The sequence below is a fragment of the Ylistrum balloti genome, unplaced genomic scaffold, assembly GCF_031769215.1.
Source record: "Ylistrum balloti isolate Yb309-2 unplaced genomic scaffold, AGI_CSIRO_Ybal_v1 Utg369696, whole genome shotgun sequence".
Taxonomy (NCBI): domain Eukaryota; kingdom Metazoa; phylum Mollusca; class Bivalvia; order Pectinida; family Pectinidae; genus Ylistrum; species Ylistrum balloti.
The window spans coordinates 406,392-478,480 of NW_026781929.1; the positions used below are offsets into that span (position 1 = coordinate 406,392).

At 34.6% G+C, this 72,089-nt stretch overlaps 4 protein-coding genes across 4 annotated transcripts in view; 2 read left to right on the forward strand and 2 right to left on the reverse strand.

The window, feature by feature from the left end:
• Positions 1–4,847: 4,847 nt before the first annotated feature.
• LOC132565138 (BTB/POZ domain-containing protein 6-like) lies at positions 4,848–16,450 on the reverse strand. Its single transcript, XM_060229750.1, has 3 exons — positions 16,365–16,450; positions 14,835–15,184; positions 4,848–9,306 (listed from the first exon to the last, which is right to left on the reverse strand). The coding sequence occupies exons 2-3, from the start codon at positions 15,110–15,112 to the stop codon at positions 8,115–8,117; spliced, it is 1,470 nt and encodes a 489-aa protein (XP_060085733.1). The 5' UTR covers positions 15,113–15,184; positions 16,365–16,450; the 3' UTR covers positions 4,848–8,114.
• Positions 16,451–20,275: 3,825 nt separating this feature from the next.
• On the forward strand, positions 20,276–25,655 carry LOC132565147 (dehydrogenase/reductase SDR family member 9-like). The gene is made up of 4 exons (XM_060229759.1): positions 20,276–20,588; positions 22,313–22,574; positions 22,857–23,020; positions 25,435–25,655. The coding sequence occupies exons 1-4, from the start codon at positions 20,276–20,278 to the stop codon at positions 25,653–25,655; spliced, it is 960 nt and encodes a 319-aa protein (XP_060085742.1).
• Positions 25,656–30,289: 4,634 nt separating this feature from the next.
• LOC132565139 (glutathione hydrolase 1 proenzyme-like) lies at positions 30,290–51,903 on the forward strand. Its single transcript, XM_060229751.1, has 16 exons — positions 30,290–30,424; positions 32,784–32,940; positions 33,226–33,328; positions 34,733–34,884; positions 35,309–35,429; positions 37,869–37,936; positions 38,541–38,614; positions 39,533–39,735; positions 40,639–40,732; positions 42,613–42,743; positions 43,355–43,449; positions 43,887–44,024; positions 44,271–44,385; positions 46,067–46,193; positions 48,953–49,066; positions 49,644–51,903. The coding sequence occupies exons 1-16, from the start codon at positions 30,379–30,381 to the stop codon at positions 49,808–49,810; spliced, it is 1,905 nt and encodes a 634-aa protein (XP_060085734.1). The 5' UTR covers positions 30,290–30,378; the 3' UTR covers positions 49,811–51,903.
• A 9,481-nt stretch (positions 51,904–61,384) lies between these two features.
• LOC132565150 (kynureninase-like) overlaps positions 61,385–72,089 on the reverse strand; it is an 11,728-nt gene continuing 1,023 nt past the window's right edge. Inside the window, exons 3-12 of the mRNA XM_060229762.1 lie at positions 71,944–72,029; positions 71,342–71,403; positions 70,886–70,957; positions 70,493–70,567; positions 69,214–69,360; positions 67,149–67,247; positions 66,171–66,297; positions 63,990–64,075; positions 62,849–63,112; positions 61,385–61,694 (exon numbers count right to left, since the gene is read on the reverse strand). Of these exons, the coding sequence (XP_060085745.1) occupies positions 61,554–61,694; positions 62,849–63,112; positions 63,990–64,075; positions 66,171–66,297; positions 67,149–67,247; positions 69,214–69,360; positions 70,493–70,567; positions 70,886–70,957; positions 71,342–71,403; positions 71,944–72,029 (1,159 nt within the window). The 3' untranslated portion in view covers positions 61,385–61,553. The remainder of the gene's footprint in view (positions 61,695–62,848; positions 63,113–63,989; positions 64,076–66,170; positions 66,298–67,148; positions 67,248–69,213; positions 69,361–70,492; positions 70,568–70,885; positions 70,958–71,341; positions 71,404–71,943; positions 72,030–72,089) is intronic.

A 72,089-nucleotide genomic window follows, 5' to 3' on the forward strand; every position in this document is an offset into this window, starting at 1 on the left:
CGCACATGGTCACGCTTTACTTTTCCCCCCAGGGACTAGCAACTGTACACTAATAGATCACATAATTGTTGAATCAAGTATATTTGATCTATCGAAACTGTGTCCATGTTTGAAAAGTGTGATTCAAATCTGTCAGAACATGTTCCCGTTTTGTGCTCGTTACATGTACCAGTAATGAAACCAGTTTTTTGAAATTCAGTTGGAAAGGGGTTTTGACCAATATTGTAATCTCTGTATGTACCAGAGATCACTATGTGAAGAACTCTCTAATATCAAACAGCTTGAGGGTGACGTCAGTCAGGGACAGATAGATAAATATTACATGAAATTATCTCTGCAATAATTTCAGCTTCAAAGGAAAATATTCCCGAATCAAAATATAGAAAATATTTGAAACCTTATTGGAACAAACAATTAAACGTCATTCATCAGGACATGTGGAATTTTAGGTGAATCTGGGTGAATGAGGGGAAGCCCAGAGGTGGCACTTCCGATATTTTCATTAAGTATAAGAATGTAAAAGATGTGTTTAGTAAATACGACAAGCATTTGATAGATACATGGCTGATCTGTTGATAGAAATTGATAAGTCAGGCGAGGTATTTGTTCAAGGCTAAATCTGTCAAGCGTAAACAGACGCAAAAACGGAAGTAAGATGTGAAGGGTTAACTACAGAGATCCCACAATTATCACTGAGAAATGGGCTGACCACTTTGAGGAGTTGTGAAAAGGCAAACCAAACCCTATGTTTGACTCAAATTTCGAAACAGAAATTTTGAGAAAAATAGATGTAATCGAAAGAACGACTCTTAATGATGGGGGTCAGTATTTGAATAGGCCAATCACTGAATCAGAGGTTAAGGATATTTGTTGCAAGTTAAAGACCAATTAAGCAGGAGGGTTTTATAATATAGTCTATGAACATTTAAAATATGGAAATATGCTATTATTTCGTCATTTGTCATATCTATTTAATCTAGGAAGCAAATATTATATACCAGGCGGCTGGAAAAAAGGCGTAATTGTAACTATACACAAAGGTAATGACATACCAAGAGATGATCCGAACAGCTATCGCGGAGTCACTCTCCTGCTGGTCATTTTTAAGATATTCGGAATGTTATTAATGAAAAGATTGGATCCTGTCCTAAACTCTAGCTCCTTTCCGAATGCCCAGCAGTCTGCCTACCAGAAAGGCTTGTGTAGTATGTTGACGTCATTTAATCTACAAGAGTGCTTGAATTATAACATTGAGAGAGGAGAAGATGTTTATGTAAGTTTCCTTATTAGTAGTAAAGCCTTTGATTCGGTGTGGCACGCTGGCTTGTTACAAAAGTTGTATAAGTTGGGAGTGAAATCGAAACTGTGGATGTTAATGAAAGAAATTTATACTAATGTAACCAGTTCTGTAATAAGTAATGGCATCCATTCCAGATGGATAGGGATAGAGAGAGGGATCTTACAAGGGAGTGCTCTATCGGCAAAATTGTACCTAGTGTTCATTAATGGTCTCTTGAATGAACAGTGTAGGAAAGGGGCAGCCATTGCAGATTTGAGGGTTAACATTCCCACTCAAGCAGATGACATCTGCCTGGTGAGCACTAAACATATGGACTTACAAAATATGTTGCAGTTATGCGAAACATACAGCAAAAACTTCCGAAAGTTGACGACGTAACACACATTGGATTACTGTTGAATAATAATTTAATAGTTTTGAACGCAATCTTCGTGCGTGTAACAAGCTTCCTAATGAGTCTGATTCGCTCGGGCTGTCACCCTAGTGTTTTAAACCCTCTTACTACCGCTAAAGTGATTAAGACAAAAGTATATGTTTCAGACTTATATGGCTGTGAACTCTGGAATCTTACAAACACAAAATTAGAAAGGGCACAGCATTTTATTGTCAAATCAGTTCAAGGTTTTGAGACTCGAACAAGAACCGATATGTGTACCAGCCTTCTGGGTTGGACGAGTATAGAAGGGTTTATAGATACTAGAAAGTTGCTATTTTTCGGTAGGCTTTGTGAGATTAGATAATAAGACACTCTCGTCTCGTATACTGTATACAAGATTTTTTATTGTAAATCTGTCCGAAGAAAATAATGTTAGGCATGGTTTTGTATGTGATATAATGAGAATTTTAAGGAAATTCAACATGTTAGGACCAGTTTTAGAGTATTTAAATGAGGGGAAGTTTCCACTCTAATCACGCTGGAGGGTTCAGGTAAAACATGCTGTGCATGATTACAAAGAAAAAGCCTGGTTAAGCAGGATATGTAATAATTCTTACTTTTCTAGATTTTTCAAGTACATGACAAGTTGATGCCACATCCGATGTGGAAATTATGTGTAAAGTTCCCGGAAAACAGGGAGGCTGTTCATTATATTATAAAATTAGTTGTGACCATGCGATGGTTAGATCATAATGAATTATGACATAAGAGCGGTCAGTTGTATTATGACGTTGTCATTCATAAAGTGTTACATTGTAGTTCAACTGAAGAATTAAGAGACGAATTATGGTGCGAAATTATTAATATTAGTGACATTTTGTTTAGTGTATATTTGCACACCTTAGAGGAAAGTCGAATATTTTATGTTTTGATTGAAGGAAACTTATCTTATGACTTATGTAACTCCGACTTGGAAGAGTTCCGGACGAAATCAGTCAGGATAATCTTTCGAATGATGACGTCATATTACAAATGACATATTAAAAACAGTTGATTAATCAAAAAGGTTTGACGTTGTCAGCATAAACATCTACGTTATCATTGTAATTTAATGTGTATAACAATATTGTAAATATTGCGATTTAATGTGTACAACAATATTGCAAATATTGCGATTTAATGTGTATAACAATATTGTAAATATTGCGATTTACTATGTCTAACAATATTATAAATATTGCTATTTAATATGTATAACAATATTGTAAATATTGCGATTTAGTATGTATAACAATGTATTTATATTGAATGCATTTGATTTTCTCTAATTATTGCAATCTTCATTGTGGAGTAAAATAAAGAGTATATGATCAACGTTATGTTCAAAAATGCAATTTTTCTATGCAAATTTCAGTTAAGTTAATTCCCTCCTCCCAAGAATGCTTGAGGCCAAATTTCACGAAAATTTGATAATTCCTACCGGAACTGGGATTTTAAATTTAAAACTAATAAGCCCTGCTCCTCTGGCCCCTCCGGAGGCAAAACTGATCCCCCTTTACCAAAGAATGTGTCGGACAAAATTTAGGAAAAATCCAATCATTCCTAAAGGAGGAGTAGGATTTTGAAGAATCTGCTGTGTTTCCCTTAAGCCCCAGGGTGCCAAGACCCACCATTTATCAAAATGTGTTACTTTTCCCCAAAGAATGATCCTGACCATATTTTGTCAAAATCAACCTTCTCGATTAGAAGCGATTTGTAAAAAAAAGTTGATGAAAGGGGGCCCACTGCAGAGCATAAGCACAGCAAACCTTTGGACCAAGTGAGCTAAAATTCAAGGAAAGTAGTTCAACAATTCCCAACTCTTGAATTATGAGTCTGATTTGTGGGGATAATTCACGTAAAAAAATTACTGTAACCTACCAGAGACTCACAAACTGTTGATACAATCAATTGAGTTATGCCATCAAAAGAAGTAACCCATATGTGAAATTTACACAGAATAAAGAACCCTATTTCATTTTATATATAACAAAGTATATAAGAACACAAACATCTATGATATTTTATTATGCTGGGATTCATTTTACATTGAATTATGTCCTACTTTCTGTGCAACATTCTTACAATCCTTAAGAAGGTCCTGATATTTATAGACCATAACCGACCAAATTCAGGCAAAATGGTCACAATAATGTTGTTCTGTGAACAAGCATGAGACATATATTTTGCATAGGAACTTGACTTACTTTTTGTTTTGCTGCTAGAAAGATAGGTTTGGAAGAACAAAATAAATTAGTTACAATCAGTTGTCATGGCATTGTCATGCTGTAAACAATTAAAAGTCAGGATTTTTCTGGCTATGTATATCATATCAGGAGAAACAAGAAATGACAACAGACTCCTGACATTTTTAGTTTAGATGCTGATTGGTCTACATTGCATAACATGTTATTCTATTTGACATTGAATTGCACTCTGCAGCAGTGGAGAAACACGTTATTGCACTCTCATGCAAGAGATCTATGACATCACTTAATTTCAACCAATTAGATGAGTCCATCTAGTTGCTCGAGTGCATGATATAATGTCATATCAAACAGTACCAAGCAGTATTAATGACACTGTGATGAATAGCATGGAGTAAGATGCAATTTTAATGGCAGGGGATCATACGTTAAGCATTTATGTGTATATGAACATTGAAGACATCATAATATGAAATACCGTATTCAATCCAATAAGTGCCCAGGGCACTTAAAAATTGCAATTAAGGGGGGGCTTATGAGAGACCATCTTAGATGTAAAAGAAACACATTCAGTACTAAAACATCTACTGTACAGTTCATGTTTTTATAAAATCACTAGTTTTTTTACATGCAATAAAATAATCTTAGACCATCTTAGGTATAATTTTTTTTACGTTTTTCAGGAGTACATCTCCTTATAAACCAAGTTAAAGCAATTCTTGATTGTGACTTAAAGGTAAGTAAATCTAGACTTTTAGGTATCTGAAGGGGGGAAGGGGCGCTTATAGGGATATGGGTTGAATACGGTAGTTCTACCTAAGAGCCAGCACAAAGTCATCAATACTATGAGATGCAAATTAGCTTGGTCCTTCAGTTATATATATAAAAAAATGTGTTTTTGTATTGTTTCAAACAAAAGACAGCATTTGATGCGTAAATATTGGTTTTATTTAAGACTTTCATGTGGATTTCCATCTCATATAGGATTTTCCCATTAATTTTAAAACTATAACAATTAACATACATCATGTGTATAACAGAATGTACAAAGCCTTGTAATAAATGACAACAACTGTAATAAATATTTGAAAAGCATTCAATGTCTATTGCACAAACCTTACAAAATTAGTACTTAAAAAAAACGTAAAATATTAAACTATGGATTCAGGCATGAAACTTATAGGAATAAAAAGTATTGCTGAACTACAGATAAATGAAATAGGGAATCATTATTCAAGTGAAATAACAAACAAGGCTGATGATCCTTTCAAAGCAAACATCATAAGCAACCTCAGATAACATATATTATTGCCATAATGTCCATGCAAAGTTTTCCCAACCTCCTGGATATAGTGTACCATATAGAGCTGTTATGCAGTGCAGCTATTGCAAAAATCTCCCAAATGTACCTTTTGAAATTTTTGTGTTTATCCTTTTTTTTTTTTTTTTTTGAGATTTCTTCCTCACAGAAATTTGTAAGGCCTCTTTTGAAGGCTTTGAATACTTCAGAATGGACATGGCAGACAGAAAAACCAGTGTAGACTTTAACATCAACTGGAGATCTTATTGACCAGTCACAATAGATAACGGATTTAAATATTGACCACTATTTATTTCTTTTAGAAGTATTCAAAATGAGAAAGTTTGCAGGTGCATGCAGGTACATAAACTATACAGATGTATTACTTGTGTGTTTACAAAAGCAAGAAAACATGTATTTTTTTTGTAATATTGAAAGAATCACGAAATTTGCAAAAAAATCACAGGTATCATTTAAAGACAGTGTCTTGTGTTGAACACACACAGGTAAATCAAGGTCAGTTCAATACATGTAAGATGTACAAAAAACTACATCAATGCTAATGATCAGAAAGCACTCTTCATACACTGATCACATTGTATCCCAATGTGTAAAAATAATTTGTCTAACATAATCATTGTTTGTATATTCAAGGAATGCCTATATGGTTTTTTGTGATCATTTCATATAAACACTGTGAAAGTGAAATAATTGCAAATGTTAAAAAACTGGCATGAATTAACGAATATACTAGGTGTTGCTGAATTCCCTCAATTGGTTGAATGCCCTAGGACTGATTTATAATTTTTGAGATTCCAGAGAACGTATACTTACAGCTGCATTACAATATCCCCTTCCTATTTTCAATGTGCATGTGTGCCTGCATGAAACAATGAGATTTTAATTGTTGTAGAAATGTTAACCGAACAATTGCAACCATTGATAACAGTAGCTAGCAAGCCAAAGTCATAATGGTGGGAACTACAGTCACAGTCAAGTTTAAGAACAATAGATAAAGTGATGTAAGGAGGTGTAATAGGTGGGCTCATGTATGAGGAGGAATTATAAGGGGGGTTGTGTGGCAGGAGTATGTAGGAAGGGCATATGTTGAGTAAGACTGTCTGACGGGTGTAAATTCTATACAACTACATCATCATAACATTTGACCAAATGCTACTATTAATGCTAATCTTTAACTTTATCACTCACAAACAGGCCACCTGACAAAATACTATACAACATTTGTTCAAACAGATGAAGATATCTTCAAACATGCCATTGGGACAACACTATAAAAAGGAGATCTTATAGGGATCTTGGCATTGGCCATTGTTCAATTTGTATTTTTTATTTTAAAGATTGACCTTTTCACTTCTTTTCTCACCTGTCCAGTTTTTGTTTTTGATCATATGAAATTTCAAAAGGGCACAACCAAAGTATAAGGGTAGCCTATGTATGAAATTTGAGGAATAACCATTCAGTATTTTTCAAGAAATAGTGACAACAAACCTCACAACAGCTGTCTCGCAAATTTAGTTTTCCTGGTTATTCACAAAATCAAAAGGGCACAACTAAAGACCCATGGGGACCAACATACGAAATTTGAGAAAGATCCATTTAGTATCTCTTAAAAGTTGTTTAAGAACTGATTACAGACAGCAGACACATGGCAATTTTTATAACAGCTAAAGTGTTTGTCTCATACCTATTAATTTATATCAATGTCTCATTACAAGCTGGAGAAAGATCACAAGATATAAGGTCTAGAATAAGATATAAATTGTAATATTGATTGCATATATATTTATGCATATATACATATGCATCCAAATGTCTGCTTGTATAAATTTCACTGAAAAATAACCTTATAACTGGATATGCTGGAAGGTCATAAGAAAACAAGAGATCCCAGAGGAATCTTGGCACCCACCATTGTTTGATCTTTATTTGCTCTTTGAAATTTGGAAGTTCTCCCTTCTTTCTCTTCTCTTCTGTTTTTGCTCTTAATGATAAGATATTCAAACATTCCTTTGCAGAAATTAAAATGATAATCTTTACCTGCCAAATCCAAAATGGCCACCTGGAAGCCATTTTGCTTCTTCTGATCATTCCCAAACTCAAACAGGCACAACTTGGGATCTAAGGGAACATAAATACGAAATTGGAGAAAGATCCATAGAGTAGTTCTCCAGCAATAGTGATAACAATCTTTCAAAGTCAAAATTCGAGATGGCTGTTTGTCGGCCATTTTTGTTCTTCTGATCAATTCCAAAATTACATGGGCACAACTAGAGACCAAGGGGAACCTACTTATGAAGTTTAAGAGAGATCCATCTCTAACTTTTCAAGAAATAGCAATAACAAACTTCATTGAAAAAATCCAAGATGGCCTGTTGCCCAATTTTGTTTTATCAGTTCCAAAATCAAACAGGGACCAAGGGGAACCTACCTATGCAATTTGAGAAAGATCCATCCTGTGCTTCTCAAGAAATAGTGATAACAATGATGATGGTGGGCTAAAAATTGATACTAGGAAATAAATTTACAAAACTGTCTGATCCATGGATTTCCTTAGTTAAATCTAATACTGCATTTATCCCAAAATAAGGCTATAGGGCCAACACTTATTTATGCTGAAATAATGCTGCCAACACTTAAAGTAGGAAGGACACGTTACAGATGGATAATAACACAATATTCATTAGCACTTTTACTAAAACTGAAACAGGTGAAGCCAGACTTACTACCAGGAGCGGGTTTATAACAGGATTAAAGTAATTACACTTGTAATCTAGATTTCAGCCTGTTGTAAGCGACAGTTCTTCAAATATAACCATCTTTTTTCCTTCTCACATTTAATGATGTATTAGCACTTGCTCCTAAACCATGTATTTATTGAGACTGAGAAATACATAGATTCATTGGATACTCTTTCTCAAAACGGATAGACTTGATAATGTTTTGTCCGGATGTTGCTATTTGGAAACTGCCCCCGAACGCAGCCACTGACTTAGTGTTTGGAGATTTGATGGAATTTCCATGTCTATTCCTTGTGTACTGTTCAGGTATCTTATTGTAATCTGGGGCTACCATTATACCACATACACTGCACATTTTGCTCACCCCAATAGCCAATTTTGTCCAATCGCCAATTTGAAGAATAAAGTCGAACTTCAAAGAGGTTTTGAGACCAAGAGGAATTTTACCCTTATAAATTGGTTTTACGATATCCCCAGAGACATCATCTATGTAAACTAGTGCTTGCTCTATCCTGAATTCTCCTTGGGGGTTGTGACCTATTTTAGGGTGATCTGGTGTGCCCATTGGAGTAGGAACAAAATCTAATTGTCTTATCTTCATTGGTTGAGTCGTGTAAACAGAAACAGTTTCTAAGCTCTGTACCCCTCTTTCACCCATTAGGCCTAGTTTGACTCCTCCAGACTGAACAAAAGTACAAGTAGGAATTTGCGTTAAAGCCTGTAGATTTACTTCTAAGGGTGGGTACTCTAACCTTGGAGTTTTGATAAAATGTGCAATTGCATCTGGATCAAAGTTCTTTTGTGTGAAGAGTTTATAAAATTTCAGAAGGATATCATCTGTCAGAACTTCTGTTGGAACAACAACATTGGAAAAATCTTCCAAAGAAAGAAGATTAAACCTGATCTGGTACAACATATTCCCTAAAGCTTGTCGACGATTCTCTCCATTAACAGCTTTTTCTGCCTTAGTACACTGTTCATCAGCCCATCGAATTGCAGCATTGAAGATGTTGATTTCAGCGGTCCCAATTCTCTCGCTTTTCAACACCATAGCAAAGTTACCTTGAGTGAGAAAGGTGAAGGATTCCTCTTTGAACACTTCGGCAGCATTGATTTCTAGGAAACTAAGAGCATCTTTGATCAGATCTTCCATCCCAAATAAAGCAGCATGATTAAGGATCGTGCAGACATTTTTCACATTCAATGCACCTTCTAAATAGTTTTCACATTCATGAAGCAATGTCAGTAGCTCATATTTCTGGGATGCATGGAGAAGTGGAATCACGGTTTCGTCATCGATGGATACTTCATCTGAATACACATACCTGAAATGACAACAATTTAAATATTTTTTTTTAATCATTATTAAGATACAGTTCTTAAAAAACCTCAATCTATACTTAATTAGCCCAAGAGCCCAACACAGAATCTTGGACTCTACGGGTTATGTTACTGATTGATGAACTGCTGTTTGTTTAAGGCATTTTTCATACAAACCACCAGACCTATGTATGACTTATTACCAGGCATAGCTGATAGCAATACAATCATGATAACGTTTATCATGTTTTTTTCAGAAAATCAATTATTTTGCATTGATTTTCCTGAAACTGATTTTTTTGCAATGATTTTCCTGAATTCTATCATCAACAACATCCTATTTATTTGTTAAGTCAGATTTATGATGAATTAGTACAGAAATATACAGTCAATTTAAAGTCTACAAACTGTAGAACACATTGCAGTGCTATAGGTATAAGTTCAGAAATAATTCTAAGGTATTTTTCATTAATAATACCAAGACTCTTCATATACATCGTAGAGGATCTTACATAAGGAATTGTCTTACACTGAGTTAATAATACAAGTTTGATAATTTGATGTCATATGAGCTTAAAAAAGTATTATGTATCAACTTATTGAATAAGCAACTTCTTTAAATCTGAAAGCCATTTTTGACATGAGGAAAATTTCTCCTATACGGTTACCTAAAAAACAGGTAAATTTTATAGAGAATTCATGTGTGTGTGTTCACACAGGACCCTCTAGGGCAGCTCCCAGCTCCTAACTATAAGTAATACAGTGATGTTACTCACGTTTTGTGGATACATGTAATGTTTGATAGTCATGCGGGTTCGTGCCAGACTGTCACAGAAGCTCCACGAGATCTCTCAGTGTCCACATCATTTTGGGTTAGTGGTGACAACCAGGGGGGATAATTTCCCCCAGTTTTCACTACACTCCTCCCCCTTTTATGAAGGCCCCCTCTAGAATTCCTGTATTGGGGAAAACTTCTGGAGGATGATCAACTTAGTCTGAGTGGTGACTGACAAGAGTCTTTGGAAGCATCAGTGTTGCTGGACTTCAGGGTGCTTAAGAAGTGAGCACCATTAAGTTTGAGCCTGTGATGAGACACATTTATCTGTGCCTGCAGACTTCTTTTGTTCCAATGCCTATCCTATACTGCTACAACAATTCAATAGCCCTCATAGAGAGGTTAAACAAATCTATGGGATTTAAAGTCCCGGGCTGGATCCCATAAGTTTAATAGTATTGTCCATGATTCTGTAGATTTGTAATTGCAGCTCTATTATTCTATCAAAATAAACTATTTTATTGGAATTCTTGGATTTCTACAAGGTACTCCGTCCTCCCTCTTTCTGGAGGGCTAAAAGTATTTGTAGACATTGACAGGTGAAAAGGCTTCTCCCACCTCATTCCATAGTCTTGAGACAGGAACCTTGGTGCTGGTTCCAACCAAAGGTTCCAATACTAAGATAAGATCCTTAAGGCAAGAGTACACTGCGACGGCAAAAGGGGATCCATCATACTGAACTTAGTAAATGCTGTTCTGCTCCTGTCTAGTAGGCTAGCCCTAATATGGCATGTGCTATAATTCTGTTAATCCCTCCAAGGTTCCATGTTCACAGTCATGGGACTGAGACCTTTATAGGATGATACAAGATAGCTAACACTCTCACAGGTTCTGGTCGTGAGACAGGATTCTTTACAAAAGTGGTTAACAGTGACGGATTTAACCTACTTAGGGGAGAAGATTCCCTGGCTGTGCTAAACAGAAATACCATGGATCTACTCTCAAGGAGTTTAGCCTTATGGCTGGGAACTCTTCCTGCTGTGAGGACTTCGTCCTCTGAGAAAGCCCCACAAGACACTTTTGTGATTAATCCTGTTTTGGCTCTGGCAGCACAGTGGAAACCACATGGAATGTATTCAAAGTAGGCTGATATCATACTTGGGACAAAGTATTAAAGCTAGACTGATTCCCCTGGGAAAGGGTTCCAGTCACTTCCTCAAGAGAGACACTTAATTTCCTCTTCCCACAGTGTAACCGCTTTTTACGTTTTGTAAAACAATGAAGTTGTGGAATGTATCACTTCTAAGTTAGTGCTGGTTAGCGAGCTAGTCAGAACTTTCTAATTTCTAATTCTAAGGTTCTAATAGCTAAGATAAACCTACACTATCGTACCTTCATGGGTTTCCTGTTCCTTCTTACCAAATCTTAAATATTTAAAAACATACATGCCATTAAAAACTATTATCATATTTTTAAGCTCTAAACTTATATCGATTACAATAAAAGAGCTTATATTGATTACAATAAAAGAGCTAATATTAATAACAATAAAAGAACTTATATTGATTACAATAAAAGAACTTATATTAATAACAATAAAAGAACATATGTTGATTACAATAAAAGAACTTATATTGATTACAATAAAAGAACTTATATTGATTACAATAAAAAGAACTTATATTGATTACAATAAAAGAACTTATATTGATTACAATAAAAGAACTTATATTGATTACAATAAAAGAACATGTATTGATTACAATAAAAGAACATATGTTGATTACAATAAAAGAGTTAATATTGATTACAATATAAGAACTTATATTGATTACAATAAAAGAACATATGTTGATTACAATAAAAGAACTTATATTAATAACAATAAAAGAACTTATATTGATTACAATAAAAGAACTTACATTGATTACAATAAAAGAACTTATATTGATTACAATAAAAGAACTTATATTGATTACAATAAAAGAACATGTATTGATTACAATAAAAGAACATATGTTGATTACAATAAAAGAACTTATATTGATTACAATAAAAGAACTTATATTGATTACAATAAAAGAACTTACATTGATTACAATAAAAGAACATGTATTGATTTCAATAAAAGAACATATGTTGATTACAATAAAAGAACTTATATTGATTACAATAAAAGAACTTATATTGATTACAATAAAAGAACATGTATTGATTACAATAAAAGAACATATGTTGATTACAATAAAAGAGTTAATATTGATTACAATATAAGAACTTATATTGATTACAATAAAAGAACATATGTTGATTACAATAAAAGAACTTATATTAATAACAATAAAAGAACTTATATTGATTACAATAAAAGAACTTACATTGATTACAATAAAAGAACTTATATTGATTACAATAAAAGAACTTATATTGATTACAATAAAAGAACTTATATTGATTACAATAAAAGAACTTATATTGATTACAATAAAAGAACATGTATTGATTACAATAAAAGAACTTATATTGATTACAATAAAAGAACTTATATTGATTACAATAAAAGAACTTATATTGATTACAATAAAAGAACTTATATTGATTACAATAAAAGAACTTATATTGATTACAATAAAAGAACTTATATTGATTACAATAAAAGAACTTATATTGATTACAATAAAAGAACTTATATTGATTACAATAAAAGAACTTATATTGATTACAATAAAAGAACATGTATTGATTACAATAAAAAGAACATATGTTGATTACAATAAAAGAACTTATATTGATTACAATAAAAGAACATGTATTGATTACAATAAAAGAACATATGTTGATTACAATAAAAGAACTTATATTGATTACAATAAAAGAGTTAATATTGATTACAATAAAAGAACTTACATTGATTACAATAAAAGAACATATGTTGATTACAATAAAAGAGTTAATATTGATTACAATAAAAGAACTTATATTGATTACAATAAAAGAACATGTATTGATTACAATAAAAGAACATATGTTGATTACAATAAAAGAACTTATATTGATTACAATAAAAAGAACATATGTTGATTACAATAAAAGAACTTATATTGATTACAATAAAAAGAACTTATATTGATTACAATAAAAGAACTTATATTGATTACAATAAAAAGAACTTATATTGATTACAATAAAAGAACTTATATTGATTACAATAAAAGAACATATGTTGAATACATCAAAAGAACTTATATTGATTACAATAAAAGAACTTATATTGATTACAATAAAAGAACTTATATTGATTACAATAAACGAACTTACATTGAATACATCAAAAGAACTTATATTGATTACAATAAAAGAACTTATATTGATTACAATAAAAAGAACTTATATTGATTACAATAAAAGAACTTATATTGATTACAATAAAAGAACATATGTTGAATACATCAAAAGAACTTATATTGATTACAATAAAAGAACTTATATTGATTACAATAAAAGAACTTATATTGATTACAATAAAAGAACTTATATTGATTACAATAAAAGAACATATGTTGAATACATCAAAAGAACTTATATTGATTACAATAAAAGAACATATGTTGAATACATCAAAAGAACTTATATTGATTACAATAAAAGAACTTATATTGATTACAATAAAAGAACTTATATTGATTACAATAAAAGAACTTATATTGATTACAATAAAAGAACATGTATTGATTACAATAAAAGAACTTATATTGATTACAATAAAAGAACTTATATTGATTACAATAAAAAGAACATATGTTGATTACAATAAAAAGAACATATGTTGATTACAATAAAAGAGTTAATATTGATTACAATAAAAGAACTTATATTGATTACAATAAAAGAACATGTATTGATTACAATAAAAGAACATATGTTGATTACAATAAAAGAGTTAATATTGATTACAATAAAAGAACTTATATTGATTACAATATAAGAACTTATATTGATTACAATAAAAGAACATATGTTGATTACAATAAAAGAACTTATATTGATTACAATAAAAGAACATATGTTGATTACAATAAAAGAACTTATATTGATTACAATAAAAAGAACATATGTTGATTACAATAAAAGAACTTATATTGATTACAATAAAAGAACTTATATTGATTACAATAAAAAGAACTTATATTGATTACAATAAAAGAACTTATATTGATTACAATAAAAAGAACTTATATTGATTACAATAAAAGAACTTATATTGATTACAATAAAAGAACATATATTGATTACAATAAAAAGAACTTATATTGATTACAATAAAAGAACTTATATTGATTACAATAAAAGAACTTATATTAATAACAATAAAAGAACTTATATTGATTACAATAAAAGAACTTATATTGATTACAATAAAAAGAACATATATTGATTACAATAAAAGAACTTATATTAATAACAATAAAAGAACTTATATTGATTACAATAAAAGAACTTATATTGATTACAATAAAAAGAACTTATATTGATTACAATAAAAGAACTTATATTGATTACAATAAAAAGAACTTATATTGATTACAATAAAAAGAACTTATATTGATTACAATAAAAAGAACTTATATTGATTACAATAAAAGAACTTATATTGATTACAATAAAAGAATATATATTCAAACAGATGAATAACATTTAAGACTTGAATATGATAGAAAAACATTGCAACTCATTATTCAGTATAATTGTTGTAAATACCTTAGAACAGATGAAAAAATGTCACTAGCAATATCAACAATTTTCACTTCTGGTCCCTTCTCCGGCAAGCTTCCATAGAACATCGTCCTAAACACTGCACTGCGCATTGCCAGGATCAGTCTATGGGCAGGAATCCCAACTTTACCAGGTTCCTCTGGGAATACAAATTTTACATCAGACAGACTGGCATCCAAACATAATGCTGATAAAGACTTTGTCACTGAATCCTGGAACATGTCACCCAAGGGAGTTCCTGCTCCAGTGTCTAAACCTGCCATGACATTTACTGAATGCAGATCAAGCCCTCCATCTAGATGTTTTCAGATAGCGTTCTCCGTCCATTAGTACACCTGTACCAAAAGAAACCAGAGGGATCTTGGTGAACGTTTCACAGGAAAGGGATATTTGATTCAGATTGGATAAGTCTGGTGTATAGATATTTTCAGCTGCCTGTTTGTTGTCCATCTTGTACATCAGAGTCATGCAAGAATCCAAACACCTACATGTATAGCACCTGCCAAACTAAGCCTATGCAATTGGTTCAGCATGTCACCAACACTGGATGTATTTGTGTGATAATTACAATTTTGACCATTCAAGATTAGAGCAATTTGGTTCTCTGATGTACCTGATTTCCGATATAACCTTCGGAAACTTTCGTCACTTTTCATTAGACATCATTTCTTACACGGAAGCAGCCTAAAGGTCCCAATTTGGAGAAAAAACTGTCTGTTTCCTAACTATATTAATTCTGCAAGATGTGGATGTTCTTTCGATAACTTTTTGAAAGTAATTATGATCAAGTATTTGAATGTTTAGAAATTTTCCAGCAAACACTTATAAGGCACAATGATAAGATTACTACTAGTGGTGAATTTTTTTGTTTTTTAGGGAGGGGGAGGAGGGGTGATGGGAAAATGCCACGTTTTGCGTTATCTTGCCCTCTTTTGTTTTGTTCTTCTTTGTCTGCCGTCATGGTGTATGATTGTATGTGCATGACTTACTTACATATGGAAAATTTATTATTTCAAATCACACATGTTGTAAGCATGAGAGGGGTCTAACTTTGGGAGGAAACGTCCTTCGGGGAATGGAACCCCAAACGACTAGGTGAAAGACAAGTGTGTTACAACTATACCACCAAACAATGAATCATGCTGTTCAAAATGTGCATCTTGTTGACCAACTTGAGCTCGCTTTCAGGCAGTGTCTATTCCATGTTACGTTCTCATTATATGACGTCATTATGACAAAATGCGCTGAAGGCTACATGTAAATTGTAACAAAACAAATACTATCTTAATAATTTGTTATTTATATTCACCTAAAATGTAGGTAATGTTTTGGTAACACATACTTATCATTAATACGAGCTGGCACATATATTGCCTGAAGTAACACTTTGTCCTAAACGCAAGATATTACGAAAATCCAGACATATGATGTTGTGTATAAATTATAATAATTGAAAACCACTGTGTATTTAATTACAGACTTTCGCCTTGTGTTTGAGATTCAACGAAAACATACCTTATTCGTTAATCTGTTAGCTGTCATCATGTTGGCTTAGTGTCACCGACAGAGTTCGTCTGCACACAAATTAAAATTATAAACAAACAAATCCAGAAACTGCCCCGGAAATCAAAAGTTGGTGTGTAAATTTAGAGACGTTTGTCGTTGAAAAGTTTCCCGGTTTATCTAACAAAAAGTTTACAAGTAACAACAAGCGTCTCAGTGAAGCGACTTAAAATTATATCTTTTAAAACAATCAACAGATTTAGCAACATCAAAATATAGGTTCTTATTATGCCCATAATGCACATATATACTAAATTTCATATTCATATTTGAATCTAGATATGTAAGTACATGTACTGTAAATATTGAGAACACAACCAGAAACAGATTTTAACCGTGATTAATGTGAATGCTGTATACATTGATGCTAAAAAATCGACACAAAATAAAGAGTTCAAACATCAATCATCAATTAAAACAGAAACAATGTAATAGTTCCATTGGACAAAAAAGAAATTATGTACATAGAACCAAATATACATCAATTATTGGTACTATCACAGAGAATTTTTTTTATTAATTCATTGACAGTTGCTTAGACCATTACGATTCGATGACGAGGGCAATTAAATTAATTGAACTCAGTAAAGTGAGTGGAACTTTTATGAAATGTATTGTCCATAATCTATAGTGACACGCGTTTTCGCGTTTGTTTTTTTATTATTATTATTATTTGTATTTCTTTTTCAATTTTCCCGACTTCGTTCATTGATCTTTTTAAAAAGAAATTTTGTACAATTATGGAAAATTTATTCCTTCTCCATATCATGTTATTTCCATTGTTTTTTAATGTGTATGACCAGGGAAATAGTATTATATCTACAACATGCGATTTTTGGAATGCCATTTTGACGTAATTTTGATAAGCATATATAGAAACGACATCACATGGAAATTGGCAGTGTAGATGAATAATTTTGCATTACTCCTGAAATATTATTCACGAAGCCGTTGTCATATTCAAACTCATTTTTTGTGCATGTGCTCAAGTCTGTGTTCCGGTGAGAACGTACTAAAAATTCCTATTCATCAAACTTCCGGAGAATGTGCTCTGCTGATCACGATTATCAATTGAACCCTTTAATGTTTCGAGATTCTTCTGTACCTCACACGACCTTTAGTTATGAGTAGTTTCATTATTCGGCAATATTGCTTTTAACATATTCATAGTATTACAGCTATATGTGCTCGTATGTAACTTCGTACTCATCTATTTTATTCTAATGCTCAAGTCGTATTCACAGAAATTCTGTGCTCAAAGTTTTGAGCACGTACTCAAATTTTCTTGAGATGTAAACACGAAAACAAATCTCCCAAGCGGAACGACACCCTCTGCTTCACACGTTCCTCCTACATATATACACAAATGACTGTTTAGGGACTCGTACACAAGTACGTTTCTATACTCATCAATCTCGAGCTGAAATTTACATCAATATACGTAAGTAATTTTATTAGTGTTCAATTTTATTCGTTGCAGTTATTAAGATAAAACTGTACATGTACTGTATATCGACAAAAAGTGCCGAATTGGGGAAATAGCAAATTTCTGTCTGTAAACACGTATACAGGTCAACACCTTATATGTAAAGTACAGCATTGAAATGTACGATCAGCCAAAGGAGGGCTCATGCTTGACGGGACCCTATTAACAGTGACTGGTAGCAGTCGGTATGAAGGGAACAGGCGAGATCGAGATGCAACCTATGCAACGTTAGAATGCAAACGAATGTTTGATAGTTTTAAGGAATTAGATAATTCTTATTATAACATTGTGTGGACGGTAAACAGTTGTTTGAAATTTGTCATAAGTGATCAACTTAAACATATCTATTGTCAACGCTAGAACAATGGATGAGGCACCAGTTATATACATTTGTATATGTAGACAATTTCTGCTATGGAAACATGCAAATATAGTTATTACAATTATTCAAACAATTTGTTTTCTAAACTTAATGAAGGACAGATGTTTGAATTAAGGTGGGGATTTCTGAACAAAATTGGATCCAAACTGAACACAACGTTCAAAGTAGTGACATTATAGATCAAATATTCTTTTACTTGGAATAAAGATAACACAAAAAAGAAGTGAAAGACGTTTTCACACGAAAAAAAAAACCGAGAAAACAAAACATTATTTACTGGTGAGTTTGATTGAAATCAAACAGACGACTCAAGGGTAAGGAAGCCTGGTAGCATTGTTTACATCTTCTAAGCACTGATAAGAAATTTATCGTAGTTTGTTCCAGAATTTCAATATTCCGAAATTATATACCGTGGTACCACTGTAGTCCAAACTACAAAATTGTATCAGTATTTTCAAAATAACTCTCAACGTTGGTGACTGCTGTTTCGATTAATAAGACACGATTGTTAGGTAGACAGTTATATGTTGGACGTTGTTTATACTATTCTCTAGTTTGTCTACTCAAAAGGAAATAACTTCCTAACTGAAATAGTATAATTCATGTATGTACCACTTTAACTATAACCCACAGAAGTAAGTGTCAACGACTATATCACGTAAGTAGCTAAAGACCTCGTATATCGAACACACGATATGATTTTCCTGGCATATATTTGTATCGGGCGGTTATGCAGCATTGAACTGATGTATTTTGACACCCCTTTCTCCCTCCAATAGTTTCTTCTCTTCGTTTCACTCTGTCAGTTCAGCCAGGGGATGGGAAAACGGTAAGCTTGACAGTTGATGGGGCCATGATTAAACCAATGGACTGTGACAAGGTTTCGGATCTGAACATAGAGGCATAAGGCCTGCGTTCAGTAACTACTAAGCTATACTAAGCTAAGCTACTAAAGTAAGCTAAAAAAAGCACATATCTGGACTAGCTATATCGAGTCAAAGGTGTGTATTCCAACGGATAAATCACAATAACTGGACAAAGAAATAAACTACGACATTTGCACTTTCTTGACCTTTTATTGAATGGTGTGAAGTATTTTTTTACTAGATATAGCAAACCACTCAAGGTTCACTTGGAGTATCTAATGTCCTCTCTATATAATAAGACACTTGGATATCTACGGAAGCGTATTCCGGCCAAGTTGTGTTTTATTTTATCTCGAAATTTCGAGTTGGTAATTCGAAATTTCGAGTTAGTAAGCCGAAATTTCGAGTTCGACTTACTAACTCAAAATTTCGAGTTGCTATCTCGAAATTTCGGGTTAATATCTCAAAATTTCAGATTACTAACTCGAAATTCCACGTTACTAACACAAAATTTCGAGTTAAAATAAAACACAACGTGGCCGGAATACGCTTCCGTAGATATCAGTACTAATACTATAGAAATGAGTTTTAGGTCAGCAGTTACATTCCATTTCGGTTTCCAGGGAAATCTTAATTTCAAAATATACATGCATGTTTAAAAGTTACTAATGCTAATGAAATGCTAATCTATATGTACATCGATGAGAGCGCCATCTGTCACGATCCTCGCATGCCTTGATTTTTATCTAAATGTAACATCAACACTCTGTTTTGATTTTATGTATGGAAACGGGATTGTCAGTTTGAATGACTTGATAAGATTTTTAACTCATATTTTACTAAATACATTAATTAATTCAATTATAATTAAATATGATTGTCAGTTTTGTTAGCGTAACTATATATATATTTGTTAGTCGCAAATGGTATTATTTTAAGTATGTTTTTGTATCTCTGTGTTTTATAACAAGCCCTATAAGTTATCGATCGCTTTCATGATCCTCTGGATTCGGCTAAGATGAAGTAACGTTGATTTCCGTTAAAATGAGAGATAACAGTAAAAACATAGGTTTCAAAGCCAATAACTTGTAGTTAATGCTTCATTCTTTGATTGGTATTTCAGTCCGCCATGCTTTTAACAATCCTCGGGGTGATGTTGTTGATCATCATACTTAAAATGATTATAAGAAGATTCAAGCTCAAAAACATCCGGGGTAAATATGTCTTTATCACTGGATGTGATTCAGGATTCGGAAAGCTACTGGCCACCAGGCTGGACACCCTCGGAATACACGTCTTCGCCGGGTGCTTTACAACAAAGGCTTTGGAATATTACATGAAAAACAGCAACTCTATCAAGGCGATAGCTCTAGACGTGACCGACGTGAAAAGTATCGAAAACGCGTATCAGGTAGTGAGGTCTACCCTGCCTGAAAATACAGGTAAATGTGTACAAGGCATTCTAATGGTAAGTTGTTTTCAACAAATACATCTTTGTAAAGGTGAAATTGCCTTTGTGTGAAATATATGTGTGATTATTTTCATTCATATATTATTATGTGGTATTATGATACTGTCTGTTCATGTTTGATGTTTCCGTTTGATTTTGTTTTTATGTCTCGTTGCTATGGTTATGATATCTCACCTGATATTTGCTATGGAATTTCAGGCCCTGCTATGGTATAATTATTCTGGTTAATCCCTGTTATGGTATAATTATTCTTGTCAGTCCCTGCTATGGTATAATCCTTCTTGTTAGTCCCTGTTATGGTATAATTATTCTTGTCAGTCCCTGCTATGGTATAATTGTTCTTGTCAGTCCCTGGTATGGTATAATTATTCTTGTTAGCCCCTGTTATGGTATAATCATTCTTGTCAGTCCCTGTTATGGTATAATCAATCTTGTTAGTCCCTGCTATGGTATAATCATTCTTCTTAGTCCCTGTTATGGTATAATTATTATTGTTAGCCCCTGTTATGGTATAATTATTATTGTTAGTCCCTGCTATGGTATAATTATTCTTGTCAGTCCCTGTTATGGTATAATCATTCTTGTTAGCCCCTGTTATGGTATAATCATTCTTGTCAGTCCCTGCTATGGTATAATCATTCTTGTTAACCCCTGTTATGGTATAATCATTCTTGTCAGTCCCTGTTATGGTATAATTATTATTGTTAGCCCCTGTTATGGTATAATTATTCTTGTTAGTCCCTGTTATGGCATAATCATTCTTGTTAGCCCCTGTTATGGTATAATCATTCTTGTCAGTCCCTGTTATGGTATAATCAATCTTGTTAGTCCCTGTTATGGTATAATCATTCTTGTTAGTCCCTGTTATGGTATAATTATTATTGTTAGCCCCTGTTATGGTATAATTATTCTTGTTAGTCCTGCTATGGTATAATTATTCTTGTTAGCCCTTGCTATTGTGTGATTCTTCGTGTTAGTATGTTGTGATATGATATTCATTTCCTTTGTTTTTGCATGTGTTGTACTTGTGTTTGTCCCGGCTATGGTATAGCTTCACCTTTCCCTTACTATGTTATGATGATTCCCGTTAGCCTGGCTATTGTGTATTGTGTTTGCCCGAACTGTGGTTTGCTTTGTACCGATTGCCCTTGCTTTAGTATGGTTTTTTCCCTGTTCTGACCTGGATTTTCCTGTTAGCTCGGCCATGGTATGGTTTGTACCGATTGCCCTTGCTTTGGTATGGTTTTTTCCCTGTTCTGACATGGATTTATCTTTTAGCTCGGCCATGGTATGGTTTGTACCGATTGCCCTTGCTTTAGTATGGTTTTTTCCCTGTTCTGACATGGATTTTTCTGTTAGCTCGTCTATGCTGTGGTTTGTACTGTACGCCAAAACTTATGGTCCACTATGTTTAGATTTCTTGTGTACTAAAGTCACAACCTTTTTCTGCTCACGTGACCGACCTCTAAAGACAGGTTTGACTGTCGTTTTTATTTTATGGTATTTTCTATCATATAATTGAATGTCAGCTGTGTCCCAGTTTTAAATGACGTAGGTATGACACAGCTGTATCATCTGTATATTGTGTGATTTTGTTGGACAATAAACAGCTCCCGTAAATCTACGGTATAGGGTGTACGGTATCTAACTCCTGCACAATATGTAGGAAACTTACCGAGTTTGTAATATTTGTAGGCTTATGGGCACTTGTGAACAACGCAGGAACTCTGGGACACTTCGGACCTGTGACATGGCTATCAGAAGAGGATTATCAACGTCCTTTGTCCGTCAATCTTTTTGGAATGGTTAGAATGGTTCGAACCTTTCTCCCAATTGTCTTGAAATCTAAAGGCCGAATCGTCAATATGACCAGTGGTTCCGGAAAGATAGCGGCATTAAATGTGGGACCTTACAGTATTTCTAAATTTGCAGCTGAAGCATATTCTGATACCCTCAGGTAACTATAGAATATTTTTAGCGAATCTGCGCTACATCTACAACTATATCTGGGTAAATACTTATTTCTTGTCCAGTAACACTTGTGGGCAGTTACTGAAATAATCCCCTGAAAAACTTGTATTATCACAATATTACACTAATTATCTTTTGTCATGGACCTTTCAATTTCACAGACAGACATTATATTGATAATTCAGTATGACAGCACTATTTCCATTTTATCACATGGAGGCGTACATGAACATATCACGTTAAACAATATAAAACCCTTTACTTCCAGGAGAGAACTTTACAAGACTGGAGTGTCGGTTCATATAATCGAACCTGGCTGCTTTAAAACGGGTTTTACAGATATGGAACTTATCACAAGAATTATTTCCGGAAACTTTGAGAAACTAGACGATGAGATGAAGACATTTTATGGCAAGGGATATATCGATAAGAGTAAGCCAACATTTTTCATGAGTATTTCTAACAAGAATATAGAAATATTTGCTTTATGGAGAATTTAAACCGATTTTTTTCTGTGATATCTGTGGTATAGACAAAATAAACTTATTTCTTTGATACGGAATGACGCAGCTTCACATATTTGTATAAAAAGGTTATGGCCTGATAGTTCTAGTTCCCTAATATTTATGTATAGGGTTATTGCCTGATAGTCCTAGTTCCCTAATATTTATGTATAGGGTTATGACCCGATAGTTCTAGTTACCTAATATTTATGTATAGGGTTATGGCCTGATAGTTCTAGTTCCCTAATATTTATGTATAGGGTTATTGCCTGATGGTTCTAGTTCCCTAATATTTATGTATAGGGTTATGGCCCGATAGTTCTAGTTCCCTAATATTTATGTATAGGGTTATGGCCTGATAGTCCTAGTTACCTAATATTTATGTATAGGGTTATGGCCTGGTAGTTCTAGTTACCTAATATTTATGTATAGGGTAAGGCCTGATAGTTCTAGTTCCCTAATATTTGTGTATAGTGTTATGGCCGGATAGTTCTAGTTCCCTAATATTTATGTATAGGGTTATGGCCTGGTAGTTCTAGTTCCCTAATATTTATGTATAGTGTTATGGCCTAATGGTTCTAGTTCCCTAATATTTATGTATAGTGTTATGGCCGGATAGTTCTAGTTACCTAATATTTATGTATGGGGTAAGGCCTGATAGTCCTAGTTCCCTAATATTTGTGTATAGTGTTATGGCCGGATAGTTCTAGTTCCCTAATATTTATGTATAGGGTTATTGCCTGATAGTCCTAGTTCCCTAATATTTATGTATAGGGTTATGACCCGATAGTTCTAGTTACCTAATATTTATGTATAGGGTTATGGCCTGATAGTTCTAGTTCCCTAATATTTATGTATAGGGTTATTGCCTGATGGTTCTAGTTCCCTAATATTTATGTATAGGGTTATGGCCCGATAGTTCTAGTTCCCTAATATTTATGTATAGGGTTATGGCCTGATAGTCCTAGTTACCTAATATTTATGTATAGGGTTATGGCCTGGTAGTTCTAGTTACCTAATATTTATGTATAGGGTAAGGCCTGATAGTTCTAGTTCCCTAATATTTGTGTATAGTGTTATGGCCGGATAGTTCTAGTTCCCTAATATTTATGTATAGGGTTATGGCCTGGTAGTTCTAGTTCCCTAATATTTATGTATAGTGTTATGGCCTAATGGTTCTAGTTCCCTAATATTTATGTATAGTGTTATGGCCGGATAGTTCTAGTTACCTAATATTTATGTATAGGGTAAGGCCTGATAGTTCTAGTTCCCTAATATTTGTGTATAGTGTTATGGCCGGATAGTTCTAGTTCCCTAATATTTATGTATAGGGTTATTGCCTGGTAGTTCTAGTTCCCTAATATTTATGTATAGTGTTATGGCCTAATGGTTCTAGTTCCCTAATATTTATGTATAGTGTTATGGCCGGATAGTTCTAGTTACCTAATATTTATGTATAGGGTAAGGCCTGATAGTTCTAGTTCCCTAATATTTGTGTATAGTGTTATGGCCGGATAGTTCTAGTTCCCTAATATTTATGTATAGTGTTATGGCCGGATAGTTCTAGTTCCCTAATATTTATGTATAGTGTTATGGCCGGATAGTTCTAGTTCCCTAATATTTATGTATAGGGTTATGGCCTGATAGTTCTAGTTCCCTAATATTTATGTATAGGGTTATGGCCTAATGGTTCTAGTTCCCTAAACAGGCAAATTCCAATTTGGGTTTATCTGTACAGTATACTGAACCCAACCTAAACATTGGAAATATAAATGTGTAAGAACATTCGTAGCAAACGAATTTTGAATGTTTTAAACATACTACCAAAATGGTACAGGATAGAATTTGTGACAAAAGAAAAATATTATTTTTTTACATTCCATAACACTCTAGTCAATAATCTAGTAAGTAATATTGACGGTATGGTCCAATATTGGTACTGGATCCTAACAAACAATTGTTCGTTTGGTGCGTATTACTGGAATTGTCAAATTTCCGAGGCAATATGACCCTTTAACAAGACACAAAATATCACATCAGTTAAATATTTTGTAACTTTGTCTTTGCTTTATGTTCTATGTATGTGTAGTTTATTTTTTTGGTTCCGAAGTTGTATACATTTTTATTGTTGATAAAGTGACATCATTTACTTGGATAGACCAAGAATTATTTGGCGGGTGTTGTCGACGAAGTAGAAGACACGTACTCTTCCGAAACACCTGGTCTTGTTCTCCTTGTACGTTTTCAGGAATCTCCGTGTAACTTTTGTCTGTTGTGAATTTGTGTTTGATTTTTATTGTGTTGACATGTTGGTATTTTCTGGATGTTTTCTCTTCTTTTCAGTTAACTCAACGTTCAGAGATACGATTAAGAGTTTCGAGTCATCAAAACTCCACAAGGTGATCGATGCTTATGAACATGCGGTGACCGCCCGATTTCCCTTGACACGATATGTTGTTGGCTATGATTCCAATGTGTTGGTATTTCTGAACACATATTTCCCCGAATGGCTGATGGACTTTCTTGCTTGTGTAATGTCTCCTACACCAAGTGGAGGAACATAGCCTTTTCAGATTTGGAAGATTTCAACATTTACGTTTGTTTTCGATCTTTATTATTTCTAAGGAAAGAGGAATGCATGAGGAAGAGCGATCTGGTCTGGAAGAGAATTAAAATGTACATTCCTTTTGTGTTTTTTTATCAGGGAATGAACCCACCTTGGTTTCAAGGCTACTTTTCAATTTGGCCACACATTATACTGCTGAATAAAAAAGTTATGAAAATGTATATATGTTCCTAAAGTTTTTATGTGAATTCCAATGAAGAAATTTATACTTTATCACACAATTTTTATATGTCCTGTGATGATTGGATATGTCCTGTGATGACTGGATATATCCTGTGATGACTGGATATATCCTGTGATGACTGGATATGTCCTGTGATGACTGAATATATACTGTTATGACTGGATATATCCTGTGATGACTGGATATATCTTTTGATTATTGGATATGTTTTTTATTAGACTACAGTATTAGACAATAATAAGCGACTAGACATAATTATCTCCCTTTCCATATGTGTTCTCTCTATTTTTAATGGTCTTAATGCCAAAGCAGTACTCCATTGAGAATTAATCTCGAACCAGGTAGAGAAATCAAGGCGAAATATAGAATCGGTTAAACATGATTATCTGAAATTTAAGTTACAGTTTTCAATCATATTCTATAATAAGGAAAAGCAGTAAGTTTCATACCAAGATGCAGAACCTCGTCCTATTCTCGCGAGAGTGAATGAGAAAAAGACATCTTAAGCTGTTCTTCCGGTTCACAGATATTTACATAGACAAAGTACTTAAATCCATGTCAGAATGCATTTTGCAAATTGTACTCTCTTTGAACATATTGTTGTCGTTAATTCAGTGAAAACTACATTCTGCTTACACTTAACGTACTCCGACATACAAAAATAGGAATCCGGTCACATGAGGGCAGCAGTAAACAACAGCAAAACGGGCAGCATAAGTTTGATTTTTGTCATCATTACATGTTTTGAAAAAAATGATAAAAATACTATTGTGAAAGTGAAAAATGTAAATTTTGCAAATTGAAAATGTGATCATTTAAAGAAATGTAATAATCTTATGCATTTTTATCAGTAAAGTAGTAATATTTCGAAATTAAAAAACTAAAAAAAATATGTTCTTGCACGCAAAATACCAACCTGCCAGAACATGCCATACCAGTCATATTTCGCTATAAAAAAATCGTATTCACTCAAAGGTACAGCCGAAAACAATCATTAAAAAAAAATTTCACCTAATTTAAAGATGTCTGTGGCAGGTAAGATCGCCTCGTGCATTAATGTCGCCATGTTCGTTAGTCTGTAATACCGATCTGGATACGAAACAAGGTCAACACTGGATTGTCGTATACAGACGGAGAAAGAAGTAAAGAGTATTACAATCCGTTTTGATTACCCCTCCCCATCCCCTTTCACGACGATTTCGTTAACTTTTTAAACAGTGTATAACGTGGACATTATTCGAATACAGCAACTCAACTATCTAGTGTGTGGTCAGCACTGTATATTTTATTTCGTACACAGAGAAAGAGGGATGTCGATGTCTAACTTAACGGAAATTCTCAGAAAAGATTTCGATGCAAACAGATATCTTGTAGATAGTTTCGCTCAAAATCAGTTAAGTGGTAAACAAGTTTAAGGGGAATACAAAAAAATGATGTTCTATCAGACCTTGAAAATACAGCGTGCAACAATGAGTCGATTGGTCATCGATGCTATCCTGTTTAGCACGGGTTCTTTACAGTTTCCTGACAATTGTAAACATTATGGGGAACCCGTAGCCATCATAAGAATATAACTGAATACTGGATAAGTTAACATTACACATTTTGAGGACAAAAATGCCCCCCCCCCCATTTTTAAAAGTAAAGTTTGCAAATAAGAAACATCAGATATTATTTTTTTGAATGTCAAAAAAAGTAAAAGTTTTTGTCAGAAAATATAAAACATTCATATTTTATAAGTAAGAATTGTAAACTGTATAATGATGCTGAAAGTTTGTCAATAAGTCACCTCTGACTTTTGGTGACACATATATTGACCTTTGACACATCTTTGCATTGTAATGATATCCAAATGTACAGTATGCAATATTAATTGATATTAATGGCTAGTCTGACCTGTGATCTTGGTGACCTATACATTGACCTTTGACCTGTATATGTTATTTCTTAATACGCGCAATCAAATAACTTTGAAAAATGATGGGAATGGATGACAGTTGTCATTTGACGTATGGATCTTTGTTGTGCAATCAAATTGATAAGCATTGTTGATTTTTATATTCATTATACTATTTAACACTCATGTTAAAGTTGACAAATGACTAGATTCTACTAGTTGTCATATATATATAATATACTGGGATTTCTACGCAAGCATATTCCGCGCGCTTACATCCGGGCCAACAAGAGTAATTAGTATAAGTTGAGAGAACTTGTTTCGCAATTGTTGTAAAATAAATAAAGTTTATATATAAGTGTATTCCGGCCAAGTTGTGTTTTATTTTGTCTCGAAATTTCGAGATTGCAACTCGAAATTTCAAGTTAGTAATCCGAAATTTTAAGAAATTTACCCGAAATTTCGAGATAACAACGCGAAATTTTTAGATAGCAACTCGAAATTTAGAGATAGTAATCCGAAATTTTGATTTAGTAAGTCGAAATTTTGAGTTAGTCGAAATTTCGAGTTATTAAGTCGAAATTTTGAGTTAGTAAGTCGAAATTTCTAGTGACGAACTCAAACTTTCGGGTTGCTATCTCGAAATTTCGGGTTAATATCTCAAAATTTCGGATTACTAACCGTCGAAATTTCTAGTTAAAACAGATTTCTCCTCTTTCTCCGATATCGATAAATATCGATATCATCTGATACCAACGTATGTCACTATTCGTACAGTCATCTTCATCCTTCATTATATTCCCCTGCCTCATCCCTATATTCTTCTAGCCCATCTTCATTTATATCAGATCGATTGTCTCATTTTGACACACCTTTACTGGTGTAAAATATTGAAATGAAAGGGTTGGTTATTACTTATTAACACTTAGATATGTGACTTTTGGTGATATATCTATTGGCGCTAATATACACCTGTAGTGTAATCATACGTGACATATGTTATGTAACCTTCAATTGGACATAGTTGCGAGGGTATAATGAAATTACCACAGCCAAGGCTAATGCCAGGATCACAGTGATCAATGTTAGGGAGTTTTTTTGTTTTTGTTTTTGTTTTTACGAAATTAAAGAGTAGGCAGAAAAGAAATGTTTAATTTCCCACTAAGTATCTACGTATTTACGTACTGATTGCCCGATCTAACATTCAGGTAATCACGAGATCCTTTTCGGCTCCGTTTCCTTTTCAACTCCTTAGATCTGATTCTGATCGTCATTTATATTGTACCAAGACCTTATAATAAATCTATATCCTAAAGATGGCCGTTAGGCTTGAAAACGTTAGCGGAATACATTTGTCGTGTTGATTTAATTCTTTCCAAATATTTTATCGATACACAAAACATCTTTAAGATACATCAATATATATATAGAGAGCTATTACAAGGAGCACTCTAGACAAGTTAAGTATACTGGGAGAAAATTATTACGTTATGAGTAATGAAATCATCTTGATGATCTTCAAAGGGGTGTGCAAGTTTTGTGACTGGTGAACACATCATGTTTTTATTTTTTCTTGAATGTATAAAATGAACGCTGTTCAGTGAAGTTCGGCAGTATTAGACGAACAGACTACCTCAACACCAACTAGGTATGTCTGTCCTTCACTTGAGCCCTGATAACGACAGCGTATTGCTGTAACAATAAAACAATATATATTAAAACCTGGACTTTCTGCTCTAAATATACGCCATACAGTGGTACATAAGTGTGGTGTTAAGTTTTAATCATTCTGTTGAAAGCATATGGTAGGTATATCTTATATGATGATAAAGTTCTTCCGAATTAAGATGTTAAATTAGTGCATCTGCGAAGGTGACAAGCCTCTAAAATACACACAAATCCGTGCTTGGTCCTTCGTGTGTATAATGATTATACAGTTCCCGGCAAAAAGACCCAGTTGTAACTGGCTATTGGTGGGTGCTGTACAAAATACCTATGCGGTTGTGCAAGTATTTTGTGTCGAATTATGATAATCAGAGATGGAGCCCTAATGTGTCCCTTACAGCGCCTTAGGTATGAGCCCGAGTTTCCATCACCCTCACCCATCAAATGTTGTGTTTGTCCACGTGTATATGATGTGGAGTTTTGTTGTAAACTAGGACTAGTGTATGTTTATAGTTTTAACAGCGAGCAACCGCTCGGAACGCCGGGGACACATTAAGCAACTTGTTAAAAACATCTAATTGATATAAATATCCGTTAAAGTTATTAATGGTATTTTCGGGTAAAGTTGGTTTTGATAAACTTAATTAATCGTCAGTAATAAATGGAAATATGTATAAACAAAGGAATTACGAAACGTTTACTTAACGTTGGTCAAAGAGAGATCAAGTCCAACTCAAATGGTACTTTCCGCATTTTTGTATTTCGATTCTACGTTTAGAATGCAATCATTGAATAATAACTTCCGGTTTACGTTGACAGGCATAGGGTACCTTGCCGTAGAACGAGCATCTGTTCATTGACTCCATTCCATCCAGTGCTGAATTGATTGTAAAGTCCCTTAAATATTCAAAAGAAATGGCCGAAGAAGGTAGTTTTGGCGGCGGTGCGTTCACCGTGGATGGTATGTATAATTTCTGCATGACATACTGTTAGCAGTCTGTCGCACAGGTACCCGAGAACTGGATTAATTAATTGATTAACTAAAAAACGACAGTTTATTGACAAGTACCTTTCGTCTATATAGTGTGAAATACGGAAAGTATGTTGATTTATTACCTGTGATGGATTCAACATACGACCGTAGCATGTGTTGTTTGAATACACATTTATCGATGATTCGATAGTGACCGCTAGAACGAAGGTGGGCGAAAAAATTGTCTGAGAAACGATTGGGATCCCCCTACGAGGTAGCGGCGGTTGAATTCGAAATGTTCTTACTTTTCCGTATTTTACACTATAATTAATCCAGTTCTAGGGTACCTGTGGTATGTCGCTGTAAATTGGTGGCTTGGTTCCTTGCTCTTTTGTAATTTTCGAGATTTTCATTCATGTTAAAAAAATGTACCTCCTTACTTATACTTTTCTTTTTCAATTGCTGTTTTGTTCATCCATGGGTTTCGAGGTTCAATTCAACAATATGTTCATGAAATTATTGAAGAAATAATCATCCTTTTGATGAAACTAAACAGTTAGTTGACTCTGGAAATTTAATTATTCAAAATGTATAGTTTTGCACAATTGTTTTTACCCTCATTACTATCTTATTTGGAGGTAAAAACTAATTACTCTGCATGTCTTAGCATCTCTTTGGAAAGAGAGTTTCTGGGTTCACATGACAAGATTCACGAAAATGTATGGGTTTATGGGCCTTTCATACTGGACGAGTAGATAAAGGTATTATTGAGAACAGTTCTGGTTGTGGAATGTCTATGTTAGACTCAATGTCAACACCACATCCAGTAGGAGAGTCTAACTCAGTAGTTCTAGAAAACACATCAGATTGAGCAGACTCTATATTAACACATCCAAGTGCAGAATCTATTGCCGTAGATTTACCAAACGCGTCAGAATGAGCAGGTTCTGATTTTGTTGCCAGCTCAGATGCAGAGGTCTGAGCATCTACTTCAGTAGATACTTCATAGCGCAAGTCTCCAATAGTGTCATTGCCACTAGAAAAAGTAAGTTCTGACTTTGTCAATGAAGAAGTTTGTGGGGTCTGGGGCACGAACATATGCCATTTTAAGCCAATTTATGTGGACGGGCTTAGATTGAAACTTTCCAGATTCCTTGATTGTCAATGAGATCATTTGTGGACTGAGCACCTTGTGAACGACATAGGGACCTGTGTATTTGGGCAGTAGCTTTTGACCCTTTCCTGTAGGTTGACTTGACATATAAACATAATCACCAGCGACAAGGTCCAACGCTATTGCATGTTTGTGCCTGCTTTTTTGAACAGCATCATACATTTCTGTTCTGACAGTCTGTAAACGTTCAATATGCTGTTGTATGTAAGAGTGGCAATCTGGAGGAAGACCAGAGAAGTCTGTATCCGCAATGTTAGAGAGAGGGAACTTTGGTCTCTGTCCATACATTAACTCAAATGGTGAATATTTAGTACTACCATTAACAGAATTGTTCATGGCAAACACAATAGCAGGTATTACATCTTTCCTACTTTTCCCATGTGTGATAAAAGGTGTCATTTGCTCCGCTAGAGTTCACAGGATCCCAAGCAATGGTGTACAAAACATGGTGTAAATTGTTGGGAAACGGCAAGTAGTCGACAAACCTCAACAGAACACTTAGACAGAAATTCTGTTCCTTGGTCCTATCAAAGAGTCATATACACCAAAAATGAGTAAAGAGTTCAAAAAGGCACTGGCTAACTGTTAACACATCCTTTGTTGGGAATTAGCAAAACAAACAAGTATCAAGTAAACAAATCCACCATGGTAAAACGTTTCCCTTTGCTGATTTAGGGAGTACTTTGTATCAATCACAATATTTACACTAGGCTTTCAATGTTTTGGTGTACAGTATACCTGGCCCCACTTGTATAAAACATCTCAACTTGAGATTTCCTCAAGTCGAGATTTTCCTCAGCTGATATCTCCTTGAAAATATCTTGTATGAAAATTCCTCAAGGAATTTCAGGACATCCTAGCCGATGCCTTCCTCCTGTTCCTTGAGAAAATTTTATTTAGTTGTTTTTGAGGAGATATCAGCTGAGGAAATTCTCGACTAGAGGAAATCTCAAGTTGAGATGTTTTATACAAGTGGGGCCAGTACACATATAAATTTGTACACAATAAAACCATTTCACCATCGGAAAGACGGACTTGATTACCGATGATGGCAAAGATGAAAGTTTAATTCAATAGGAAAGAAAGCTTGGGCAAATGTTTCCCTGTACACAGAATTATAAAGTTATTTATGTTGAACACTTGTCTCTGATATTGTACATTGGTTTTATACAGGAGATAAGGATGATTTGATTGGAGAAACACAACGTCCTATTGGAAAAGGAGGCCATTTGTTGCAAACCAGTAACAGCTTCACAAGTGAAGGCAGTCACAAAAATGAAGCTTCGCCTCTACACAAAACAAAGCAGATACTCCAGTCTGGCAAGGAGATGTAAGTTATGTTGGATGAACAATCTATTTCTAATCGTGAAGGGGGAGATGAATTTTCATGACGTGAAGAAAATTTATGCATTAATTCATCATTGTTTTATTTCTTTTATAACTGATTATGTGTTAAAATCTGATCCCCCGAAATAAATAGCTGGTATGTTTAATTATGAATCGTAATTCATCATAGCGAGAGATATTTAGTATTTTCAATAACAAATTCTGGTATATAATGTTTGAATTTAAACTCGCCCTACATTTAAACTGTTTCTTTTTCTGTTTTGTTTAGATCTCAGTCACGAGGCTTGAAGATAATTGTCATATGTGCTGTCCTCTTTGCCATCATTATAACCATTGCTCTTATCTTGTCAATTGTGTTTGGAGAGCCACAGGTAATTATATTAACATTCATTGATAAAATCCTTAACAGCCATAAAACTAGTGTAAACAATTAACAAATATGTTGATCATTTGAAGAGACTGTCCCAGTCACCTGTTTCAGCGGCCACAATAATTCAGAAAGTATTGACCAAGGCAAACTTGTACAAAGATCTGAGATGTGTTTGTGATTGTCAGAAAGCTGATAAAAGAACTGATTTCTTGTCATGGTTGTGTACATGAACAACATTCTTAACTCTTATCGCTCAGGATGGCATGCAACAAGTCTTGATATGCTGTCCAGTGAAGTAGCCACACGCTGCTACAAGGAAACTGGCCTCAAAAAGACCCTGGCTGTTGACATGGCAACTAACTCAAACAATATTTCAATAATATTGTTCCAATAACCAGTTATTCCTGGGGTAGATTATTTAGACCCCAAATAGTATAATGTATGCATGATGCTTATTATGCTCCTTGAAAGGAAAGCATATAGTCGCAGCTTTGTTCGTCCATCCTTAAACAATTTTTGTTATGGCTATTTCTTCAGAAGTAAAAGATGAATCTCTCTCAAATTGAATAAGTAGGTTCCCCTTGACCCCTAGTCGTTCCTGTTTGATTTTGGGACTGATTAAAAAAACAAAATGGTTTCCAGGTGGCCATCTTGGATTTTTCAATGAAGTTTGTTATTCCTATTTCTTTAGAAGTATGTGATGTATCTTTCTTAAATTTCATATGAAGGTTCTCCTAGGTCTCTAGTTGTGCCCATTTGATTTTGAGACTGATCAGAACAACAAAACGACTGAAAAGGCAGTCATATTTGATTGTGACTTTGAAAAATTGTTAATGCTTGTTTTTTAGGAGTACTTTCTAGTTGTGCCTGTTTGATTTTGGGATTGATAAAAAAAATGGCCAACAGTAGGCCATCTTGGATTTTGGCTTTGTAAGTTTGTTATTGTTATTTCTTGAGAACTACAGTATAGATCTTTCTCAAATTTTATATATAGGTTCCTTTTGATCTCTAATTGTGCCAATCTAATTCTGGGACAGATCAGAAAAACAAAATAGCAGACAGGAAGCCGTCTTGGATTTGCCTAGTAAAGATTGTTATTGCAATTTCTTAAGAATTACTAAATGGATATCTCTCAAATTTCATCATATGTTCCCTTTGGTCTGACCTTGTGCTTGTCTGATTTTGGGACTGATCAGAAGAAACAAAATGGCTTAGGTAAAAATTGTCATCACTATTTAAATTTTCAAGTGTCTTATCATAAAGAGCAAAAACATAGTAGAGACAAGAAGGGGAAAAACCAACTTTCATTGGGCATATAAAGATCAAACAATGGTGGGCGACAAGATCTCTTTGGGATCTCTTGTTAAGGTTCTCTGACTTACAGTTAATTTTATTTAATTGACAGGTGGGTGGTAATGCTGGTGTAGCAGCCGATGTTCCCATATGCTCAGATATGGGTAGAGATATTCTTCAAGATGGAGGTAATGCTGTGGATGCCATGGTTACCACCATGCTCTGTGTAGGAGTAGTGGATGCACAAAGCTCTGGATTAGGAGGGTAGGTTGTGAACATATTCAGATTTCAGTGTATTTGGATTCCATTTTTCACATTTTCCCTTCAACTCTTAACTAGAAAGCAATATTAGCATCAGAAAAAATATATTAATGATATACAACATGAGGAGGTGCTAAAAGCTTTAAGAAGATAAGTGGGCAAAAATAACCCTTCTCTTTAGAAGGCATAACAAAGGAATCTCGCCACTGAGGTTTCTGTGTCTCATCCTCAAGCTAGGCAAAACTTTTTTCAGTCAATCAAAAACCATTTTGGTATTCCTGTTGAAACTGGAGATAAAAGTTGTTTTCCAGTTGGGAAATACTATTTTAACTACGATTTGGAGTGTTATTTTATGAAAGAAAGTCTCACTATAATTATGACAGTAAAACACTTCCACTTAATACATATGTAAATCTACTCTTTTCAGAGGCGGCTTTATGCTTATCCATGACCATAAGACTCATGAGTCATCAGTGATAGACTTTCGTGAGATGGCACCAGCAACAGCTAGTCCTGACATGTATCAAGGCACAGAGCAATCTTTGGTGGTATGATCTTGTACCTTATGTTACTGCTACACAATACATGTGCTGTTGCTTCAAATGATCTCCCTTAAAAATATTTGTGATTACCGTAAATTTGCAGGTATATTGCACACTTGGGTACGTTTTTGGGGTCAGATTGAAAAAAAAATTGTATATAGAACAATTTATTTTTATTTATTATTTTTTTAGCCCACCATCTATTCAAATAGATGGTGGGTTATTCAAATCGCCCTGCGTCCGTGGTCCGTGGTCCGTCCGTCCGTGGTCCGTCCGTCTGTAAACAATTCTTGTTACCGCTATTTCTGGAAAAGTACTGGATGGATCTTTCTCAAATTTCATATGCAGGTTCCCCTTGGTCCCTAGTTGTGCGTTGTACCTTTTTTGGACTGATTCGCATTCAAGATGGTCGACAGGTGGCCATCTTGGATTTTGGAAGTAAAAGTTTGTTACCGCTATTTCTGGAAAAGTACTGGATGGATCTTTCTCAAATTTCATATGCAGTTTCCCCTTGGTCCCTAGTTGTGCATTGTACCTTTTTTGGACTGATTCGAATTCAAGATGGCAGACAGGCAGCTATCTTGGATTTTGGAAGAAAAAAGTTTGTTACCGCTATTTCTGAGAAAGTACTGGATGGATCTTCCTCAAATTTCATATGCAGTTTCCCCTTGGTCCCTAGTTGTGCATTGTACCTTTTTTGGACTGATTCGAATTCAAGATGGCCGACAGGCAACCATCTTGGATTTTGGAAGTAAAAGTTTGTTACTGCTATTTCTTGGAAAGTACTGGATGGATGTTCCTCAAATTTCATATGCAGTTTCCACTTAGTCCCTAGTTGTGCATTGTACCTTTTTTGGACTGATTCGAATTCAAGATGGCTGACAGGTGGCCATCTTGGATTTTGGATGTAAAAGTTTGTTACTGCTATTTCTTGGAAAGTACTGGATTGATCTTTCTCAAATTCCATATGCAGGTTCCCCTTGGTCCCTAGTTGTGCGTTGTACCTATTTTGGACTGATTCGAATTCAAGATGGTCGACAGGTGGCCATCTTGGATTTTGGATGTAAAAGTTTGTTACCGCTATTTCTGGAAAAGTCCTGGATGGATCTTTCTCAAATTTCATATGCAGGTTCCCTTTGGTTCCAAGTTGTGCATTATACCTTTTCGGACTGATCTGAAATCAAGATGGTTGACAGGCAGCCATCTTGAATTTTGAGAGTAAAATCTTGTTACTGCTATATCTGAGGAAGTCCAGGATGGATCCTTCTGATATTTCATAGATATTGGTTTCCCTTGGTCCCTAGTTGTGCATTGTACCTTTTTTGGACTGATTTGAAATCAAGGTGGCCCACAGGTAGCCATCTTGGATGTCGTCAGTAATACAGCACAAGCATATTGTCCATTATCCACCTGTAACTGACTGCTATCTAATAATACTTTGGGATCTTTTTCAAATGATATTTGCTAATAGGTGCTTAATAAAAATATCTTGTGCCATCATTGAGTACATTCAATGAAGACCAGTTCATGAACATTTACAACACCTGTAACAAACAAAAAAAAATCTTCAAGAACTGAAAACAGATCCTCAAATGGTGGGCGCCAAGATCCCGCTGGTATCCCTTGTTATATTTATATTATTGATTAATGGTTACTGCGGTACAGCAGTTGATGTTTTGATCCATCGATAAATAGGAAACCACGAGCGTGACCCTAACAGATTTAATTATCTGATGTAAAAAAATTTACAGAGGTGCCTGACTTAACCATGTTTTTAAAAATGTTTCAAAATTTGATGAAAACGTTCCATGGCTAAGGCACACCAAAATTGTAAATTATATGGTCTCCAACCCCAAGGGGCTGAAAAAGCATGACCAAAAAGGGTCAAATCGATTGAAACTTCAAAATTCTTCTTTTTAAATCCCAGGTATGATAGAGTCAAGAACTTTACCAAAATTATACATTAATTTCATGACCCCAGGGATCACACATGCCCTGTTCAGGTGAAATTTACTGTAGTTTATATTATTTGGTTATATTTGATTTGAAACTCGCTTAGAATTATTAGTATTAGCTGACAGTTCAATGAGATGCACATATTGACAGCAAATGAGCCCAGAGGTTAAAGGGCAGAGTCAAAAGGGGGTCAGATTGACTGAATTTTCAAAAATCTTTTTCTCAATACCCAGATAATGAAGAACCAAATACTCATTGTGGATAGAAGCATCTTATGGTGCTTTATAAAATTGTAAATTTCATGACCTCAGGGTCTCACATTTCCCCTTGGGGAGGGGATAAAATTTACTATATTTTATATAAGAAAATGACATTTTTGAGCATGATTTTGTTTATTTTCTCTCAGAAATCATTCAAACTTGGTTAGATTTTTAGCCCACTGGAAAAACAAAATGGCTGCAATACAGTATTTGTTATGTACATCTACAGGGTGGTCTGGCTGTCGGAGTCCCTGGAGAATTAAAGGGCATGCAGACGGCCCACAACAAGTATGGAAAGTAAGTGTTCATCATTTCACATCATCTAACATAAGTTTTCATTTGATATATGATGTATGAAACATGACTAAGAATTTTAGATTTTAGCAACCTTTGCCAAATTAGAATGAAAAATTTGGAATGAGTTTCAAAAACCACACATCAATGGGAACATATTTAAGATTCTTATGTCACATGACTGATTATTCCGGTATTTATAATTATTGGAAACTGTCATTTCCACATTAAATTTGGAGTCATGTCAGCTCTATATCTTTGGTCTCCATGGTTACATGACAATACATTTAGAATATTTTCACTGAATAACAAGGTAATCATATGATGAGTTAAGTATATTTGTAATGTATAATATTTGTTAGATAATCTGTGAACTTATATATATGCTGTACTTATCTCCAATTCAAATGAGGTGTTAATTCAGTATCTTTAGGTTGAATTTCTAAACTTTTGACCAATTGAAATGACCCTCAAAATAACCCAGGCCTGTGGACGGACCCAGGTATAATGTTTGTGTTTTAAATTTTGTTACAAATTATTTATTCAATATTTTTTCTGATTTGCTCGTTGCTTTTGTTAATATTATATCAAATCTTCTTCCTATTAGGTTATCATGGAAAAAGGTGATCCAGCCCGCAGCAGATCTCGCCAGGAATGGATTTAAAGTGACACCCAGCATGGGTAAGTCTGTTCTGTTTGTGATTATATATACAGATTTGATTACCATATTAAACAGAATATAAACTGCACTGGTATATAAGCTGCAGAGCCAATTTTTAACATTTTTTTCTGATTTGATCCACATATAGCAACACCGCGAATATAAGCCGCACCCTTTCTTACAAAGTGGTAGCTGTTCTGTTGACGAAAGTTCGTTGATAATGTGGTAACGGTTATATTGATCAAAGTTTGTTGATAATGTGGTAACGGTTATATTGATCAAAGTTCGTAGATAATGTGGTAACGGTTATATTGATCAAAGTTTGTTGATAATGTGGTAACGGTTATATTGATCAAAGTTCGTAGATAATGTGGTAACGGTTATATTGATCAAAGTTCGTAGATAATGTGGTAACGGTTATATTGATCAAAGTTCGTAGATAATGTGGTAACGGTTATATTGATCAAAGTTTGTTGATATAAGAGACAACGAAAGGTCATTTATCATGTACTTGTCAAAAACTTGGTACCAACGTCTCATACTGGTGTACTGGTTTAAATCACTATTTTTTTGTTCTTTCTGGAAACTTGACATGTTACAACAACCAAACTTGTCAGAGTGCAAGGTTATGCAGGTCAATACTGCTTATGATATTCCTCAACAAAATGGCCTTTCTGAAATACCAAACAGTTTGGAACCAATTTCCAGAGGACATGCTTCATAATTTTTCTTTTTTTTATTTTGCCAATTTTTTTTCGTCCACATGTATGCCTCATTGGTATATAAGCCGCACATCTGACTGTCGAGGACGAAAAATGTGATTAATAACCTGAAAAATACAGTATTTTTGTACCAGTTTCAACTTGATAAATTTTTTGAATGTGTATTCGTTACAAAGGCAGTTAGTCATGTTTTTCATGTAATTTCTTGATTTGCAGCAAAAGTTTTCACAGAGGGAAAAGTGAAAAAGGCAGAATTTAAAGGAATGATGGAAGATATATACTTAGATGAGAATGGGGACTTTGTTCAACAGGGAACACAAATCTCTCGTCCACAGTTGGCTGACACACTGGACATCATTGCAGAGCATGGTGCAGACGCCTTCTACAATGGGCAGCTCTCCAAATCAATCATTGATGCGGTATGCTAATTGTACCTTATCATATACATTAATTTTGTGTTAACTATAGGTGGGGCCAAAAATATGTCAAATTGACTGAAATTTCAAGGATTTTCTCAATAACCAGATATAATAAAATTTATAAAAAATTGTTCATGGATGAAAGATTTGATATGGGTAAATTTCAGTTTTGATTGTAATTCCTTTTTATTCAAACTTGGTTTGAAGCCTTAGCATGGAACAGCAATTAGTGTTATGCTCAGTTTACAGTCTGTGTATATTGTAGTTAAAGCAATCTTACGTTTTGTAACAAAATCATTTCTATGACATGTTATAAGAGGCATTGTTACTCAGGTGTTCATCTGTAAGATCTCTTCAGAATACATGTTAAAAGGCAAGTGGGTCTGTCTCCTAGGAGGAAGGGGGCCTAGTATATAGTGTTCACTTAGTTTGTGTGCCTGTACATGTCAATCAGTGTTTAAATGCACCTAGGATAGCCTTTTGTACACCTTATTTCATCAAGTCCTTAACAAATTCGATTCATACTCACACCATCACCATCATACCATCAAGGTCAACACTTGATTAGATTTTGGTGGTCATTGGTAAAGGTCAAAGGTCAGTCTTCACTACTTTGATTCGTGGGTGAAGGTATGTCTATGTGAATCCCAGCTAAATTTGTTTTTATTTTTCTACCAAGTCAGTTGCCTATGTAATAATTTTCTCCATTCATTAATTGAAAAACAGATTTCACATATCTTAGAGTTTTTATTTTCATCATCATGAGAATGTGAGTGTATCGCTAAAATGATGATCTACAATTATTCTAATTGATGCTAATATCAGATAACTGTTTTGGACATGGTGTATTTTGTGATTTTAAAGTCACCTAAATTATTTCATAGTTTTTGATGTATTTCACAGGTGTCCAAGGCCACACCCCCAGGAATTATGACGTTAGAAGATCTCAAAAACTATGATGTTGTGATCAGGAGAGCTGTCCAAACTACATACAATGGTGAATTCCTTGATTTCTCCTTGCTTTTCAGAATTTTCTTATTCCATTGATTTGATTTCATTTTCAACTTCATGTCACTAATACATGTGTCACCAACTTACCTTATTCTGTCAGATCAACATAATTCATCATTTATTGGCATTATCAAGACCTGTTTGAATCATGAAAAATGCTGGAATCACCTTATAATTTGTTATTTTTGGTTAGAATTGAAAAATTTTGAATCTAATATTACTTTCAAAATGATATGTGATGAGGATAAAATACAAATATATAACTCATTGTAAGACCTTTTTCCTTGATGAATGACCCTTTAAAACATTCTGTCACCCTTGATTTTGAAGGGCTATAACCAAATATCAGATGACTAGACATTGGTGACACTGTGATACTTATATTTTATTGTATACTGATATGGAAAATAAGGATAGTGACCAACATTACAGAGAAGATTACAGAGGAGCAACACTCAACTTCAAAACCAGTGCTACAAATTGTTATGCGTCTTTCAAGATTTGTTAAGAGTTACATCAAAGGATCAAGCTGATCTTTTCATTTATCCAAAAAGTGTCAAACATGGAACCCTCAATTTTACCATTAGATGTTCTAGGGGTACAGAGAGCAGTAGTAAGTGTTACCCCTAGATGATATAGGAAGGTTGCAGAGGTACAGAGAGCAGTAGTAAGTGTTACCCCTGGATGATATAGGAAGGTTCCAGGGGTACAGAGAGCAGTAGTAAGTGTTACCCCTAGATGATATAGGAAGGTTCCAGGGGTACAGAGAGCAGTAGTAAGTGTTACCCATGGATGATATAGGAAGGTTCCAGGGGTACAGAGAGCAGTAGTAAGTGTTACCCATGGATGATATAGGAAGGTTCCAGGGGTGCAGAGAGCAGTAGTAAGTGTTACCCATGGATGATATAGGAAGGTTGCAGGGGTACAGAGAGCAGTAGTAAGTGTAACCCCTAGATGATATAGGAAGGTTCCAGGGGTACAGAGAGCAGTAGTAAGTGTAACCCCTGGATGATATAGGAAGGTTGCAGGGGTACAGAGAGCAGTAGTAAGTGTAACCCCTGGATGATATAGGAAGGTTGCAGGGGTACAGAGAGCAGTAGTAAGTGTAACCCCTGGATGATATAGGAAGGTTGCAGGGGTACAGAGAGCAGTAGTAAGTGTAACCCCTGGATGATATAGGAAGGTTCCAGGGGTACAGAGAGCAGTAGTAAGTGTTACCCATGGATGATATAGGAAGGTTCCAGGGGTGCAGAGAGCAGTAGTAAGTGTTACCCATGGATGATATAGGAAGGTTGCAAGGGTGCAAAGAGCAGTAGTAAGTGTAACCCCTGGATGATATAGGAAGGTTCCAGGGGTACAGAAAGCAATAGTAAGTGTAACCCATGGATGATATAGGAAGGTTCCAGGGGTGCAGAAAGCAGTAGTGAGTGTTACCCCTGGATGATATAGGAAGGTTGCAGGGGTACAGAGAGCATTAGTAAGTGTAACCCCTGGATGATATAGGAAGGTTCCAGGGGTACAGAGAGCAGTAGTAAGTGTAACCCCTGGATGATATAGGAAGGTTCCAGTAAATGTAACCCCTGGATGATATAGGAAGGTTCCAAGTAAGTGTAACCCCTGGATGATATAGGAAGGTTCCAGGGGTACAGAGAGCAATAGTAAGTGTAACCCCTGGATGATATAGGAAGGTTCCAGGGGTACAAAGTGTGATAGTTAGCATAACTCATGAGTATTGAGGATAAATGATCTACTGGTCATTTGTTTTAGATTATTCTATTCATTGTGTTTGAATCTTTTTTTTTCTCACAAAGTTAACAAGATTTAGTATATACTAGTTTATAATGTTGATAATATATCTGTTGACAGGTCACACATTACTCTCTACTCCTGCTCCAGCCTCAGGATCTGTTCTACTGTTCATCATGAATGTTTTAGAAGGATTCAAGTTTACAAAGGCAGACAAAAATAGAGTACAGACCTTCCATAGAATCATAGAGGTATAATCCAGGAACAGATTTGTTACATTTGGATTCTGTGACTTTTTCACTCTCTTATCTGTGAACACAATCAAAGATTTTATTTTATTCTTTTTCGTTTTCTTTGTTTCATTCATTTTATTTTTCTTCTCTGTTTTTAAATAGTTTATTGCTGAGTTGTTTGGTGTTTTTAGCGGCTTCTTCACCAAATAAAGTTCTTTTAACAACTGTATTTCTGTATACTTGTCAACTTTCATCTCAATGATGATCAACCTACTATAATACACATTTAAAGTATTTGTAGAGGATTGGCATAAAACAGGGTATGGCGATGGTTTTGAGAATTGGTGATAATTCCATCAAGGATCTGTCTGTATCTTTGTAGTCAACAAATCCTAACTTATCTATAAATAAAATATGTAAAACAGGTGCTTGGTTATTCATCCCAATATTTTTGCTCAGGTTTTTGTTATTAGCCATCATCAGTATAGAGATTCAAAATGGGAATTTCATTTTCAAGTCCTGTTAAAACTTACCGTTTAAGTCTCTTCTGAAAAGCTGTTTTATTTCATTGATATTTAATTGAAATTACATATTTGTAAACACTCGTTGATATCTTCTTGTTTATCCAGACATTAAAGTTTGCATTTGAAAAACAACAACAGTTAGGTGACCCAGACAAAGACACTACAGGGCAGGTGAAGAATGTAACAGATTTCTTAAACAGGTAAAACTGATTGTAGTGTAACTAACCAAAATCAGTCATGTCAAAATCAAACATAAGCTTTTTCTAACTACGTTGTCTGTGTCCAAATCAAGCATCTTCCTTTCACATCTCAGATGATACCACAGTATTCAAATTTAGATCATGATTATGCCAAACATTTTTTAAGAGGTAAGACTGACTGAAACTCAAACTGCACATACTGGTCATATCAGAATCTTTATTTGACATGGTAAATTATAGATATCACAGGGAACACCAAAAATTAGATTTAGCTCATTGACAGTATTGGAAAAGTAAAATTGATTTTATTATTGCACTCACTAGAACAGCTTTGTATTATTTAGCCCCAAAAAAATCCTGTTATTGTTCATGACAGTGTTTACAGCTATCTTCGAATGTTTCTTCTAAGGATTTTGTTATTTCGTTTTTTTTCACAGCAAAGCTGAAGCAAGTTATATACGTAGTCTTATTTTGAATGTAACCAAGGATGAAACAGGACAGTTTAATAAGCTTGACAAAGGCACTTCCCATATCTCCATTATTGATGCTCAGGAACTCATGGTCTCCGTAACAACGTAAGTATAACTACAAAATTGTTATCTTAAATTGACAATTGGTGTTGAATCCTTACCTTTCCAGCAGTGATAGGTGAACTTTATAAATGTCTCGCCCCTTGTGTGTTCGCAGTATACTTATATACCTAAATTTGTTGTTACTGTCCTGATGTGCCCACATAGTACTAAATGTGTTAGACTCATATATTTTTGTGACATACTACTGAGCATTATACTTAGAGGAATATTTGCCTTTTGTGTTGACAGCACTGTGAATCAGTGGTTTGGATCAAGAGTGATGACATCAACTGGCATCTTACTCAATGACCAAATGGCAGACTTCTTTGTACCAACACCAGGCTCTACACAGACTCAGAACCAGGTAAGGTCAAGGTCAAACACCAGGTTCCACACAGAAATTAAGGTCAAAGTCAGACACCAGGATCCACATTGACTCAGAACCAGGTAAGGTCAAAGTCAGACACCAGGTTCCACATAGAAGAAATTAAGGTCAGAGTCAAACACCAGGATCCACATTTACTCAGAACCATGTAAGGTGGAGGTCAAAAAACAGATTCAGCACAGAATCAAATTATGGTAATGTCAAGTATGAAAAAGCAGTCTCCACACAGACTCTGAACTGAGTAAGTTCATATTCAAACACCTTGCTGTACTCTGACTTAGAACAAGGTAAGGTTAAAGTCAAACACCAGCCTCCAAACAGACTCAGATCCAGATAAGGTCAAGGTCACAAACAAGATGCACTCAGACTCAGAACCAGGTAAGTTCGAGGTCAATCACTAGGATTCACAGAGACACAAAACCAGGTAAGGTCAAAGTCAAAACAAGGTTCTACACAGACTCAGAACTAGACAAGATCAAGGCCAATCTCCAGGATCAACACAGCCACTGAACCAGGTAAGTTCAAAGTCAATCACTAGGATCCACAGAGACCCTGAAAGAGGTAGGTCAAAATCAGTTACCATGGTCCACACAGTCTAAGCACCACGAAGATAGAGGTCAAAACCAAGTTTCTCACAAATTCTGAACCAAGTAAGTTTTAAGGTCAAAGACCAGGTTCCACACAGACACTGAACTTGGTAAGTTCAAAGTGTATCTCTTGGATCCACAGAGACTCTGAACCAGGTAAGGTCAAGATCAGTCACCAGGTTCCACACAGGTGCAGAACCTGGTAAGATCAAGGTCAAAACCAGGTTTTACACAGACCCTGAACCAGGTGAGTTCAAGGTCAAACACCAGACTGCTGTCATAGTCAACTAGATAACTCCAAAATGGTTATAAGTGTAAAGCTGACAACAGAACTAAGTAAGGACAAAACACAGGCACAGAAATTAGCAATGATAAAACAGACACAGAACCAAGTAAGGAAAAAACATTGGCATATAACCAAGTTAGGACAAAACATAGCCATAGAACCATTTAAGGACAAAACATAGACACAGGAATAAGTAAGGACAAAACATAGGCACAGAACCAAATAAGGATAAAAACATTGGCATTGAACCAGGTTAGGGCTAAACATAGGCACAGAACCAGGTTAGGGCTAAACATAGGTGCAGAACCAGGTTAGGGCTAAACATAGGCGCAGAACCAGGTTAGGGCTAAACATAGGCGCAGAACCAGGTTAGGGCTAAACATAGGCGCAGAACCAGGTTAGGGCTAAACATAGGCGCAGAACCAGGTCAGGGCTAAACATAGGCGCAGAACCAGGTCAGGGCTAAACATAGGCACAGATCAAAATTGGGACAAAGTCTTTCTCTGAGGCTCTACATGTAAACAAGCCCAGTTAGGTTAAAGGAAATATTTGAATCCTAGTCATGGACCTGGAGGTGAAATGCTGGCTGGATATACAGACACAAACCATGCAAAATCAACTTCTGAACCTCTCCCACACACTGAACAGGAAACTAACCTCAAAGGCTCCACTACGACACAGATCAGAGTAAGGTCTTATTCAAGCTAGCAGGCTTGTTTTTAGAGTCTTAAATATTTACAACATATACCATCGTAATGTTTTAACATTCATCCTCTTTTTCTTCCAGCTAAATGCTATAGGGCCTGGGAAACGTCCACTATCCAACATGGCTCCTGCTATTCTACTAAACGAAGATCGGCCATGTTCACTTCGTATGGTTGTAGGAGCTGCTAATGGATCCCGCATCATTTCAGGTAGATATTGATGTAGAACTTCACTACAGAGGCATAATATTCTAAGTTTATACACAACATAAGAAAAGCCATAGTTAGGGTTTACATACTATTTATTATTTAAAACACTACATAACAAGATTGTCATAAGAAATACATTTGGCTCTTCTTTGGGGCTACTCACCATGTGTATACCTTATTAAAACATTCACATAACACATTAACTTCCTAATAATTTAACCTGATCCGAAACTTAAATGATAACATGTTATCCGATTGAACATGTAAAATTTAGTTATTATCTAAATGGGGAAAAGAATTTCCTGAAATTCTATTGGCCTTAATAAAAAATGTAACCTTATCTAAATGGGGAAAAGAATTTCCTGAAATTCTATTGGCCTTAATCAAAAATGTAACCTGGAACAGGTTATGAGACCAAACCCTGGAACATGGTGCAAGCCCCTGGAACAGGGTAAAATCTTAATCAACTATTTAACCTGGAACAGGTTATGGGACAAAACCCTGGAACAGGGTAAAATCTTAATCAACTATTTAACCTGGAACAGGTTATGGGATCAAACCTTGGAACAGGGAAAAATCTTAATCAACCACATATCCTGGAACAGGTTATGGGATCAAACCTTGGAACAGGGAAAAATCTTAATCTACGATGTAACCTGGAACAAGTTATGGTACAAGACCCTGGAACAGGGTAAAATCTTAATCAACCATTTAACCTGGAACAGGTTATGGGACCAAACCCTGGAACAGGGTAATATCTTAATCAACTATTTAACCTGGAACAGGTTATGGGACCAAACCCTGGAACAGGGTAATATCTTAATCAACCACATATCCTGGAACAGGTTATGGGATCAAACCTTGGAACAGGAAAAATCTTAATCTACGATGTAACCTGGAACAAGTTATGGTACAAGACCCTGGAACAGGGTAAAATCTTAATCAACCATTTAACCTGGAACAGGTTATGGGACCAAACCCTGGAACAGGGTAAAATCTTAATCAACCACATATCCTGGAACAGGTTATGAGACCGAACCCTGGAACAGGGTAAACTCTTAATCTACGATATAACCTGGAACAGGTTATGAGACCGAACCCCGGAACAGGGTAAATTCTTAATCTACGATGTAACCTGAAACAAGTTATGGTACAAGACCCTGGAACAGGGTAAAATCTTAATCAACTATTTAACCTGGAACAGGTTATGGGACCAAACCCTGGAACAGGGTAAACTCTGAATCAACAATGTAACTTTGACTAGGTAAGTGACTAACAAACCCTGAAACAGGATAAATTTTTTAAACAACCCTGTTACGTGGAACAAATGTAAGTGACTAAATCCTGAAACGGGGTATAAAACTTAAACAATGTAACCTATAAACAGCTTATGTGACTAAAATAATACATAATTAAATTTGTAACATACCAGGTAAACACTCACACAAATACATATGCAAAAAAGATTGGGAATAGCCATCAACAAAAACATGATGAGTAGCCCAAATACATGTTCTTAACAAAATGTAAAATTAAACAATGGCTTTGAAAATACTAAGAAATATATACAAAGCAAGGGTGATGTATGGGGATGGTGGGTGGGAAAGTTTTATAACTGTCCAATGCCACTAAAAAACCTGCCCACGTGCTGCTTCTCTCTACACTTTCAACACTTTTCTCTCTCTTACAAACAACTGCTCTCATTGGTTGATTTTGATCACGTGAACTTATACGTCATACTAAATTTAGACACCCTACATAAATGTAAACAAACTAATATCTACCGTCAGTAATAAGTCTGTACTAATAACCTACATCAATTTATAACCTATACACCCATGCTTACACACACCAGCCAGCAAATAAGGATGACGATATGTTGTGTATAAACTCAAATTAAATAAATTTCCATTTTATACACAACATAAGAAATGCCATAGTTAGGGTTTACATACTATTTATTATTCAAAACACTACATAACAAGATTGTCATAAGAAATACATTTGGCTCTTCTTTGGGGCTACTCACCATGTGTATACCTTATTAAAACATTCACATAACACATTAACTTCCTAATGATTTAAACTGATCCGAAACTTAAATGATAACATGTTATCCGATTGAACATGTAAAATTTAGTTATTATCTAAATGGGGAAAAGAATTTCCTGAAATTCTATTGGCCAAACGAATGAATTTTTGCTATGTGTACAGCAACAGTGAGTGAGAGCCCCAAGAAGATAGAAACCAGGGATGTATGATATCTCCCTCAAAAGCTGAAAGAACATAATGTTTACACACCCAGTCATGTCACGATATGTTTGTAAATATAAAATAAACATATGATATATGATTTATTGTAACTTTAACTCTATTCACAATATAGATCTTAAAACAATTGTCATTTCACAATCACAATTTGCTCCTTCCAATGCCCCTTCACACTTATATATCAATTTTGCTATGCTAGAACATGGGCTGGTTCCTTATCACTACAGCTATTGTTTTGTTTTAAGAATCTTCCATCTTTTGAACTGACTTTAAAACAGTGTAATTTTCTCTAACAAGTATGACTGGTTGATATAGGACTGTAATTTTAAGGTCATTCTTAAAATGACAGGTTAACACAAACTTCTAGACAATGACCTATATATATTTCATTCTGATCATAAAAAAAAACAAAATATATGATATGTATTTGTTTCCTTGAAGAGTTTTAGTTTCAGAATTAATTTAAGTGTTGAAATTATTCTCTGTAGGTGTTGTGGAAACACTCTTGAATGTTGTATCATTTGGAGAGAGCAACCTGACAAAGGCAATTTTTGCACCCAGGATCCACTATGACGCTATATCCCGTGACACAGAATATGAACGTAAGTGCCAAATTGTAAACCACCATCCTCAATACTTCACTTTTGCTCACTGCAGCTTGGGAGCATTTCTTGGCAAAACTGATGGCACAAGCAAAATTAACTGATTGGTCTAAAGCAGGTTTCATGAGAAAAAAAAATGGACCAATCATGAACTGATGTTCTCCATTGAAGATTGTGAACGAGTGACACCCAACTTCAGAGCCATACAGTGAACAAACGGTTATGTAACCTCGCGATTTGTTTGATGTATATCAAAGGATCAAACTAGATCAGCAAGATGTCACACATTGAACTATCAATTTTGCCATGAAATGTTCCAGGGGTGTAGAGAGTGATAGCAAAATCTGCTGGAGTATTGAGGATGGTAAACCCCCTTTGAAGCTTATTTCATTTATATTAGGTCTTTCTTCAAATGTCATATAGTAAAAGTGTAGCATTAGGAATGTTGACAAGTCAAGCTATGTTGTGTCTTGTTCATTGATATAAGTTTATATATTGATTTGTTTGAAGGGAAGTCTTATTCTACTGTTGTAAACAGAGTTCTGTTTCCATAATTTTATGTTTCTTATGTTTTTAGCTGGTTTCCCAGAGAGTATAGTAAAAGGCTTGTCAGAGGATCATGGGCACAAAATGGTGCGTACTGTGGAAGGAATCAACATTGTACAAGCTGTGTCAAAAGTCAACAATACCTTACAGGCAGTTTCCGATCCGAGGAAGTGGGGACGTGCAGCCACACTGGAGTAATATGTATCTCCCTTGTCAAAATTCATTATTTTGGAAATCCAAGTTTTCTTCTCTGCCATTGGAATATGCTTTGCTGGCAAATATCAGAATCTTTTTGCACCAACTATGTGCCAATTTTAGTTGCAAAAAATCACTGAATTGGCTGATCATGAGCCAGAACATATTCCAATCATAAAGGGAAGCTGTGTATGTGAAGAGAAGAAATCTTTGAATTCAAAAATGAACACAAATGATGTTGTCTGTTCTTTAAAGTGCAATAAAACAATACTTTTATAATATGATACAAATAATATACTGTAATGTATAATGAAAAATGTTGATTTTAGTTATCAGTTCTCTTTCAAATATTTGATCACAAATTTAGAATTTGATGTAGAAAAAGTTAAAATACACCATCAATGTGTAGTGTACCAATGTTAGGGCCCACAACCACTTAATTACAGAGTTAGTGCTCAATGTTGAAATTTTGTGTCTAGAGAATTACTTTTCCTGCATTTAAACTTGGATATTGAAATGTGATGTATACAAAGTCATGTAAAAGGTGCATCACAGCAAAGTCTGGGTCCATGACCCCTCAGTACATTGTTATTGTCATTTGTTATAATTTTGTGTAATAAGCATAGCTTTTCTTTCACCAAAACTAGGAACATGTAACTTGGTGTATGCATCAGTCATATTAAGAGAATGTGCAGTATAAAAAATTCAGTGTGTGCAACCCCTTAATTAAAGAATTATGGTCTTTTGTTAAAATTTTGTGTTTAATACATTTTTATGGGGCATTGATTGGTTTCAATGGTACTCTTGTTTGAGTAAAGAATCAGACTTTATATTAATTGGAACAGGACTGTATGTATATACATATTTAACGAAGCAGTGGTGTCTCATTGAATAGGTAGACTTTATTGTTATTCCACTGAATGTTGTTTTTTGGTTGATATGATGGTTGTCAGTATAAAGTGAAATGTGATATTGTTTTCTAGCTTACTTAGCTTATTCATTGTGATATTGGTGTATATTGTGGTATCAATTGAGATAAGAATTATTTTATGAATGTTAGTTAAATATGAAACAGTTGTGGAAGTTTTTTCTAGTGAAGTTCTTAGATATGACAGTTTGGTGTTTATTGTTTAATTCAGGTTTGTTTATATTTCTGAGTTTATAAGTTGTAGAACTTTTCTAAAGTGAAGTTCTGTCAATATTCAACATAGATGAAAAACCTCACTGACATATGTTATTGGTAAAGTACAACTCTCTACTTTGAGTGAGGTAAAGGTTTATGTAATAATAAACATCTGCATTTTTAGTTTTTATGGAAATACATGTACTTATGGACAGTTATTAGATTTTCGAAGAAATTATGATGAATTTTTTCCACCTTTTCTGGATCCCAGTTTGAGACTTCTTTGCCTCACTCTAGGATGAAAGACTGTAATAAACATTGTATGATGTTGTTGATGTTGCACCAATAATCAAATGATACCACATCATCCATGCGGTTATTTCACACATGGCAAGCAGGGTAAGAGAAAATAATTACCGGTATTTACCCCTTTGCAGGTGGATCTCAACCCTTGGGGAAAGATTATTAGTTGCCAAAACTTTGTGTTTGCAACTTAAAAATCTTCCTCTTTGGAATGATGTTCCCTTACCTCACCTTGAAGAGGCAGATAGATTCTATTCATCATCATTCATTATCCAGCATGTCAGTTGCAAAAATCTGAGAAACTTTTCATTTATTTTTCTGCATAAAAAAATGTATAATATGTTCAATATTTCTGAATGAGCTAAAGTTTAAACTTACTATTTGATAAAACACTTGTATTACATTTCACAGATTTGTCATGTCTAATTTTATGATAAATACATCCATCTCTAAATGCGATCTTTAATAGGAATGAATCTCATGCTGCCTTCACTATGCTCATAACATTCCTAAAAGGGTGTTTGATAGTGTTTTTAAATGCTTTACTTATAAATAATTCCATTCAATGTAACATTCCATATTGTCAGATTGAGGAATGACTGTATTTCAGTAAGTTGAGAATGAAACCATTTAGTGTACTTTTTTTCATTAAATTATATTATTTTATAAACTGGTCTTCTGTTGTGTCTTCTCAATTCTTTCTAAAATTCTAAATCTAAAGTTGTTAAAGATCAATAAATCTTTCTTTGTGCCTCATTACAAACTGAGAAAATCATATATATGGTATGCGGTGCACAAGAACAAGGTTTTGAGCACAAAATCTCGTCAGTTAAATTATAAGGCATTTAGTGTCATTCTATAATATCAATTGGCTGCATTCTATTTTTGACAAAATTTAGTATTATGGTATAGAAATGTCTATGTAAAGGCTTTGCAGTGTGTAGTATGTGGAGTCAAACTTTATACAATGTATTTTCAGATTGTCAAAGTAGAAAAAAGGAAACTGCCAAAAAGGCAGTACATATATATTTAAGGTAGTTCATCCTTTTAGATTTTATGAGACAAAACTCCTGTCCAATTACTTTCATATTTTTTTTAAACATTTGATCTAAGAAAGTAGATTAAAAGCAAAAAAAGAATATGTTGCTGCACTTTTTTTGTACAGGCATCCGTTTCCTTATGTTTGCAGCAAGCTTTTTTTTTCAAATAAAATTTTGTCTTTTGTTTCAAGAGAAGGGTATGAGACCTGGATATACCAAAAAAAAAAAAAAAAAAATGCAAAAAATCCAAAGTTTTCATTTGCTTTAACAAGCTTTAAACTGCATGGCAACCAAAAAATGAAAATGTTCCAAAATGACTTAAATCCTGTATTCTAGTATTAAACTTTTTTAAAGACACTTTTCATGATCAAAAAGGAGGGATTAACTGTGCTTTATTTTCTGCAATTTTCACCCAAATAGACCGTTTTTCCAAGATCAGGAAAAAGCTGAATTATTTGTTTTGGGGTCCAAAAAATCTTTTGAAAGTGATCTACCAAGTTGGAATTCACAAATTTGAAATCTTTGATTTGTGGTGATGATCCATACAAAATTAAGTTGAAATATACCAAAGATTTCCAGAGATATACCATGAATATTAGAAAATTTGAAATTAATCTATTGACCGAATCACTTTGTCAACTACAACGTCAAAAAAAGTAGTCCAAAAGTGAAATTTCTTCAAAGCGTTATAAAAATAGCTATTTTTATGTCAGTAAGTACACCACTCTATAACAAAGTGAACAAGACTGTCAAATGTTGGAATTCATTTTATATTGAATTATGTCTTAGGTCTTGTGGAAACATCAGATGAGTACATCCTCAAAATAAAATAAAAAAATAAAAAACATACTTCACCCTGCTTTTTTTTGAAATTATAATAGATTATATTGCTGGAACTGTTGTGAAACAACATTGTAGTTTGAGAAAAAGTATTCCAGATGGCTACACCCAGAAAGCCTTGTACTTTGTTTACAAAATTCCCCACTCTTATCCCAAGGCTTCGTCTGGTGAATAGCAAAGACACCAAAACATCAAGGTGTGTTCTAACAAACCTTTGGAGGCCTGTAGTGATCTGAAATGTAACATTTCAAATGTTTATGAATGAGCATGACTGCATCAATGCTAGTGAATCTGGATAAAGCCTTCTGTGGCCTGTATTAATGTCTGTAGGTGTCTCAATTTATATCTGAGCAAGAGTACCACAGTGCAAAAAATATCTGCCAGTCCCATGCCTAAAAAAACATTAATTAGTTCAAAAGAATTTAAAACACATTTGTCTATTTCCCAATTTGACCCTGCCCCTCCTGCCAAAGGGAGCGAGATGCTTAGTTTGTACAAATATGAAAATTCTGTTCACCAAGGATGCTTAAATCTAAATTCTATCATTATAGCTTAAGAAGGATTTTAAGAAATTAATTCTTTTTCCATAATTAGGCCCTGCCTCTCCTATCCGAGGGGGCCAAACCCAACTCTTCATACAAAATTGATCCCATTCACTCAAGCATGTCTCGGACCAAATTGGGACGGAATCCAGTCATTCCTACGGAAGAATAATAATTTTAAAGAATTTGCTCTAATTCCCCTATTGTGCCCCAGAAGCTAGCCCAGATCAATGATTTGTACAAAACTGGTTCCCCTTTACCAAAGGATGCTTCAGACCAAATATGGGCAAAATCCTCTCATTCCTACAGAAGGATTAGGATTTTCCAGATTGGTGTTTTATTATTGGGTCTCACCACTCCCTTCCCAGGAACAGAGACTCGCCATTTATACAAAATTGATTCCCTTTTAACCAAGAATGCCTTCCATCAAATTCAGGCACAATCAAATCATTACAGGAGGAGCAATTCCTGAAGAACAAGACAGAAAGAAATTTCATCTTATTTCCCCATTTGGCCCCGCCCATCCTGCCAAAGAGGGTTTGATATTCTGTTTGTACAAAATTAAGTTCCCTTCACCAAGGAAGCTTCAAATCTAATCTGGACAAAATTTAATCATTACAACAGAAAAAGTATTTCAAGGAATTTGCTCTTTCTATTGGGCCCCACCCTTCTGACCCATTGAGGGTTAGATCTAATCTTTATACCAAACCTAAGTCCCTTCACTCAAGCATGCTTCAGACCTTTGGACAATATCCTTGGGCAGGTAGACAATAGGCATTGCGGTATTCCTATAGCTCACAAAAAATTGGCGTTTTAACCAAGGTGAGCTTTCACGCCATAATGATTTTGCCTACCAAGTTTAAAACATATTTCTTCAAATCTTTAACAGATCTGTGGATAAATCATAATTTAAGAAGTACAATGCCATATCTTGATGCATCCTTTCAAACAATTTTACAGGCTTATAAAAAATAAAATCTCAAATGCTGGCAAACTAGTCGGTCTGCATCAACAAAAATTGTCCTGGTCTTGTCAAATAGCAGAATGATTTTGAATGGTAATTCATTCCATCTTCAAATACAGATCAAAATACAAAACAACAAATTTCATCTTGACTTTTGATATTTATTTACAGAAAAAGAAATGAAATAAATCAATTTCTTTCTGGCTCTGTTTGCATTTCATACCTATCTTTTCCACCGCAACCATCACAATTTAACATCGGTTAAAAACAATAAAAACAAGTGACCTATATAAAAAATCTATGTTAAACAACCTTTTCCAAGATACTGATCATAAGTAATACTGCTTATATTTTAAAACCATTAATAATAGTGAGGTCCTTGGGCATTAACAGTCACTTGACTGAAAGACCTATACATAAAAGAGGCCAAATAGGCCTAAAATAAATTGCTCAACTATACTACAGTTACAGACATTGTCGGTTCATAAAAACATTTCCAGCAAACTTTAAATCCTGTTCCTTATGCATGCTACTACACAAATACCATGACTCCAACACCTATTGCTTGTTGAAAAAGAAATTTCAACTGCTTTGACACCAGAGACCTTGAAAGTAAGGCCTGGTCAATCATTAAAAAAAAATCCTGGTGGCACTTCATCCAAATATGTTAAAGAACCAATAACAACGGCCTTGAACTTTTGTTTCTTTAGAAAGAGTCTTTTGAAGATTATAAAACATTTGACCTCTGTGACATTTGAAAAGGGAGGTGGTCAATCGCATGAACAAAATTTGCAACCCCTCATCCCAGTATGCCACAGGCCCAATATCAGCACACTGGGCCTCTTGGTCGTTGAGAAGAAGTTGTTTAAAGATATTTACATAACTGACCCTAGTGACTTTGAAAAATAGCTCAATATCAGCACCCAAAACCTTTAATTATTGAGAAGTTCTTAAAAAATTTCAACACATTTGACCCCTGTGACCTTGAATGTGGGTCAAGATTAATGATATGAACACATTTAGTAGCCTTTAATCCTGTTTTAGAGAAGTCATTTAAAGCTTTAGACATATCTGACACCTGTGACCTTTAAAGTGTTCAGGATTCATGACATGAATGAACCAGGTAGGCCTTCATGCAAGCATGCCACAGGCTCTATATAACACCTTTTGGTTATTAAGTCGTTGTTTCAACACATTTGGCAACTGTAACCTTGAGGTAATTCACTTTAACAAACAAGGCAGCCCTTTATCTAATAATGCCCCACTAGACAAAAAACCTTATGCCTTTCGCTATTGGAAGCTTATGCACAGGCAACAGAGTACAACTGACAGGACATGGCGGGAAGCACACGACAACTAAGGAAATACAATGCTGAAATGTACTGTTTAAGGTAATACTAGTTACATTATTTCCATAAATACACCAAAATAAAATAGAAAAACACAAAATATACAAGTTGAGGACAAATGCAATAAAAAATTAAAATCTTGTGATGTAAAAAGTGTTTAAAATGCTTCATAAGGAAAATCAAACAGCACAGACTGGGATTAAACAATACAGTATACCAAAGACTTAGGTTAATAAGGATATCACAAGGATAGAGGTCGTTTGTGTACCTATCATTATACAAAACATACTGAAGGTGACTCATCAAATTTGCTTGAAATCAGCAGATAAAATCAATGTATATAGATATTCAACAATTTAAAGTAAATATTCAATGATTTAGAGATTATATCTTTAAATAATGGAAAGAAAATACATACCAAAATGTTGGCATGCAGTACAGCAATCTCCATATATAATGTGTATCTCAGTTACCCAAATACTATGTTTGTTACTGGTAAAAAACGATGCGTCTCAGTGACATGAATGCACCTACTGGTAACCAAAGACAAGTTTGGAACTAGAAAAGTGTTACTGGCTCTGTTAGGTTTACTCATGAAGAATAAAATATAAAATGTTGAAATCAAGTGCCTTCATAATAAATCTCTGGAAATTATTCCAAATTAAAACTGAAGTTCTGTTTACAGAATTTTTTTTTTGGAAATTAAGCGATCTACTTTGGTCTTAGCATTTGGTGAAAATTTAAATGACCGTAACTCTGGAAAAATCAGTCAACCAGAACCAAATCGGAACATGAACTGCCAAATATACAACTACATACCATCTACAGACTGTCCTATATCTGTAGCCATTAACAAGTAAAATGAGAGGTAATGAATGAGACTGATAACCAAGGGTTAATACGGTGGATTATTGCTTTATAAATAAAATATACCCTCAATAAGTAATAGTTGGTAAAGTAAAATAAACATTGTAAGAAATTCTCCAGTTCTAAAGCCAATCAATTCTTTTGTTTTGTTTACCTTTAGATACACTTGATTAAATTTCTCAACACCAGAGAAACTGTTTTCCTCAAACCGATCCTTTTGTTCCCTCAGCAGTAAATGTTTTATATATAATTGAAAAGCAACATTTTATAAAAATAAAAAACAATTGAACACTGAACATTCCTGATTATTCAACATGTTAATATAATACAGTGACAATATAATTAATATTGAGGACTATTTAGCTTCAAACAGCAGATTTAAAGATAATCTTTATATTTCAACAACAAAATAAACATACGTAAAACAACTGGTATAGTGATAAGTCAACAAATAGCCACTTTGGGCTGTAAAGCTCATAATTTTTTAATTTCTTTTTTTTCATAAATTTAATACAAAATTGTACGTTTGCTTCTAACTGGGACAAGTACAAGTATAGGAGTACAGGGTGGCATTGAAACATAGCAATAAGATATGTTCTTGCCATGAAATTGAAGTTGACCATTCAAACAACATTTCAGAATGCTGTGTCATAACAAGAGCAAACATATTCTTGATGTCAGGTTCCCCAATTTAATACTGACTAATAATGAAAAGAAACTTGAACATTCCTTTGCAAAAATAGTGATGATAATATTTAACAAAAATCCAAGATGATCGCCTGGAAATCATTTTTTCTTCTGATAAGTCCCAAAATCAAACAGGCACAACAACGGACCAACAGGAACCTACCTATGAAATTTGAGAGAGATCCATCTCATACTTCTCTAAAAATAGTCATAACAAACTTCATTGAAAAAATCCATGATGGCCACCTGTCTGCCATTTTGTTTTTCTGATCAGTCAAAAAATCTGATCAAGGGGAACATCTATATCTGTAGGAATCATCTGGGTTAACACTATCAGTTCACCTGCCTCTCTGTATCATCAAGGTTAACACTATCAGTTCACCTGCCTCTCTGTATCATCAGGGTTAACACTATCAGTTCACCTGCCTCTCTGTATCATCAGGGTTAACACTATCAGTTCACCTGCCTCTCTGTATCATCAGAATTAACACTATCACTTCACCTGCCTCTCTGAATCATCAGGGTTAACACTATCAGTTCACCTGCCTCTCTGTATCATCAGGGTTAACACTATCAGTTCACCTGCCTCTCTGTATCATCAGAATTAACACTATCAGTTCACCTGCCTCTCTGTATCATCAAGGTTAACACTATCAGTTCACCTGCCTCTCTGTATCATCAAGGTTAACACTATCACTTCACCTGTCTCTCTGTATCATCAAGGTTAACACTATCAGTTCTCCTGCCTCTCTGTATCATCAGGGTTAACACTATCAGTTCACCTGTCTCTCTGTATCATCAAGGTTAACACTATCAGTTCACCTGCCTCTCTGTATCATCAGGGTTAACACTATCAGTTCACCTGCCTCTCTGTATCATCAAGGTTAACACTATCAGTTCACCTGCCTCTCTGTATCATCAGAATTAACACTATCAGTTCACCTGCCTCTCTGTATCATCAGGGTTAACACTATCAGTTCACCTGCCTCTCTGTATCATCAGAATTAACACTATCACTTCACCTGCCTCTCTGTATCATCAGAATTAACACTATCAGTTCTCCTGCCTCTCTGTATCATCAGGGTTAACACTATCAGTTCACCTGCCTCTCTGTATCATCAAGGTTAACACTATCAGTTCACCTGCCTCTCTGTATCATCAGAGTTAACACTATCAGTTCACCTGCCTCTCTGTATCATCAGAATTAACACTATCAGTTCACCTGCCTCTCTGTATCATCAAGGTTAACACTATCAGTTCACCTGCCTCTCTGTATCATCAGGGTTAACACTACCAGTTCACCTGCCTCTCTGTATCATCAAAGTTAACACTATCAGTTCACCTGCCTCTCTGTATCATCAGAATTAACACTATCACTTCACCTGCCTCTCTGTATCATCAGAGTTAACACTATCAGTTCACCTGCCTCTCTGTATCATCAGAATTAACACTATCAGTTCTCCTGCCTCTCTGTATCATCAGGGTTAACACTATCAGTTCACCTGCCTCTCTGTATCATCAAGGTTAACACTACCAGTTCACCTGCCTCTCTGTATCATCAGGGTTAACACTATCAGTTCACCTGCCTCTCTGTATCATCAAGGTTAACACTATCACTTCACCTGCCTCTCTGTATCATCAGGGTTAACACTATCAGTTCACCTGCCTCTCTGTATCATCAAGGTTAACACTATCAGTTCACCTGCCTCTCTGTATCATCAGGGTTAACACTATCAGTTCACCTGTCTCTCTGTATCATCAAGGTTAACACTATCAGTTCTCCTGCCTCTCTGTATCATCAGGGTTAACACTATCAGTTCACCTGTCTCTCTGTATCATCAAGGTTAACACTATCACTTCACCTGCCTCTCTGTATCATCAGAGTTAACACTATCAGTTCACCTGCCTCTCTGTATCATCAAGGTTAACACTATCAGTTCACCTGTCTCTCTGTATCATCAGGGTTAACACTATCAGTTCTCCTGCCTCTCTGTATCATCAGGGTTAACACTATCAGTTCACCTGCCTCTCTGTATCATCAAGGTTAACACTATCAGTTCACCTGCCTCTCTGTATCATCAAGGTTAACACTATCAGTTCACCTGCCTCTCTGTATCATCAAGGTTAACACTATCACTTCACCTGCCTCTCTGTATCATCAAGGTTAACACTATCAGTTCACCTGCCTCTCTGTATCATCAAGGTTAACACTATCAGTTCACCTGCCTCTCTGTATCATCAGGGTTAACACTATCAGTTCACCTGTCTCTCTGTATCATCAAGGTTAACACTATCAGTTCACCTGCCTCTCTGTATCATCAGGGTTAACACAATCAGTTCACCTGCCTCTCTGTATCATCAGAGTTAACACTATCACTTCACCTGCCTCTCTGTATCATCAGAGTTAACACAATCAGTTCACCTGCCTCTATGTATCATCAGGGTTAACACTACCAGTTCACCTGCCTCTCTGTATCATCAGAGTTAACACAATCAGTTCACCTGCCTCTCTGTATCATCAGAGTTAACACAATCAGTTCACCTGCCTCTCTGTATCATCAGAGTTAACACTATCAGTTCACCTGCCTCTCTGTATCATCAGAGTTAACACTATCAGTTCACCTGTCTCTCTGTATCATCAAAGTTAACACTATCAGTTCACCTGCCTCTCTGTATCATCAAGGTTAACACTATCAGTTCACCTGCCTCTCTGTATCAGAATTAACACTATCAGTTCACCTGCCTCTCTGTATCATCAGAGTTAACACAATCAGTTCACCTGCCTCTCTGTATCATCAGAGTTAACACAATCAGTTCACCTGCCTCTATGTATCATCAAGGTTAACACTATCAGTTCACCTGCCTCTCTGTATCAGAATTAACACTGTATCATCAAAGTTAACCAGTTCACCTGCCTCTCTGTATCATCAGGGTTAACACTATCACTTCACCTGCCTCTATGTATCATCAGGGTTAACGCTATCAGTTCACCTGCCTCTCTGTATCATCAGAATTAACACTATCAGTTCACCTGCCTCTCTGTATCATCAAAGTTAACACTATCAGTTCACCTGCCTCTATGTATCATCAGGGTTAACACTATCAGTTCACCTGCCTCTCTGTATCATCAGAATTAACACTATCAGTTCACCTGCCTGCAGGAATGAACGTCAATACTGTCAGTGCATCACAATATTTGTCATTATTATAATTTTTTATAACCCTTTTCTGTGGTTTCTTACATATTAGTAATTTTTATATATTTCACATAATTATATTCATAAATATTCACTTCCGCAGGATTAGATCACACAATTTTTATCACAAATACAAAAATGATCCTATAACATAAAATCTCCAGTGAATGAAGCTGATATTGTTCTCTAATCATAGCTAAGTGAAACATGAAGGAATGATGAAATTTTCTGATTAGAAAAAAATAACTCTAATAATTTCTAAACAAGCATCATGAGTCAAGTCCCCCGAAGCAAAAGTCGGGGCAGATGGACCACATTATAAATGGCATATCTATCAGACAAAAAGCTTGGCTATATAGACATAGTACTGATTAACCAACAGATCTTATAAAACAACATCGATATACAGTTAAAACTAAGTTTGGTATATTTTGTAAAAATAAAAAGCCAACAATGAACATGTTTGATTTAAAATAAAACAGTTTACATTACTCTTAATTAAATTATATCGTTACAAAGTTTGTTGTTAAAGCTTGCAAGTTGATGACTTACACATACCTCACCACTGTAAATCACTAAACCCTTCCTTAATACTTGTACTGCCATAGGAGTATTTGGTTACATTATATTTTTCATATGTAAAAAAATAACATGTACATTTTAACACTTGATAACCGACATTCACACACTTCATCTCTGTGGTCTCCACAAATACTTTATAAGGCCAGTCACACAGGCAGACATTGGAATATAAATTTGATTACATAGTGTTAATGATAAATGTTACTTAAAATACCTCATTTTTATTTACAAAAAGATATTTTCTATTCAGATTTATTTCTGCTCTGAAGCAACTGTGACTGCAGCAGCCTTAAGTGCCTGGTCGAGGTATTCCATAAAGCGGTGTATATCCTGGAATGAGCAGTATAGAGGGGCTGGTGATATCCGGATCACAGATGGCTTCCTCTCATCACACTTCAATACAGAGAAATAGAATATAGTATACCTAATATACCAAACTTGTAATGATGAGAAACAGAATGTTGTACATGTATAACTAATAATACACAAAGTCTTGTAATAGTGAAAAATAGAATCTTCTATTCTCAATAAAACACTTGTATTGGTGAGAAACAGGATTTAGTATACCTTACAATTTACTTGTATTAGGAAGAAATGGAATTATTTTATTATGTACACTTGTATTGGTGTGAACCAGAATGAAGTATACCTATTGAAACAAGAGTGCCGTGGACACAATATACGCCGCTACAAAATCAAGATCAAGAAAAACCGTAAAATTGCCCCTTCATGCACATCTACCCATTGTAGTAGTTACATTGAGCAAGTTTCATGAAAATCTGATGATTAGTTTAGGAGGAGTTACGTTCACAAGAAATGGACGTACGAACAGACATACAGACGGACGTACATATGGACGGACAGACGGAGAAGATGACGCAAATATATGACCACCTCCGGCGGTGTATAAATTTAAGCGAGTATGGCCCACCATAGATATAACACCTTTATTGTATTCTCCTGATCTAAATCTAATGAGAGGTTAATCTATAGGTTTCATTAAAAGATATCTTGTACACAAGCATTTATTTTAAGCTTAATTCACAGTGACTTATAACCTTGACCAATAACCACACAAATCTACTGATAATGTGAAACTATGGTTTGAAAATTAAGTAAAACTGTTTAGAGGCTTATGTATAATATAACTTGTACATTAGCTTTTTATTTCCAAAGTGGTCAATGGTGACCTTTGACCTTTAACCTTGACCAATGTGTAGACTTTGTTGGGGTGAAGATTATAGTGTGACCACAAAGTAAAATTATCATGGGGTTCACCAGATATTTTACATACAATGCTTTTATTTCAGAAATGTTCTGGGGTGACCTTTGGTGATTAACTTTGACAGATATTGATGACCATAAACATGTTTAGAGCAAGATGGGGTGATCCTATGTTGGAAATATGAATTAAATCTGTTCAGAGGTTTATGAGACATCATGTGTTATTTCAAAAATTTCATTCATCAAAAATTAATTGAAGAATAAAATTATATTAATTTCTTTCTATGATATCTTGATACAAAATCATCAGCTGAGTTACTTACAATTACTCCCCTTTTCTCCAGCTCTTTGAAAACATAAGAAATGTCAACAGAGAATGAGAGTGATAGTTGGGCCCCACGCTGCTCTGGGTCAGAAGGAGTGAAGATGTGTACATGTACATGTTGGAAGTCTCTGTCTACCTGTTCCACGGTATTTCCTGACATCTCATTGGTCAATCCATACCTCTCTGTTATACGATATTCCAGGTAAGCTGTCAATAGTTTGGACTTAGCACGTATTTCCTCCATAGATGTTTTGTTGAATATCTAGGCAATTAAACCATTTTCAAATCAGAAAAACACAAAACAGTGAAGCTCACAGTACGTCAAAATACTTAATCAAAAATAAAACTGAAGTTATTTACATGTATTGCTCCAAATTATATTTACAGGATCGTGAGATGATTTACAGAATCAAGGAAGAAAAGGATTGTTTTAATAGTGTTTATGTCAATTGTTTTGACTTTAAAGGGTTAAACATGAAACATCACAAATTATTTTTAATAGCAAACTAAAACAAGAATATAGATTGATACAATTCTTACACAAGTTTGTTGGTCATGCAAGACATAATCCTACACGATTCTGTAAATCTTCTTACCAATCCTAATGTATTTATGTTCTCACACGCACACCCCTAATGTTACTGGGCATCGGGGCGGCCATTACATAGATAAAATGTTTAAAAAAAAGCTAGAATAAAAATCTGTGTTCTTTATAAACCATAAGCTGCAGTAATATCACATTCTACTCATGTTTACTTGCAAACAATAGTAAGAAAGGTTATGACTGAATGTTGTAAAGCATTTCATTTCAAGCTAACATCTGAATGTCAGCTGTAACAGATTGCAGCCCTTGAATTGAACGGTAAGTATATGTCCTATATGTAAAAGGGACTACCTTATATAGCAATTACATTTACTGGTAAGCATACTATGGATTATAATGAACAAACTTTAATGTTCATTTAAAAATAAATTCATGATCACTAATTCAGAACTTGAACTGCTTATCATTATTACACAAATATACCAAATTTCAGTTCTAGGGTCAAGGACCATGTAAATTTTCTCAACAATTTTTTTGTAGAAGTCATGAAATGGACTATCGTTTTCTCAGTTTAAAATTTCATTAGTAGTTTTACCTCAAGGCTTGCTTTGATTGGTGGACAAAGAAGGCCAGCAGGATTACTGACTCTGTAACCATAAGCTCCTGGGTGTAGATCTAACTCTGATGAAATAAAGAAAAATACTAATTAATCATGGTTATACATCCAAACAGGACAATATCTGTGTTACGAATTAATCCTGTGTATATATCTAACATTGGCTGATGAATTTGCTGAAGTTGTCATCCTGACCTTTGACCTTTGATTTGGAACAAGCAACTTTGGGAGAGATAGGACAGACCATCATTGTTAACACTATAGGTCTGCCATTCCCATCTCTATAACATGGTAGGAGTATAATAAGACCAAATCATGAATCGCACTTAATACGTAGTTATTTCTATTTTGAATTAAATAATAAGAGTTTTAAATCCTGAAAAAATTATACCTTAATTTTGTCATGTTTGATAAAGTTTTTTCTATTGAAATTTATAATTTTACTACAAACTGCTACAGCATTCATCAAAATAGCATCATTGTGGTCATAACAGTCTTTACTAGGCAACTTCAAAAATGGCAATCTTTCTGCCATTTTTTTTTCCTGATCAATACCAAAATCAAAAACAACTAGGGTTTAAGGGAAATCTGCAAATTGGAGAAATATCTATTCAGTACCTCTCAAGAAATATTGGTAACAAACTATCGAAGACAAAGTCAAAGAGGGCCACCTGTTGGCCAGTTTATTTTCTGATCAGTCATAAAATCAAATGAGCACAACTAGAGACCAAGGGGAACCTGCATATGAAATTTAAGAAAGATCCATTCACAACTTCTCAAAACATAGCAACAACACACTTTCAAATTAAAAATCCAAGATGGCTGTCCGTCAGCTATTTTGTTTCTCTGATAAGTCCCAAAAATCAAACAGGTTCAACTTGGGAGCAAGGGAAACCTACATATGAAATTGGAGGGAGACCCATCTAGTACTTCCCAAAACAATCTTGATAACAAATGTTGTTTACGGAAGGACGGACCATGGATGGGCAGACCACATATCACTGATGTAGGGCGATTTGAATAGCCCAACATCTGATGATCGTAGGTTATGAGGTAAAAATTATGTATTACATTCACAATTTTTCAGGAAAAGCTAAATTATAAATAACATGACTAGAAAGATTTTGAGCATTGAACATCTAGCATTTTTTTTTTAATACAAGTACGTACAAATATTCACATTATCTGCTTTAAATGGCAGCATGAAATTGTGTCAATTGTACATGCATTAGCAAAAAAAAGGTTGGAACTTTGATATTTGTGTGTACATTAAATTCTCACAGTATAAAAACCAATTGTTAATAAAATGCAAATGATGATCACTTTTGTTTAGAATTTGAAATTTTGAAAATTATCTGTAAGGGAGGTAGAACTGGCAGATTTGTATTCATCACCATGTTTTGTGGTATCAAATACATATGCACAGAGGTAATGTTTGTACATATGTCGCTCAAGCTGTTGTCTAAACAGTAGAGACCTCTAAGACAGTCTGTTGTGTTAATTTTGTAATTACCTTAAGGTCAGAAAAGTTACAAATGACCATTTAACATTATTATAGTTTATATGAAGGATAAATAGTACCATCAGTTACATAACACATAACATTCATTCAGATTTGCTGTTATCTGTCTGGAGGGGTTTGTTAGGATACAACGGAGTCACATAAAAATACCCCTATCCACCCAGTACCACTTCAATTATTGTGATAAAAAATTTCATTTGAAATGGTCTTCAAAGTAAATACCTTTTAAAACATAACTGAAAATGTAACAATAAATCATGACATTTTTCACACAAAATGAAATAACTTGGTTACAAGTAATTGCAGTTATTTTAGATATATAGGATTTGAAACAATCCCAACTTCCAACTCCGCCTACCTCATTAACATATGCATATTCACCAAACTAAAATGAAGGGGGTGGAATAAGCTTCATCTATGTGTAGAGGGAAAAGTGAAACTGCGAGATAAAGCTTTATTGCATCATTTTGACAGAAATATGAAATTATGAAAAATAATTACCAACACCTTTTGAAGTTATATCTTCAAAATTTATCATTCTTTAATGATGCTTTCAATGACAGATATTTTTTTTTATTTGTGAGATAAATAAACCTATTGTCTAGGCTCTATCCTCCTGATGCTGTTGGAATACATACCATTATTCATCTCGAACCTTGTGTCAAATCTGTGTCCCCACCAGCCCAGCAACTTAGGGAAGTCGTTGTTTTTATGTTTCTCATGAAGGAAGATGCATGCCAAACAGCCAGCACTGGAGTTTATATACTACAACAAACCAATAAATTAGAACTTCAATCCTGACTAGTAAAAAGGAAATGACAAAATGTTCATTTATTTCAATACATATTGAACTGATACCAAATAACGAGTTTTTCATCAGTGTGTGATTTTTCATATTTTCATGAAAAGATTTGAAGGTCATTACTGCATTGACAAACTTTAATGAAGAAGTAACACTACGTAACTACTGCTCTTAGATGGCAAAAACTTGACATGGCTAAAATTAGACATTCCAAGAAGGGCACCAAATTTCAAAATTCTGTTCACGCCCTAAAAAATATGCTGGATAGAGGTGCTGCCTAATATCATAGAGATTTAATCTATTTCAATTCAAGAACAATGTTAGAATTTGTTTCGTTTTTTGTTTTGCTGGATTTATCACCTTGTGAACAGGCAGGGTCATCTTATAGTAGCTAACCCACTGAACAACATTGGGCAAAGTATCTTGCTGCAGTAAACAACATGAGCACAAATCAGTCTGTTTCCCAGATTTCTACGTTACATAAACTGCTACTGGTAGGGAGCTTTACACTACACAGTAAAAGTAGAAAGTGTATCTCAGATCTTACATAGGACAACGCTCCAACCAGTGTACTATATCAGACACCTGTGTGGGCAAAATATACACACATGTTCGCACGAGGGCATAAACAATCTAATCGCAGTGAATGATGTTATCTTTGATGGGTTCTGTTTTTTCTAGGTTGGAATTATACCGCGAAAAACTGATACTGAGAAAATTGATGAAGAAGACAATAGTCTCATGACTTTCGAGAAATCTCTTTTGGATTAATTGAACCATCGTTAAAAACTATCTTAATAGTCTATGTTCTTACCTTGTAAGTACACCAGCAAGCAAAATCAATCTCCCAGTCATGTAGGTACAGAGGAACATTTCCAGCAGCATGGGCCATATCAAACCCTACATAACATCCCTGAAATATGTCCAGGCCTTATGAAGCCAATCATAAGATAAATCAACATATAACACGTAAGGTACAAATCACAAATTCCTGGTGACATGCATGTATGAAATAAGAATATTTGTGAAACTGATGAATGCTCCCCAAAAAAGACGATATTGAAAACAAAATCTTAACCATTGGTAATAATTCTGCAATTAAGGGGTTATAGACCCTGAATTAAATACACTACACTTTGTACAAGCAATGTAAATGCCAAGTTTTATTGTCCTACCTTAAGTAATAACAAAGTTATGTTCTGGAAACAAAAGGTTTAAGTAAGGGCAATAACTCTGTAATTAAGGGGTCCTGCAGGCCTTGTATTTTGTACACATCCTCCTAGTATGACCAATCTATACACCAAGTTCATTATCCTACTGTTAATGCTCATGACACAAAATTTTAAGAAATTAAGAAAGGATTTGATGTAATACACATCCTCTTAATACGACCAACATAAAATCACATTTCATTTGCCTGCTTTAAATACAAGTAATGTTATGATCTGCACACAAAATTATAACAAAGGGCAATAACTTTGTAACTAAGGGTCTGCGAGGCCTAAACATTGGTGAACTGCACATTTTCTTTGTATAACCATTGTATACAACAAGTTTCATTACCCTAGTTACAATGCAAGCAAAGGGCAATAACCCTGTATTTAAAGAGTATCAGGCCCTGAATTTTAAACACTGCACATCATATCAGTATGGTTAATGTATACACCAAGGTCAATATCCTGTTGTAAATACACGTAAAGTGATACTCTGGACACAACATTTTAACAAAGGGCAATAACTCTGTAATTGAGGGGTGGAGAGTGCTGAATTTGGTACATACAACAGTGCTTAGTATGATCAATGTACACAAGAAGTTTCTTTATCATAGCTTTAAAGCAAGCAAAGTTTTGCAAAAGGGCAATAACTCTATCAGTAAGGAGTTGTGGGCCCTGAATTTTAAGACACTCTACATTATCTTTGTATGATTAATGTATACACCAAGTTTCAATAGCTTGCTGTAAATACAAGAAAAGTAATGTTCTGGACACAAAATTTTAGTGGAGGGCAATTATTCTGCAACTGAGTGGGGGACAGCCCTGTATTTGGTACACTGCACATTGCTTTATTATGATCAATGTATACACCAAGTTTCATGATCTTAACTCAACTATGCACAAAGTCATGCTTCAGACACGAAATTAATGGACAAAGTGACATCAACATGATCCGACCAAAAATTTTTAAGGAGCATAACGAAATGATAGTAAATTGAAAACATTGAAGACTCCATTTCACAATAAAAACAAGAGTCTGAGGGCCTTAACAGTCTTCTGAGTTACAATGTCACTTGTTATAGAAATGATTCTGTTCAAAAATGTAAGACAACTATAACTACATGATACAAATAATGTAAATTTAAACTATGCAAAACATTAACTGCTGTCCCATGCGAGGTCACCCTAAGACTTTGACTAAGATGACCTAACAAAGCGAGCTGGGGCTCACTTAGATAAACTCCTGTCTCTGAGTCAGGAAGTAAGTGCTCAACTTTAACCTTTACGAATGACCACTAAAATCTAATTGGGTATAGCCCTTGGTGGCATGATACTAAGGGATGAACATGAACCAGATCTGTTCAAAGTTTCATAAGATACATGTATATATCTTGTACACCATGTTATCACGTGCATGTCCACACCCATGTTACACCTGTTACTGAAGTTGGGGTATAATAAAATGCAAAATAATGCAAATTCATTATTACAGATATATTTTGATTTTAATCTGAATTCTAGTTGTAAATGGCTTAATTTCAATATAATTTTCCCTGCAAGGAATCCTAATTTTATTAATGACGATTTTAGGGTATAAAATTTGGTATAGTTCCTCCAAACCAAATACAAATTACGTCATTGTGTGTCTTCAATATTTCTACAAACCTTGGCATGGCCTGCACGTGTTATTGCCTCCATATCCATCAACTGTCCTGTGTAGTAGTGAACACCACTAAAGCAGATAACAGCAATAGAATCTCCCTCCTCCTCTATCTTAGCTAGAATGTCCTCCATCCTCAGAGTCATCTCCCCCTGAAATAAAGTACTACCATTATCAAACTTTGTGTCAGGATTATGAATAATGACAGTCAGTGGACAAAACAACCCCTCACAGTAAAATTTCTACAGATCTACATCAGCATAATGAGAGCCATTACACAGAGCTTTCCATTGTTAAGGCACAGCTTGCCATATTTTCAAAACATAAATAAATAATATTTTTCACTAAGAATTGTATTGTGAAATTATCAATTTTCGTTGAAGATCTATTTCTGTTGATTTTTTGTGTCCTCTGAATTTGAAAACTGCTAAAGTAATTATAAGTAGATTTATTGAGCGACTATTTGCCATGAAAATTGAGACCCACATAAACATGTGATTTTACAGTATTTCCTAGAGGCATAGATTGTTTAAATTTATCCCCTTTAAAACCAAGTCACATTCAGAACCACATAATCCTATAAATTAATAACAGAGAAATTTGAAACTGAGTGGCACATTTTTGAAAACTGTTAATGGGAGATAAACACACATATGTGAGGAAATGATAGGACTTTCTCTAACATAAAGGTAAAATAAACATAGGATCCCAGAGGGATCTTGGCACCCAACATTGTATTATCTTATTGATTCTATGTAATTCAGATCTTTCCCTTCTTTTATCTTCTTTCATATTTGCCTTTAATTATTTCTTGTTCTAATAGGAGTATTAATTATACAAAACATCATTACACTAAGAATGACACTTGTCTTTATGATTAGTGCTTAAATAGATAATGAGGAACCTTGATATGAAATTTGAGAAGGATCCCTCTAAGACTTTTCAAGAAATAGGAATAATAAAATAAAACAAACAAAATCTAAGATAGCTAGCAACCTGTCAGCAATTTTGTTTTTTCTGATCAGACAAAAGAATAGACAACTAGGGACCAAGAGAAGTCTACAAATCAAATTTGTCCATTCAGGACTTCTCCACAAAACAACAACAACAAAAATGATAACAATAATTGCTAAAATAAGGATGGAAGGATGATGGATGACGAAGTGCAATTTGGACATCTAATGATGGTTGGCTAAAAATCTCCATCCGACGAGATTACTGACTATCTAACTTAAGGCTGATAGCTTCATGTTTTTTTTTCTGTATCCTTACATTCTGACTTACCTCCCTTGGTTCAACACAGAGTAAACTGCTCTCTGGATCATACCCATGAAGGTTTATCTGACTTTGGAATGTGTACTGCAAACAGATTTTTAACCATTTATTACACCTTCATCTGTTATCTTATTACTACTGATTATGTATACTAACAGTATCATTATCCAGCTTGTGATCTTACAGTAAAACGATGTACTAATTACCAGACCTGGGCTTTTCGATGGTAATACATCTGCATTAAACTTACAAAATGCTTAACTCCAACAATATTACAATAGTAAGGAGCTAAAATAAACTCATAAATGAACAATACGAAATGTTTTCTTGGGATTGATAAACATGTAAATAGATTTTTAAAAATTAAAATTGTTAAACTTAGTGTTGAATAAAGAAACTTACATGATCAGATGGAAATGCTTTACCCTCGCACATAATCTTGTGACGTTTCGGTGTTGGGCGATAAAAAGATATCTGTAATAAAAAACCAGTAACACTGTCGTTCAGGAAATGTTTCAAAACTGGGTTTCCACTTAGTTAAAAGTAACCATTGTGATTCTTTCTGCCAGCTCTATTCACAGTGTAGTGTTATACAACAAAAGCAACTTTTACTTAAGATTAAACGTATGAAACATAATAGATAGCATCTTTCCAAAGAACACAAATTTCAAATAATGAATAATTAAAGATGTAGGTTTTTCAGTCAAAAAAGAAAGAATTTAAAAATTTCAAATTCAGATGCATTCCTCAGGCTATTTTTATGTCAGCATTATGTTAAAGTATATTCATAAGTACAGAAATTATCTCTACTGTATGTAGCTTTCATGAGGCCCAAACCGTTTCCCATCCTTCACTTACAAGTAGCAAATGAAGGTTGACTGTAAGTCCATTCATTATAGCTACCTCCCCTGGTCTTCCCCCTGTTCATCAAAACAAAAAACATATATCATTATGCCATAATGGTTATCTCCCCTGGTCTAACCATTTTTGGAACATACCAGCCAGATATCATGCCTACTGAAAATGTAGTGCATGAAAAGAAGTTGTTTAAAGGTTTTAACAAATTTGGCAACTGTGACCTTGAATATAAGTCAGGGTCATTTATTTTTGTGAATTTTGTCAATCTTCATGTTAGGAAAATACTGTCTAAAGATCATGTCTCTAGGCCTTCTAGTTCATGAGAAGAAGTCATTTAAATGTTTTAACAAATTTGACCCCTGTGATTTGAATGTTAGTCAAGGTCATTTCTTTTTGCAAACTTTGTCAGGCTTCATCCTAGGAACATAACAGCCAAATATCAAAAAAACAATTTATCCTATGATTATATATCGGTCCAGGATTGACCTTCACAATTCTACCCTTGAAAATAAAAACAAAGATATTACTAACCAGTTTTTACGGTAATATAGAAAAGTGAACATGCAGAGAGACACATGCCCTGAATTAGGAGGAACACTCACCAACAAGTTTTGCCATATCACCATCCAGGCACTCATCACATTTTGCCCATGGCATTCCCTCTCCCTGGAGGTGACCCTGAACACCCCTAACAATATACAGAACATAAAAGTTATATTCTCTTAATTCATCATGTCTTTGTTACAAG

What these genes read in the sequence shown, in the direction of transcription:
- LOC132565139 (XM_060229751.1), top strand. Translation starts at nt 30,379, where the DNA reads ATGGCCGAAGAAGGTAGTTTTGGCGGCGGTGCGTTCACCGTGGATG. An exon ending in CGGTGCGTTCACCGTGGATG is followed by an intron (nt 30,425 to 32,783) that starts GTATGTATAATT and finishes GGTTTTATACAG; the next exon opens with GAGATAAGGATGATTTGATT. An exon ending in GTAACAGATTTCTTAAACAG is followed by an intron (nt 43,450 to 43,886) that starts GTAAAACTGATT and finishes TTTTTTTCACAG; the next exon opens with CAAAGCTGAAGCAAGTTATA.
- LOC132565138 (XM_060229750.1), bottom strand. Translation starts at nt 15,112, where the DNA reads ATGGCAGGTTTAGACACTGGAGCAGGAACTCCCTTGGGTGACATGTTC. An exon ending in ATTTTTTCATCTGTTCTAAG is followed by an intron (nt 9,307 to 14,834) that starts GTATTTACAACA and finishes TTGTCATTTCAG; the next exon opens with GTATGTGTATTCAGATGAAG.
- LOC132565147 (XM_060229759.1), top strand. Translation starts at nt 20,276, where the DNA reads ATGCTTTTAACAATCCTCGGGGTGATGTTGTTGATCATCATACTTAAA. An exon ending in GCATATTCTGATACCCTCAG is followed by an intron (nt 22,575 to 22,856) that starts GTAACTATAGAA and finishes CTTTACTTCCAG; the next exon opens with GAGAGAACTTTACAAGACTG. An exon ending in CAAGGGATATATCGATAAGA is followed by an intron (nt 23,021 to 25,434) that starts GTAAGCCAACAT and finishes TCTTCTTTTCAG; the next exon opens with TTAACTCAACGTTCAGAGAT.